The 67,036-nt window shown below is 41.3% G+C and overlaps 2 protein-coding genes, 4 long non-coding RNA genes and 1 other non-coding gene across 8 annotated transcripts; 5 read left to right on the top strand and 2 right to left on the bottom strand.

The window, feature by feature from the left end:
• Window positions 1-8,576: 8,576 nt before the first annotated feature.
• On the top strand, window positions 8,577-10,178 carry cxcl18b (chemokine (C-X-C motif) ligand 18b). Its single transcript, XM_053418390.1, has 4 exons — window positions 8,577-8,759; window positions 8,990-9,104; window positions 9,215-9,307; window positions 9,724-10,178. Exons 1-4 carry the CDS (start codon window positions 8,687-8,689, stop codon window positions 9,782-9,784), a joined length of 342 nt encoding a protein of 113 aa, XP_053274365.1. The 5' UTR covers window positions 8,577-8,686; the 3' UTR covers window positions 9,785-10,178.
• A 1,431-nt stretch (window positions 10,179-11,609) lies between these two features.
• LOC128436606 (uncharacterized) lies at window positions 11,610-13,086 on the bottom strand. The gene is made up of 3 exons (XR_008338090.1): window positions 12,991-13,086; window positions 12,401-12,583; window positions 11,610-11,786 (listed from the first exon to the last, which is right to left on the bottom strand). It is a non-coding gene; the product is annotated as an uncharacterized LOC128436606 (long non-coding RNA).
• Window positions 13,087-25,107: 12,021 nt separating this feature from the next.
• Window positions 25,108-25,205, top strand: LOC128437586 (small nucleolar RNA U13). The gene has a single exon (XR_008338240.1). It is a non-coding gene; the product is annotated as a small nucleolar RNA U13 (small nucleolar RNA).
• A 1,937-nt stretch (window positions 25,206-27,142) lies between these two features.
• On the top strand, window positions 27,143-29,115 carry LOC128436603 (uncharacterized). Of its 2 annotated transcripts, XR_008338088.1 has the most exons (7): window positions 27,143-27,358; window positions 27,727-27,866; window positions 27,996-28,060; window positions 28,326-28,487; window positions 28,570-28,674; window positions 28,744-28,914; window positions 29,014-29,115. XR_008338088.1 is itself a non-coding variant. In XM_053418389.1 (6 exons), the coding sequence occupies exons 1-6, from the start codon at window positions 27,239-27,241 to the stop codon at window positions 28,782-28,784; spliced, it is 633 nt and encodes a 210-aa protein (XP_053274364.1). In that variant the 5' UTR covers window positions 27,143-27,238; the 3' UTR covers window positions 28,785-29,115. The 2 variants fall into 2 exon arrangements, 1 of the variants encoding a protein (XP_053274364.1); XM_053418389.1 differs by having other exon boundaries at window positions 28,744-29,115.
• A 540-nt stretch (window positions 29,116-29,655) lies between these two features.
• Window positions 29,656-32,448, top strand: LOC128436608 (uncharacterized). Its single transcript, XR_008338092.1, has 3 exons — window positions 29,656-29,861; window positions 30,613-30,706; window positions 30,855-32,448. It is a non-coding gene; the product is annotated as an uncharacterized LOC128436608 (long non-coding RNA).
• A 16,374-nt stretch (window positions 32,449-48,822) lies between these two features.
• LOC128436605 (uncharacterized) lies at window positions 48,823-49,576 on the top strand. The gene is made up of 3 exons (XR_008338089.1): window positions 48,823-48,985; window positions 49,082-49,152; window positions 49,446-49,576. It is a non-coding gene; the product is annotated as an uncharacterized LOC128436605 (long non-coding RNA).
• A 1,523-nt stretch (window positions 49,577-51,099) lies between these two features.
• On the bottom strand, window positions 51,100-51,688 carry LOC128436609 (uncharacterized). Its single transcript, XR_008338093.1, has 3 exons — window positions 51,435-51,688; window positions 51,221-51,333; window positions 51,100-51,127 (listed from the first exon to the last, which is right to left on the bottom strand). It is a non-coding gene; the product is annotated as an uncharacterized LOC128436609 (long non-coding RNA).
• Window positions 51,689-67,036: the final 15,348 nt, after the last annotated feature.

The raw sequence follows: 67,036 nt of genomic DNA, 5'->3' as shown, positions 1-67,036 counted from the left end.
TGAACATAGGGCCCCTAGCCACAAGGGGGCCCCCGCAAAAACTGAAAATGTGAACTCTCTTCTGTTTTACTCTGTGTTTTAAATATTTTAAGATGCACTCCCTATTTTTGCTATCACACCCATCTGAGGGGCTCAAGTATGGTTGATTTAGAATGTCTAAATAGAAAAAAGCAACTGGTAGCCTAGGGCCCTTTATCTATAAGGGGGCCTTGGAAAACAAAACTCTCATAGGGGCTTACAACTTGATTTAATATTAAAAGACACATTTGCAATCAGTCTCTTGGAGAAAAGAGGATTTGAAATGTCTATATAAAAGGAGGCCTTGAACCAACAGAAATTATTAACTCTCATTGGAGTTTAGGTCCTGGATTCTAAATACACACCGAGTTTTGGTACCAAACACCACCTTTAAGGCCCCTTCTAGAGAAGATTTAAAACGCCAAAATCAAAACAAATTAAATAATGACATTAAGGATAACACATTGTGATATGTATGCTTTGTAATAACTGTTTCATTATTGAGTGGCCTGGCAATTAAACTGTATCTATATATCGATTTATAAACAATTTTGCCATTCATCCACACATTCATAAAGTGTGTTTATTTGCAGCACTTATCACACATCACTCACACACTGCCGGAACAGCTGCAAGGGGCAATTTGGGGTTCATAATCTTGGCCGAGGACACCTTAGTACAGGGAATGGGGAGACTGTGATTGATCCAGCTTTTTAGTTGAAAACATGCACTAACTCCTGAGCCACAGCTGAAATACACATGTCTGAGCAAAATTGTGTTTTTTTCTTAAATAGCTGAAAGTAAGATTTTTTATTATGATTTATTTTATTATGACTTTTTCAATGCCATGATACATATCACACTACATTCTTTATATCATGTCACTCCTTATGAGATGAAGCAAATACCTGGTAGGTGTATCCACTGTAATAGTTTCAACTAAATATTTGTGAGAAAAAACATGAAATGGCTTTAACTTTGTTCTTTGGTGTGAAAACATCCTCTCAGTAAACACAGCAGGGGCTCATTATTATTTGAGGCTACATACGTCATATAAAACCATCTACTTTTGGTTTCTTTTTCCCTGAAGTCTTATAATTCTGTGTAGTCGTCCAGATTGTTCCCAACAAACATGTGGTGAGGGTGAGCAAGGGAGCAGAGCGGCCTCCCTAGAGACATTTCCACAGAAGAATCCTGAAAGTCTGACACTACCCGACTATAAATTGCTGTCATACATTGTGCAATGCAATGATCAGAACAATTGAAGTCATGCACAAAGGAAAAACCTGACTGATGCATCATTAGTAAGTTAATGGTATACAGTCAATAGAGGCATTACTTATTATCTACTCTTACCATTGCACCACAGTTACTGTAAAGTGCTGCTTCAGAGCTGTATCTGTTGACAACATTGGATTTATTTTTAATTGAATCCACTGTGATGTTGAGGTGCAGATATCATCTATTCTCCAAAACTCATTAAATTAGAAGGAGTGAGATCATAGCAGGATCTGTGAGCAGCATTCTGCAATAAGATATACTCCAGTGGCTCAAGGGAATAATATAAAACAGATTCACTGTAGTCGATTCAGTTTGGTTGTAATATCTAGACCTGTTTGATATGTGGCTTTAAATATGAAATACAGCTGGAGAAAGCTGTGAGATTTTAAGAGCTCTACAGTAAGATCTCAGTATTGAGTTAGACGAATCAAAACCTCAAGTTATCATCCTGAAATACATACAGTGCCTTGCATAAGTATTCACCCCCTTTGGACTTTTCTACATTTTGTCATGGTATAACCACAGATTAAAATATATTTCATCGTGAGTTTATGTAATGGACCAACACAAAATAGTGCATCATTTGGAAGTGGGGGGAAATATTACATGGATTTCACAATTATTTACAAATAAAAATCTGAAAAGTGTTGAGTGCATATGTATTCACCCCCTTTACTGTGAAACCCCTAACAAAGATCTGGTGCGACCAATTGCATTCACAAGTCACATTTGCAAGTCACATAATTAGTAAATAGGGTCCACCTGTCTGCAATTTAATCTCAGTATAAATACACCTGTTCTGTGACGGACTCAGAGTTTGTTGGAGATCATTACTGAACAAACAGCATCATGAAGACCAAGGAGCTCACCAAACAGGTCAGGGATAAAGTTGTGGAGAAATATGAAGCAGGGTTAGGTTATAAAAAAATATCCAGAGCTTTGAACATCTCTCTGAGCACCATAAAATCCATCATAAGAAAATGGAAAGAATATGGCACAACCGCAAACCTACCAAGAGGAGGCCGTCCACCCAAACTGAAGAGTCGGACAAGGAGAAAATTAATCAGAGAAGCAACCAGGAGGCCCATGGTTACTCTGGAGGAGTTGCAGAGATCCACAGCTGAGGTGGGAGAATCTGTCCACAGGACAACTATTAGTCGTCTACTCCACAAATCTGGCCTTTATGGAAGAGTGGCAAGAAGAAAGCCATTGTTGAAAGGGATCCATAAAAAATCCCGTTTGGAGTTTGCCAGAAGCCATGTGGGAGACACAGCAAACATGTGGAAGAAGGTGCTCTGGTCAGATGAGACCAAAATTGAACTTTTTGGCCTCAATGCAAAACGCTATGTGTGGCGGAAACCCAACACTGCCCATCACCCTGAGCACACCATCCCAACAGTGAAACATGGTGGTGGTAGCATCATGCTGTGGGGATGCTTCTCTTCAGCAGGTACAGGGAAACTGGTCAGAATAGAGGGAAAGATGGATGGAGCCAAATACAGGGAAATCCTTGAAGAAAATCTGATGCAGTCTGCAAAAGACTTGAGACTGGGTCGGAGGTTCATCTTCCAGCAGGACAATGACCCTAAACATACAGCCAGAGCTACAAAGGAATGGTTTGGATTAAAGAATGTTAATGTCTTAAAATGGCCCAGTCAAAGCCCAGACCTCAATCCAATAGAGAATCTATTGCAAGACTTGAAGATTGCGGTTCACAGACGGTATCCATCCAATCTGACTGAGCTTCATCTTTTTTGCCAAGAAGAATGGACAAACCTTTCCATCTCTAGATGTGCAAAGCTGGTAGAGACATACCCTAAAAGACTTGCAGCTGTAATTGCAGTGAAAGGGGGTTCTACCAAGTATTGACACAGGGGGGTGAATACTTATGCACCCAACAGATGTCAACTTTTTTGTTCTCATTATTGTTTGTGTCACAATAAAATTTATTTTGCACCTCCAAAGTACTATGCATGTTTTGTTGATCAAACGGGAAAAAGTTTATTTAAGTCTATTTGAATTCCAGTTAGTAACAGTACATAATGGGAAAAAGTCCAAGGGGGGTGAATACTTATGCAAGGCACTGTATAGAGCCAATGAAGAGGAATTTAACATAAAACAATAGTGGAACTATAGTTGCTTGGTTGCTTCAGTCTCAACATTGGCGACAATCATACAGGACAAACAGGAAATGTTCTCATGAGATGATACACTGTTGAGGTCAATATCAGCATGAAGGCCAAGTCCCCTGTGGTCAAACCGGTCTCTGTGACTGTTTAAAGCTGCTTTTGTTGATCCTTTGGATGCTGTGAAAACATCTGATATAGGGTGATGGCTTATTTGTACATCCAGCAGATGCAAAAGCAACAGTAACATTCATTTGGAAGAGTTTTGCCGGCAGAATGTCAATTATTCCCTCTCTTTTTAGCTCTGCTTTGTTCTCTACCAACTCTTTAACTACTAAATCCTCCACTATGTTCTTTTGTGGAGATACGCATGTCCAACACTGAGGCTGATGCAACACACATCTTGATGCATTGCCAACAATCTAATCAGAGGTTTAACTGTTGCAACAATGCGCCATCATTAAGTTCCTGAATATCTAATAATCACTAAAATGGCATGCAAGGGAGTTAAATTCTCATTTAAGGTGAAGCCTATTGAGGGATTTATTCACAGTGGCTATGTCTGAAATCCCCCCTCATTCACTAACCACTATATAGGTACTTCTATGTCGAGGACTCAGGGGTTAGGGCAGTCCTCGGCGATTCTATCCCATTCTACCCCATTCGGCATGCCAGAATATCCTTGGGCAATATTCTCAACCCCAAATTGTCCCTTCTCATAGAAAGTGTTGTACATAGATGCACTGTATGAATGTGGTTGAAAAAAAAACTGCATCCCTTGACACCTGGTCATCAAGACTATTTACAGACCATAGTGTGCTCAGTGGCTTTTGCAACCTACTCGGCGCATGTTCTCTGCGCCAGTGATTACGTCTATTCAAATCTAAAAAATTATTGTTTGTTTGTTAGTTTGTGCTGTGTTGCACTGCTTTGCTCTGCTCTGCTTGTATTCACCCTACAAAGTCACCTCAATCAGAGCCAGTATTACTGCTAATGTTAACACAGACCATCTTAACAAATCCTGTAAAAACAATGCAACAATGGCAGAACTCACCTTCAATACATTAATTGAGCTTTGTAAGACGTTATCTTAGACTCTAATCTGATCTTCGATCCTGATTTATCCTTTAATTCTCACTTAAAATAAATTTCTAGCACCGCCTTTTTCCACCTGCGTAATATCTAAAAAATCAGACATGTCCTTTCTCAAAAAGATTCAGAAAAATTTGTCAATGCCTTTGTTTCATCCAGACTTGATTATTGTTATTCATTATTATCAGGTTCCAGCAGTAAGTCGTTAAAGACTCTACAGCTTTTCCAACATGCCGCAGCACGTGTCCTGACGAGAACAAAGAAAAGAGAGCACATTTCTCCAGTATTAGCCTCACTGCACTGGCTTCCGGTTAAATCTAGAATATAATTTAAAATTATCCTCCTCACCTTCAAGGGCCTTAATAATACGGCACCATTATACCTCAAAGAACTGATAGTACCTTATCAACCTACTAGGGCACTGTGCTCCCAGAATTCAGGCCTACTTGTCGTCCCTAAAGTCTCTAAAAGTAGAGGAGGAGCCAGAGCTTTCAGCCATCAAGCCCCTCTCACTTTCAGTTTGGGAGGCAGACACCACCTGTACGTTTAAAAGGAGGCTTAAAACCTTCCTTTCGATAAAGCTTATAATTAGATCTGGTCCAGGCTTGTCTTGGACCTTCTCTTAGCTATGCTGCTATAGGTCTAGAAGGTCGGGAGACACATGACACACAAAGCTTCTCTTTCCACCTTCTCCTTCCTCTTCTCAAATCATTATTACATCAAAGTAATTCATATCTCATCAATACAAACTTGACCACGATCGAGGTAGCAGCTGATGATGCCCCCTATGAGACAAATTGTGATTTGTGAATATGGGCTATACAAATAGAGATTTTGCCCGACTTCATCCAGCACTGCCAAATGTCACCAGGTCACATGACCTTCAAACATGGCGGGCCGGAAAAAACAAACGCAGTGAGATCAGCCTTTGTTCTCGAAGTGACGTGAAGTAAAAAGTGGGGGAGAAATCCGGCATCAGGAAGAGGCAGCAAGATGTACAAAGACTTTCACTCAACCGAGGCAGGGGCGGTGGATGGAATGGGAGAGTATAGATAAAGTAAAGATCTGCTGGAAGAACATGTGGTGAACGTAAGCAAGCAGGATTGGCTTCCTGCTTAGAGCAACCTATGACATCCTTCCCTCATCCAAAAACCTTCAGCAGTGGCTGAACAAAGATCCCTTCTGCCCACTCTGCTCAACTTCAGCTACCCTCAGGCCCATCCTCACTGGTTGTAAAATAAGTCTCTCCCAAGGTTGGTAAACGTGGAGACACAACCAGGTACTCAAATGCCTTGCAGCAACAATTGAAACAAAACGAGCTGTTACAGATGCACTGCCATCAAAATCATCAAACCCAGGACATAATTTGTCTGTGAGGGGGAACAGGGAGAGAAAGAGCCTCGTCCACTGACCAGGAGTGGTCAGTTGGAGAAAGCCAGAGACTGGGAGATGTTGGTGGACCTGGGCCGAGATGAGAGTTGTGTAATTGATTGTGTTGGACTGTTCTATAGGCTGAAATGCCAGGGCCCAGTTTTCTGTTGCTTTTTTGTTAATGAGTTTCTAGAGGTCTTGTTGTAACAGTTGTTACATCCATTTGTTAATCCTTTCAAGGAGCCTTATAACCCTCCTCATCTTTGTTTTGGTGGTTTCGCAACTTATTGTCGGCCACTTTTATAAGGTTTTATTTTACACTTTTGGATTCTTAAGAGTGTAATTTTATGTAGCCATTGCTCTGTGCGTTGTAAACCTGCCTATTTTTAATGGTCGGTTCTCTTGTCCTGTGTTAATGCTCCAAAACAACTTCAGAATTATTCTCTGTCATCTGCAAACAGCTCTACAATATACAGTCACTTTTTATTGTTTTTGTGCTGGACATTTGAAGCTAGAAAACCTAATCCTAACTGGTTTATCTGCAGTGAGTGTTTTAGTTCTGTTGTTGTGTGGGACTAATGTATAAATTTGAATGAATCATTTACCTGGTGTTATTTTTTCGCATTTTGCATGTTTGCTATTTTAGTGGTCTGTTAACCACCTGACACAATCTTCAGACAACTTATCAAAATAAAATCTCTGTAGTTCAGCTCAAAATGTATTATATATCAAGGAGGAAGAGGCCACATGTCACAGTGTTATTTCATTTTATTCATTATATAGTTAGTGCTACTGTTTCATCTCCGTGTTCTGGTTTACAAGCTCAGAGGGTGATGACTTTACAGACAGAGCTTTTCACACTCAGCTCTTCTCACTGGGAGTTTGTGGGTTTTTTAATAGAAACATAAAATTGAAATTATCTGAGGAGCTGCTTGCCTGTAATGTGTATACAACCATATTGGCTTTGGAATAAAGTTGCTAATAAAAAGGAGACCTCAAGTAAATTTCAGTGTGACCTTCATTATGTTCTATCATCAGCTAAGAAACCACAATTACAATTGATGGAGTGAGCCTAATCAATAAAGCACAGACCCAGCAGAACTACAGAATAAGGGGGTTAATGTGCCACGATGTAAAATCAGAGCTTTGTGTATTGTATTGTGGCTGCAGTCTGACACTCAGTCAGCCCGCAGGATGCAGCTGTGAAGACTGAATGAGCCTCCTCCCGTCTGAATCATTTTCACTTCAGCTCAGCCAGGTTGTGAAAGTCTCATTATACTTGTACAATTAAAATATTATTATACACTGGTGTTCACTGTCCTCAGATGGCTGACTAGGCCAAGAATCTGTAGACCTATCTCATTTTGTACTCTGACCAAAGTAAAAAGAAGCTTGCATCAGCTCATGTTGCCCAAATCCCCAAACAATGCTGGCCAAACTTCAAGTTTTTCTCCCAAAGCAGCTGTTGCCAGTGTAATTCATTTATGAAAACTGCTCAAATATTCTAGCTCATCGCGCTACATATAATCATAGGTTTTCTAGAAGGTAAAATGTTCCGGATGTATATTCTTTTGTTTTTTAAACAACAACAGTTTTTAAAATGGAACTTAAACTTGCCTGTTGGCACCAAACTCTGTTAACCTCCAAGCGCTTGTGTTCTTTTCGTTAACTGCATGTTTCCAATGACACTTAAGATTTGACTTTTTCATCACTTTTAATGCAGATTCAGCAGGTAAAAGGTTTGTCCATTTCTCTTGAAAAGCACAACTTTCAACATCCACTTCTCTTGACAGTCGCCATGATGCTTAAGTGCTGATATGTAACAGTTACATGAGAGTATGGTTCACCCTGACTGTGACATGACGGGAAAGAGACTATGACCATAAAGGACACTTCAGCACAGCAGATTCCTTTTATCACTGAAAAAGCAAAACCGCTTCTCCGTTGCTTCTTTTGTGATTTTGAAGTGCCTACTGGGTCGGATGTTCAGCCTCGTAAATACCAGGAACAGGAGCATGTCCACCAGTTATCCAAAGTGAAGGTGTTTCATTATTTCCCATTAAACATGTGCTGCTCCACAATCTGCTGGCCGGCTGCCTGGATCGCTGAATATACAATGTTAGACAGGATTAGTAACCCCCCTCTCATGACGGCTAAGTGTGTCATGTCTTGTGGTTTCCAGTAAGTGTTGTGCATGTCGAAGAATACAGATGGTAGAAACAGAAAGTTGCTCTCCTGTAAGTTTAGGTTTGACAAACTTCACATCATCACTTCACTTCATCAAAGGCAACCTATACATTCATATGCAGAATTCACCATTCCACAGAACGAGAACTAATAAAGACTAATTATAAGACCAGATATGATTTCCCTTTACTCAGAGTTACTACATTATTCATGCTTGTTTCATATAATAAACTCTTAGCTGTTATATCAACAATGTCCGGGCATAGTGTCCCTAATTCAAAAACAACATAGTTTATGATTTAGTCGCTGTAACTAATCATCTCAGTAATCCACTTAACAAGCACATCCTCCTCTCTCTGCCGTGACACGACCGCTGGGCTCATTCCAGAGTGTGTCTCCAGAGTGCATGTGGAAATTCCAGAGCATGTTGCAGGTTTGGTTTGACGGGAAAAAGCATGGACTTGGGGGAAAACCCACTGTGCGCTGCCTATAAAAGGGAAACAGGCTCGCAGCAGTGCTTCACTCCTCTCTGCTCTTTTCAAGTGGTTCTGGAAACCCACTCTAGCTCTCCTCCAAGGGATCTCTGGACTTCTTTGTCTCTCAACAGAAAAATGGCCTTGTCACAGAGAAGCGGCATCCTCCAGCTGTTTGTTGCGGCAGCTGTTTGCATACAGCTCTATCAAGGTGAGTTGACTTGCAGATCTTACTGCTTACAGGGGCTTTTTGATGACATTAATGCAGCATGCGATATTCAGTAAAGATGAAAACATTGCAAAAATTTTAGAATTTATGATGCATTATTCTTACAGTACAACTACAGTTTAATATATGTTGTTTCAGTGGTAACTTTGTGTGACTGGTTCCTGTTCCTCAGGCTGCATATTTAACTGCTCTCTTAAAACCTTTCCCTCTAGCTCATGATTTTTTTGGACGTTGCTCGTGTTCCAGCTCAATTAAGTTCACCAAAGGCAACATGTCAGATTTCCAAGTCCTGGAAAATCAGCCTGGGTGTGATCGAACTGAATTAATGTAAGTTTTAAAATAAGTTAATACAAATGAATTAGTAACTTTGTTACATTTAGAACCTCATCAGCCGTGCTTACTTTGATTTTGTCTTCTGGTTATGACATTGTTCTCAGTGTTACCATGACTGGACCAGATAACTCCACAGAGTTACTCTGTTTGGACACTCAGGGAAGGATGGCCCAGGCTTTTTTGAAATGCTGGCAAAGGTAAGTTACGCCACAGATTGCTGCTTTGCTGCCACACAGTAACATAACCTTCAGCTCAACAAGCTGTTGAAGTCCGCTTTTCTTTCGAAATGTTAAAGAACCAGTGTGTAGGATTAAGTCACATTGAGAAGTGAGGTTGGAATATTTCCCCCTTTGTTATGCTGCTAATGTTAAATCTGCATTCACATTTAAATCTTTTACAAATGCAATAAACTGCTTCTGAGTCATCCAGCAACAGTTGGCTTTTGCGCAGCATTCACAGAGATTTTTTTTTACTCCACAAAATACACAAACTAAATGAGAAGGGTTTTAATACCTCAACGAATTTCATCACACTCTGGCTGTACAAACCGACAGATGTTTCGTATTAGTCCTCTGGCTTAAACCCATTTTTTTCTTTCCTCACTCTTTCTCAGGATAAACAAAGACAATAGCCGTAAGATGGAGTGTATCAACAAAAAGAGAAAGGCCGAGTGAAAGTCCAAGAGAGGGGAGGCCTGGCTGGGGAGGAAAGTTTCCGGGCCCGAGTCCCGGAGGTCACATGAAGACTGAAGCACACAAGCCCAAGAATGCTGAAAGCAGAGCTTGCACTGAGTTCCTACACTGGAGAGGATTGGGAAATGACAGAGAGAGGGGGAGAGTGGTGGGAGGGGAAATGATTAACAGCTGGAGGCAGAAATGGCGAGGGCAGCAGAGTGTGATAATGTAAATATATCCACAGTACTATCGCAACAAGTCTGTTGAAATGCACACATGTTTATTGTTTTGTTTGACATGCTACTACTATTTATGTGTAATTTATTGGCAATATTTAATTATTGTATTGGATTTTTTTTTTTACAGATGAAAATAAAGCAGATTTTGAACTAAATACTGTTTTTTTTGTTATTATTTAAAACCCCAATTTTTATGAGAAGTATCAAAATGATCTAACCAGGATAAGAAATGACTTGTAGGAATCGTGTGAGCCATCTGTGTCCAACTGCCATTTCTGAGCCTCTGCTAATGAAACCTGCGGCGCACCACCAGCATGTCTGGGGCAGAGCGGTCCGAACGGCATCAAAATAGAAACACGACGATGTTACTCTGCAGTGAGGACGCAGCTGGCACTCGGGGACACTCAAGTGACTTTGTTGCAGGGAGCGACAAATTAATTGTTATCATAGAAAGACTGTCTCTCCTCGGGGAGAAGCAGGCTTAGCATGATAACAATTAAATGATGCCCATGAGAAAATTTGACCACAGCTGTTTGCAGCAGCTGCATGCCAGAAGACAGGGGGGGGGATTCCTGAAGCATCTCATGACTCTGTCGACCGAAGTGAAAAGTGATGAGTTAGTAGACAGTCTTAAAGTCAGAGTGAAACTTTCACATGTTATGCAAACAAATAGGAAAACAGTTGCTGGACATATTTGATGAACAGTAAGCCGCAAGCTTCTCAGTGGACATTTCCCTGGGCAGTGACCTAACGTTTAGAGCATGTCATCCATCTTTAAAACATTTTCACCAGCAGCGAAAGTAAAAGTGGGTTGTATTGTTTTGTCCTTGTGTGTGTGTGTGTGTGTGTGTGTGTGTGTGTGTGTATGTGTATGCAACCCAGTCTCATCAGAAAACGTTCAATGGCAACGTTGGTCCACTTGGAACGACGTTACCATCTCACAATCTGGCCTCTCAGATTGTGAGATGGTAACATTTAGTCCTCCCATTGTTTTGCATTGGCGTGTTCTCACGTCACGTGACTCTCAAGCTCCCGTCTGCGGAGAGGAAAACATGGCCTTTGTATACATACGTACACACGTATAGGGCTTTCTTTTCTACAGAAATATTTTTCCTGAGTTGATGTCTCTGCTTATGCCATCTAGAATGTGAAACAAAATATATTTTGGCATAACTGTATGTTTTCGGATTGTCTAACTGTGTATTTGTGTTAAAGTCAAAAGGTCAAGGCCACACTGACCTCATCTTATGGTTTCAGTTGTCAAGAGACACAGTGTCATTTATACGAGAGAAAATATGTAGAAATATGTAGACGGACACTGCACTGGTTAGCGGAGTCATACAACGCAGTGCGGTAATTCTAGTGTAGTTTTTTTTTAATAAATGGGTTATCTTTTTTACAATCTACAAAAAGTTATCTATACATTTGGTCACAGAATGTTACACAAATAAATTGGCATTAAAGTTGGCATCTTGCTGTCTGGCCAGTCTGACGATGCAGCTGAAGCGTCCATCAAGGGTGTTCTGCAGGTAATTTGGATTGTTTGTTTCTTGTGAAGAGGAGAAAAACATGAATTCATACCAATATCAGTTTACAATCAAACCTTTTTGTGTTAACCTTGTGTAAACAGAGTCAAAGGACATTGTACAACAATGACACACATTTTTCCACAGTACCTGTCGTTCACTACTGAAATTCTGACACCCATTACTGGACTGTGTCTTCCTGTAGAGTGGTGATGTTCTCAACGTTCTTTTCACAGTCTGTCAAAACAAAATTAGAGTTACAAATGTTAATGCCCCACAACCCATTGCAGATACGGTTGTATTTGCACACCACATCGGATCAAAACAAAACTGCAGTCTGTGAAACAAGCAGTTTTGGTAGATATAAGGCTAATATTCCTGCATGAAACATATTCAGTCCCTTAAGCAAAAATAACAATGATAGCAGGCCGCAACCTCGATGCCTTCGTCTGCTTTGCTTACAGACTAGTTTGCGAAGTCTCTTGCTGCCGCCCACTGACCGATACATCATCGCTCTTTTCTGAAACTAATGAAGGCAAATTCACACATGTAGACAGAAATAATCAGTATAAATTAAAAGGTGTAAATATTGCTAACATTATGTTTGATGGGGGTCATCATTATACATAACAGAGGAAAACTTTGCACATGTATTCCTTAAATTTACTTGCCTTCCTGTGGAAAAAGTTGTTTTCCCAGTTAAACAATCACAGCAGGGAAGCATGATTGATCAAAATTCTTTCAGTGTGATATTAACTTGTATTTCAGCAAGCGTACTTTGGGGATGTAATAAAAATGTATATTTAGCACATTATATAAAATGGTGTTTCTGGTATGTAACTTAAAAGTACCTCTTTAATGGTAGGATAATTTCTCTCCCTCATCTTCCTCGTGGTACGTGGATGATGGTAGTGGGCTCAACCCGGCTTCTCTTTCTCTCCAGGCTGCCCTTCCTGCTCTTCATCAAGCAAAACAAAGTGTTCGGTCCAAGTTGTTGACGTTAATGAAACTCCTGTAGCTTCACTTGGATCCTCCTTGATTAAAAAACAGAACATAGCAATTGTTTTATAAAATGAATCGCAACTCCATAACATGGAAACATTATTGTCATATTGCATACTATACATTAAACCAAATTGACCTGATATTGTGGAGTAATAGTAGAGAAATACACTCCTTATTAATCTAAAGCATTCATAATCAAATTCATGTTTATATTTATATTGTAGCGTCCCTCAGTGATGAGCTAAGCGTCTTGAACTGGTTTCAACAACCATGTATTCACCTCCCAGGTAGCACAGGCTACCGTGGGCTGAAGCATGTGGCTAACAATGGCGTATTAGCTGATGAACAGCGTCCATAGTGTGGATTGACAGACTCTCTCCGCACTCGGACTGTAAACCTAGATCGTAACGATCTTTAAAAACAATAAACTACTTACCTGACAGAAGGAAGATGACATCGTGGTCTTCCAAGCGCGCCGTGTTTATGACGTAGCGCTGAGTTAAAGGACTGGTTGTTTACAAATAGGGTTTTTACGACAGCCACACGTCATGTCCGCTCGCGCACTCGGGCCGGCCTCGGTATGAACAGACTCGCAAGATCCTTCTCATTAGAGATGTAATCTAGCCTCAAATATTACTATTATATAACATGAATAACATTCACGATCACTGAAGGACACCACGCAGGGACTGTGATTTAAACACCACGCTGCGCCGTGGTGGCATGGCAACCATCATAGCAACGATAAAAACATGCGTGATAACTATTAAAATATTGATCATAAGCACGAACTGGCTGAAGACTGTGGAAGCAAAGAGCACATTTCTCGCTAGAAATGGTGTCAGAATGTATTTTTATGCCCAAACTAAGTTACAAAATTATATTTTTATCTGAAAAAACAAGGAATCTCCGCCATGTTTTCCTCTCCGCAGACGGGAGCTTGAGAGTCACGTGACGTGAGAACACGTCAATGCAAAACAATGGGAGGACTAAATGTTACCATCTCACAATCTGGCCTCTCAGATTGTGAAATGGTAACGTCGTTCCAAGTGGACCAACGTTGCCATTGAACGTTTTCTGATGAGACTGGGTTGGTGTATGAGTGTGTGTCATCATGGTAAAATGTGGTCTTGAGACACTTTCTGTAGCCGGGAGTACCTCAGATATAACATCAGGCTTCATATGAGTCTTGTTGTTTACTTAAATCATTCAAGATGTCAGCAAGAGCTTGTGTTTCAACTCATCTGGTTGAGTTTATATTACCTTGATTATAGATCTCCGCCAAAGAGTCTGCCAATAAAAGTTGTGATTTCAATCAAAACATTCAATGGTAGATATATGAAGCCTGCATCTGTCTGAAATCAGAGTCACATTTCTTTAGATCTTCCTGCATCATTTCTATAAACTATATTTGTGCAGTGTGGGAATGAAAAACTTGGCAGGTAGAGCAACATAACTATGGAGGAGACAAGTGATGGAATATTCTATACTATCACAAATACTGCACTAATCAAATCGTCAGTATCACAGTTATAGTGGATAAAACAAAAAGAAAAGAAAACTATTAAGGGGGATGCTTAAAAATACATATAAACTTTTCATCATTTTGATCAAGTAACAAAACACCAGGAATCATCTTTTCAAAACTTGAATGTTATTTAGTTATCACTTTGAGCAGATTCTCTTTTTTAATTTAATGCTCATTAACAATATCACAGGTGACAAAATATTGTTTTGGGTGATATAAGGGAAAACATTGAACAAATAAATAATGTAAAAGTAACAAAACGATTTTTTGTTAATTCCAAATGAAGGCACAACATTTACCTCTCAGCTTTCTGTTGACGAATGCTAACATGGTTATGCTCTTGATTGACTAGGCTTGCTCAGCCTCTCGGACATACCGGTTTCCTCTGAGTGATCAGCTGAGCCACCACATCTAGATTTCTTGACCATTAACTTTGCTGGAGAGATAAAGTTTGCTGGAGAAAATCAGAGCTGCTTGCGGCTTCACTCCAGGGAAATCAGATCAGGCCTGGCCTGGGTCAGAGCACCAGAGTGTGGGAAAGAATAGATCCTCGATAAGCCCACTCCGTCTACCAGTCCTGAGGCTGTGCTTGGCCCGTCTGCCATTCACAAACACACACACACACACACACACACACACACACACACACACACACACACACACACACACACACACACATACATTCACAACAAACATATGCTAAGCTATAAGCTACACTGAGGCACTGGCTGCCTATTCACAGACATTCAGTAGTTCCTCACTGCTCTGCCTCGAGATACAAAAAAGTCTGGGATTGGAAACAGAAACCTGAGCCAGCTACTAAAACTTCTCCCAGCTAAAGAGATAATCCTGTTAGTGTGATGAAGTCTTTATATACACTTTACGCCCGGTCCACACTGCCTGTATGAGTGGCACATGACAGCTCCGCCATGGTTCTGCTACAGGTCGCAGTCATCTTTTGTTCTCGCAGGTAGCGTGTCTGCTGAGTCTGCAATGTGAGGTTTCTGGTATGATCACTTTATTTCAATATTGCAACTAAATGCCAGGATTCTACGTTATGAAGCAGTGCATTTATTAAAACCTTGTTAAAGCACATGAATGGATTCAGTTAACAAAAGCGCAACAGTACTTTAACTTTGAAAAGGGTACAGGAAGTGATGCAAATATTTATTTTGTGACATACCCAATAGATAAATACAATAGGCGAGACCTCGATCTCAAGAAGAGCAGTGGAGGTATATATATATATATATATATATATATATACAATATAAACCACTGACTCTTATCAAGTTAGCTAAATGTAGACCTTTGGTGTTATTTATAGTTATTTATAGAGTGATTTACACAAAAACGTCCTCCCTAACTGAGATGCAGAAGATTTTTGCTTTGATTATGTTCTGGGCGATTTACAGCAGAGGAGTCAGAGGAGTAATGAAGCATGAGCTCTGGGGTCGGTAGATGAGCAGTTTCCTGCTGCAGCCATTTGGAGGCACCAGAGTGTTGACTTCTCAAACACAGCTTTCAGGCTGTCAAAACACACAGACACACAAGACTTGCATACATTTCTGGGAGACTTATCGAAACCCTAACAAGTACACTCGCCTATCCTTAACTTGACTCTAACCACAACACATGCCGTTAATGTAGAAAATTATTCTTTACGCCCCCATAGAGAAGGCAGGTCCCCACAATGTAGACAACACACTCAACACACACACACGCACTCGCACAAACACACGCACACGCACACACACACGCACACGCACACACACAACACACAATGCAGTTAAGTAAATAACATTGATATCAAAATAAAGTCCAGGTTCGCTGGAGTGTTTTATTGGTTAATGTCAAACAGTGACCTTCATTTCTCATTAAATTAAGGTAATTGGCTTTTACTTTTTGTGAACACACTCTATTGTGGTCTTGTGGAAATAATAATTATTCATATTCAATGGTATTCCAGCGTCGACACTTTCCCACCTTCATGTTGAAACACACCTCTTGCATTCATGACTGTGACTGTCCTGCCAGCTTGGGCCGACTCTCCGTCTCTCTCACTCTCCAGAGCTCAGCGAAGCTCAATTTGGTCTACAAGTCACAAACCAGCAGATGAAAGGAGCATCGCTTGCTAAAAAAAAAAAAATCATCTTTGCTTCGGGCAAAGCCGAGTCTTGTGCATCTCGGAATCCAACTGCTGCCAAAGACACTGCTCCTTCACTTGTAGTAAGCCTGCGTGAACTGCTGATCAAGTTTGGCTTTGACCTCGAGAACAACACTTTTAATCCTGTTGTTGAACCTCTGAGCTGCTCACTCTAACCCTCCACATTTCTCAGACTCTCATCAAAGTCTCAGGACAAGTGGTGCTTTTAAGAAAGTGTCGGCTCTCTTCCTTTATCGATCAGCGAACATGATGTATAAACGCGCTGTCATCCTATTGCGAAGTGTTTCAGCTGTAAGGGCAGTTATTACACGGCACTCCCTGGCTGTCAGACCAGGGGAAGCTCTGTGAAGGGATCTCTCACCAGTCAAGCTCACACTTCACCAGTGTACCATCTCTACACGATTAAAAGTAGGGATGCACCGATATGGAAATTCTTGGCCGATACCGATACCGATATTTAAAATAACAATCTGGCCGATAGCCGATACCGATACCGATATTTGTCTATTTTCTTTTTGTTGTTATTCATTCACCCTTTTGTGCCAGAAAAATAATTAAATCATTATTTAGAAAGCACTATTTAAACAAATTTCAGCCCTTCATCACTCTCTTTTAATGAGCACAGATTGAATCAGATTTATGAAACAATCTTTGATTTAACTAAACTTTATTTAACAGAGACATATTATGCCCATTTTACCGCAAGTTGAAATGGTTCCTTGGGATCTTAATGAAATGTCTGTAACATATTTTGGTCAAAATACCACAAGGGTAATCTAAAACAGCCCTGTTAAAGTATCATTATAGAGAACGCTCTTCTCATAGATTTACGGTAGCAGTATTGCCCGTTTATTAGTGTTACGGCTTCTGTGTGTATGCCGTATGTTGTAGTGATGGGAAGTTCGGATCTTTTTACCGTGTCGGTTCTTTGAATCTCGTTCAGTAAAATGAACGAATCTCTTTTTGAGTCATTCGTTCGTTTCAAGGGGGGGGGGGGGGGGTTGCAAACGATCCAAAGACTCGTACCCGGCAGATGAACGAATCGTTCACCTCCCGACCGTGTCTTCAGATCAGTGATTCATTCTTCTGCCAACAGAGTCTTCGGATCAGTGATTCGTTCATCTGCCGGATACGAGTCTTTGGATCCTTTTTCACGTGACCTGCATCAGCCTATGCAACAGTCCCGATGCGCGGCCACGAGAAAATGAACGAATCTCTCTTTGAGAGGACTCGTTACACCCGAGTCCTTGTAAGGATTCGTTCAAAACGAACGAATCGTTCACGACCGACACATCACTTGTATGTTGTCAATTCCCTTGTTACCTTTGCGTGAGACGGATGAATAGAGCCGGTGCACATGAGAATAAAGTACTTAAACAGACGCTACGCTCATACTTTTTACACCAAGTTACACTGCGTGAGTCAAGATAACTTAACAAGCCCTCCTCAGTTTTACCTGTTTTTAGTGTCGGGCAGAAATCACATCGCGTCAACACCCACCGTGGCCCTTCGCAATGCTTGTTTTAATTAAACAGTCGGATTCCCCTGGTCCGCACCAGTTCTCAGTCAGCTGCTAGACGCCAGCCGGAGGGTTCCCCCAGCGGTCGCCGTAGCTGAGGTGATCCATGAGCCGCTGACCGCGTACCCGGTCCCCTCCAACGGCCCGCCTTCCGCGCCGGCGATGGACACCGCCCCGCGGTACAAGAGAAAGAAAGGCCCCGCACCAGCGACGCCGTGAGGTGCCACCGGATGAGGACCTCCCGGTGCCGCACACTGAGCCTCCGGCGGCGCGGAGAGGAGGGCGACGTAGCGACTGATCCCCCAGCCGCTGCACGTGCCCAGCGGTTTTACCACAAATATGAACATCGGCCAATGATATCGGTGAAAGTCAAGTTTATTACCGATAAGCCGATATCAGTAAACGAGGCGAATATCGGCCGCTACCGATGTTCGGCCGATAAATCGGTGCATCCTCCAGGGAGGCATCTCATGTTCTCACAGTTGCAACTAATAATTTGTCAGGCCCTGTGCAAAGACTGCAACAAGCATCTTTACATTTTTTAACATTCTGTGGCAAACGACAGTCCTGAAAGGAAACTCTATTTTATTTCCATGATATTATGGGTTGTTCTCTGTCGCTTTTAAGTTTATATATATCTTTGTGCCAAAAAAAAGACACCAGTGATATTGTCTCCCGTGGAATAAAATGCACTTTAAAATCAAAGTTATGTGAGAGCTGTCACTCGCTCGCTCCTCTGTAGTCCAACATATCTGTGGCGTGCAGCAGATAGAGAGAAACTTTAAATACATACACGTTGTATAGTTCCCCCTGATATTTTATTTATGTGAATGGAAACCACCCAGTTGCCTGTTGATGGAGCTGTCAGATAAAGGAAAAGTGTAAATTGGCCAAACATGCTTACGTGGTGCAATATTTATGGAGCGCTGTTAGAGCAAAGCCTTTCATGTGCTCTCTCATTGCTTTGGAGGGGGCAGTCAGTGAGTGTAGACAACAGTCCAACAGAGGATTTTTCTCCAACCCAAGAAACGAGTGTGTGACGGAGCAGCACCAGAGAAGTATGTTAAAAACAGCAACAGAATAAACAGGATCAAAGTATGTCAGGATGTGACTCAAGAAAATACACACGTCGCTTCATGTGCCTTGTCACTTTTCATATTCAATTCAATCTTTTTTTAGGGTGTCTGCATGTCAGCGAAGGTGCTGTGGATTTTCCACACTCAGGTCAACATGTCACAGTTGTCATATCCAGATCCTTGTATCTCCAAATGTGATTATTTTCAGCCTTTGTGGTGTTAAAGTTTACCTGCTCCTCTACAAAATTCTACCCTCCTCCAGATGAAGTCAGAAAGGTTTCCGAGCATAGAGCAACACTGACAAGGTGACATTTTGGATATGGGAGGTTTTCACCCTGCAGCACTGATGTTTGTGTGGGTGTGTGTTTGTGACAGCATCCTGGGTATGAGACAGCCTGAGGCTTTTGGTGGGACTGGATGGGGGGTGAGGGAGATGGACCTCTCTTCTATCCCTGGTTGTCACTCATGGCTGCTTCCAGCTCCATAAATAAAGGATAGCGCATCCGCCCCAATTGCTCCCTCGTTCCCTCTCGCTCTCTCAGTGTTGACTGGACGCCTTCCCGCTCAGAGTCGCAGGGTCACACACGCGCCACTTGTCATTTTAAGTGCAGGAGGGGGTAACTGCACGGGGAATAGAAAAACACAGAGCTGGCCCCTGCATCAGTTCCATGGACTTCATAACTATTGAGTAAACACAGAGCTGCTGGTCCATGAACCTGAATGTTGAACCGTAAACCTTATCGCAAAATGGATGATACAGCCTCATGGGATGCAGAGCAAATCTATGTCTTTTTTTTTTACAGTGTCACACGTGGCTAAAGTTATCTGTAGCCAATCACGGCAATAATCTGCTTTCTGCTCTGTGGTCTTTCCGTCAGAGTGGATCTGCAATGATTGTTTTAATCATAGCTGTAATAGCCACAGTGTACACTATGCAAATAATATCTCAGTCAAACAGATTGGATTTTCTTCCACCTGATGTACCACTGGCCGACTCTGGAGCGGCGCGCTGTGCTGCATGTGGCTCTGATTTACAAAGATGCAGGGAGGGGGGATTGATGGAGGGATGAGAGGAGGGGAAGCAGCAATACACAGCGTGCCTGGGGATTGTTTCTGGTCACTGGTTCAGGTCCCCTGCTGCTGACGCCCTCTGTCAAGTTGTTGAGATGCAGTGTGAGATGCAGTTCAGATACTGAGACAGAGCAATAAAACAGACACTCACAAATTCTCTGTCTCTTTCTTCCTCTCGCATACACACACACACACACACACACACACACACATACACACACACAAACACACACACACACACACAGTGACAGATTTAAACTTTCCCCATCCCCTATGCAGCCTCGCCTCTTCTCTTTATGTTCTGCTTGTTGGTGAATTTGCATGTGCTGCTGCTCACTGACAAGATTACTGTGCAAAGGGTCTGATCTTCCAATGCAGCGCTTCTCACTATGCCTGTTCCTAATGCTACTGGAATGCTACCACACAAAGGCTGTAATTGTGATTACTTTATGTTTTTTGTATCCCAAATTAATACACAAACTAATGATCATTACTTGTCAGAAGTTTCAAGAGCTGACAGTGATGAAAAGACTTATTTTATAGAGTTTACTTTATTTTGTTGTTATGAAATTGGTAAGTACAGCAGACTTATATTTGAGAAGACAGATTTGGAAAGCTTTGATTGTTGATATATATATATATATATTTTAAATGCTTTGAAAACTGTCACTTTTAGCATCTAATCAACTCATCACTTGGTTCTTTCAGAACTATTTGACAGCAAGTAAATACAAAACAAGAAATTACACCTAAAACGGCAGATGAGCTGGATCACAAACAACTTACGTAACTGAAAAAGATATTTAATAAGCTATTTAACATCGGAAAAGCACAGGACTCTAGAGAGATCATCTGATTAGAGACAATTTGTTCATTGATTTCAGACATTTCCCCAGCCTCCTTCTCAGTGGCCCCAAATCTTGCACTTGCTGAGCTCCACCTTCAGGGGGCAGTGACACTCTCCTTTACTGCTGCGCCTTCATCAGCATGCTGCTAAAGCCCTGTGCACCCACCACCTCTCGATGTGCCCACTGTAGGGGGAGTCGAGGCTTACAGTGTTGAATTCATTAACCTTTACACCGCTCCCAGTGAAAGCGCATTGCACCCATTGGAAATAAACCCGTAACACTTTAAACTGTTTTGTTGGAGTGGACGAACAAAAAGGGGGCAGGACCCCATTTGTCCTTATCCCAAAAATGTCATCTCACATCAGACAGTTAGTAATTCAGCGACGCAAGGCGTGTTTATGGGTGTGATGCACAATCATAGCTGTCCCAGGGTTGACGAGGTATGCTGCAGGACAGGCGGCAAATTTTCAAGAGAACTTGTAATTGTCTTGCTTGAGACGGTCTAATGGGCTTTCTGCACTTGTGAGGGAGCTTTCAGTAGCTGTTTGTGTCAGTGTGACCGGTGTAGTATAGCATCAAAGGGAAGATTCAAACACAAGAGAGTGACAGAGTAGCTCAGATTCACAGGACTAACCTCCTGGTGAAAAAAATTAAACCAACACTTTGTTACGATTAAATTTAAACCTCTGATTTTTATCACTAAATCATTTTCTCAGAGTGCACTGTAACATGGAGAGCCATCTGTTAATACACACCGGGGTATGCATGTGCAGGTTGTGCTCAGATATTACAACTCCACTCTCCCCTTTGTTTTTGCACACAGCTCTGAAACAGAATATGTAACAAGATTTCTATGAGTATCACTGCACTGAATCTTTAACGGTGCAATGCTTTTTTAAACAGTGGAAAAGCCACCACATGCATCCACTCCTTCTATCTATTCTTCATCCTCACTTTAAAAACCTTGATTAAAAACCTCTTCTGCATGAGCACTGATGTCTTTCCACACTTCATGTAAATTAACACAAGAACTCAAAAGTTTGCTTGGCTTGACCATCTAATGTATTTATGTTTCTTTTTTTTGAGGGGGGGGGGGGGGGGGGGTTCTTTATTTTAAGTAACATGCTTCAAATGCTGCACTGTAAAAATCCCATTTTTTGGTTGTCACAGACTTCATCATTTGGTGCCCAGAGGCCGATGCAGGGAACAAACGTTTTCATGAAAAAGGAAGATGCACTGCAGCACAAATATTGCATTACAAGATCCAAAAAGCTGACAGAATTCAGCTTCAATGTGAGATGGCGTTCCTGTGAATCTGTCCTGCCGGCACTGAAGAGAATTAGAGGGAGACAGCCCCAAGATCAAGAAGAATTAAAACTGGTACAGGAGGATGTGTGAGTCTCCTGCGACAGGAGGCTACTACAGCAAACAGTTAGGGAAAAACAAGGATAAAAAAATGAAGTGACAAGAGGGAGAAAGGAAGATTGACTTGAGAAAGTTACAGAGGCCAGTGTGTGAACTAACAGGGAGAAACCGGTGCAATGGTGAATGATTTAATGAGCGAGAAGGAGAAGAGCGAGAGATGATGGTGAAGAAAGGGCAGTCGGTCAGTGTACACCCACAAGAAAAGTGCAAAGAAATGTGCAAGGCCTTATGAAATGTTTGGATAAAATCATCGACATCATGACATCATATTCAAATCAACATGTTTCTCATAACCACTGCAGTATGTATCAGCTAACTAAGTTAATCATTTACAGAAGGTTAAACAATTTTCAAATCTTGTATCAGCCTGACATAAGAAGCCATAAGTCAGTTAGCTATGCTAAGCTAAGAACAGCCGGAGTCTCCTCTGGTCACTTCATAGTGATAACAGGACTCCAGGAAGTCGCTCCTTCAAGCCAACGAACAGACCTACACATAAAAAATCTGTGGCTTTCACACTTTCAATATGATGATGTAGGTGGATTTAAAAAAAATTTTTTAGGACAGACTATGTTTGAATGACGTTTCTCCTTCTACTCGAATCATCTTCTTGGTGATCCTCAAAAGTTCAAAAAAGTTTTCTATGAATCGGTTCAGTTCCCAAACCAAGGTGAGACTCGAATTATAACAAATGTTGTTTTCTTTGCATATAAGAAATATGAGGTGGCCGGCAACAAGTTGAACATAATGTGAAAACTATAGATGGAGCCAAATATTTAACTCTGTACGTCTAAAGTTACACAGATAGTATGCTAACGTTTGTGCCTTCATTGAAAATGAATGATTTTGGCCCGAGCACCGAACAGCAGGAGACAGTGGGAGGCCCTATCTAAAAAAAATTTGGTGGTTGACTAAGTCTCACATTTTTTGTAAAACATCATCGTATCAGGCCGTCACGGAGGTCCAGGAGCTGGCGAGTGTGTGTGTGTGTGTGTGTGTGTGCGTGTGTTTGCTCCCAGATAGCGCACCGGTCCCCGGGCTCCGCCCCCCTCCCCCGCTCACTCGCTCAGAGACACAGTGAGATCAGAGCCCGTTCATGTGAAGCAGCCGCTCAGTGACTGACTGCTTCTTAACTATGGAAACAGTGAAAACACAGAGTTTCTCTGGTCTCAGCTGCTCAGAGATCAGCGCCTCAGCTTCTTGATCAGAGCAGAAGCTGCAGTTGGTTTCTACCGAGCTTCAGTATCTGTGTTCGCCTCCAGCCTGACCTGCTCTCACTTTTTGTTTTCACATTTCGCCAACTAAAATATATCTTTTTAAGTTATTAGATTGCAGCTATGTTTTTATTAATTTCAAAATAGCGTACTTCTTATTTCATACATGTCCCACAAATATGGGGAGGTCTCAAATAGCCCTACATAGTTCTGTGTTTAATTTATTTCAATGTAGGCGTACACTTGCCTGTGTATTTTCTTCTCCTCTTCATAAGCGTTTGGTGTTTTTCTTTGTTGTAACAGGTAAAAATAGCGATAAAATGTACGATAGTTCGGTATATCATAACTTTATATAAAATTTTATTCGCTTTGTTATCAATATGTTTTTCGGCTCCAGACAAATTTTATTTGGGGGAAGAGGGGTCAAAATGGCTCTTTTAAAGGAAAGGTTGCTGACCCCTGCTATAGACCTATGCTGGTAGGTATATCTAATGGACAACCTAAGTATTGCAAGCTAGACTATTATGCAGTTGTAGACACAACACAGGGTCCCTGGGCCTGACGCCGGGTTTACACCGGACGCAGAAGCGTGGTGTACGCGCAGCGCCAAGCCACGCCGCGGCTGCCTAGCGCCGTGCAGCGATCATTTCGGCGTCGAGTCTATTTTTTTCGCTTGACGCGAGCGTATCGCGACAGGAAACACACTGAAAAAAGATTTTAAACGATATTTTATATGATATAAATTCTCCACATAGGCTTGAGTGGAGAATACGTAATTTACCATCAACACCTGACATTTAAAGAAGCAAACAGCGGAGAAGTTCTTCAACATGGATGACATTAAATTAATAATTGAAGTGGAGAAGTACAGTGAGTTGTATGATCCTCGGAACATGTTGTATACGCTGTTGCTTAATGTCGGAGCAACAAGTAAGTATATGCTTTTATAGTACTGGATCAACGGATGATATTATTGGCGCTGCCCGGCGCTTCAGCGTGGCTTCCGCGTGGCTTCCGCGTCCGGTGTGAACAGTCAAGTGCCGGCGTGCTATGGATTAGCGCTTACGCCACGCTTCGGCGTAGCTTCCGCGTCCGGTGTGAACCCGGCGTGGTAAGGGAAGAAAAGGAGTTTAATGTGGCTACTAAATGTGACTAAAACTAGACTAAAATGTTCTGAGTTTTCGTCGACGAAAACTAGACTAAAACTAAGAAGGATAAAAATTACTAAGTGTGACTAAACTAATATGCATTTTCGTCTAAAGACTAAGACTAAGACTAAATCAAAAATAGCTGCCAAAATTGACACTGCATGAGACGGATGCAGGAGGTGAAGCGTTTATCCTTGAAATCGTAGAAAATTTGATTATTATTAATATTTAATTATATATGGACTTTATGTTGCGGATGTGTTAAGTGGTTTTGCTGTGAAAAAGTCTCTGGTGCAGTTTTCCTCCAGACCATCAGGAGATGCTGTTAGATGTATTTTCACTGATGGGACTCCCACAATGCACCTCTCCAGGAGTGAACATAAAGTGTTTTTAATCTCCAGCTGAGGTCAGAGCAAAGTGTCAGCATCAGCTGAGTCTAAATGTTTTTAATAAAATGAAGCGAACATGATAAAACTTGTTTGGAGTTAAAGTTATGAAACCGTCACTCAAACAGCTGGAGAGGAAGATAAACACGCTCAGCGCCATGTTGCTCACTGATCCTTCGGTTCATGAGCATGATGAGTGGTGATGTCACGTCTTGTACGTGACAGGTGCAGCCCAGCTTGTTACGCTGTGCGCCTCAAACCAGCTGATCACGAACCGAGGAGCCAATCAGAGCTTATATAAATGTAAAAAAATGGCGAACTAAAAATAAATATTCCATAACAGAATGCAGCCAAAAGAAAACAATTCAGGCCTATGCAGAAAAGGCAAAAACAAGATGTTAGGCCTACAGTTTTTGGCAAGAAACACCAGCCTGTCTCACCCCACTTGCCCCAGGCAGGTCACTACATTTCCCCCAGTGCTTCAGACCCTCTCTGAGGGGGAACTTGTGGCCGGAATGCACAAGTACCTTTTTGCCAGCTTTGAAAGTCGTGGGTAGAGTCTCTGGTGTTCCCTCCACCAGTCCAATGGGTCCTCCTCGCTGTCAAGGTTGGCACACTGTATGTAAGACTGTAGCTCAGAGGCTACGGCTTGCTGTTCCTGGTTTTAATAATTTATATCCAGCTCTTTCTGTCACTGGTGTCCTCTGATTGGCTCGTCGGGTGGTTTCAATGGTCGGGGCTGTTCTGGGTCCTTGGTTAAAGAACTTTTATCAACATTAGAAAAGTGCAGCAGATTAAGAGAGAAGTGAATCAGCTGCTCTAACAGGTTTTATATTTTCCCTCCGCAGCACCAGAGGCGGGACGCTCGGCTGTGACGTCTCCACGTGGGCGGATTCTCCGGTCAAACGTCAGGGAGTCGGAGTCGAAACTCAGAAGGAAATTAAATCCAATCCCCCCGAAGCCCTGCAAGGGGCCTAAACCTCGGACTGAGAACCAGCTCCTCCCTGCAGTGTGGCAGAAACCCTTCCTCCTCCTCCTCCTCCTCGTGAATGAGTGAATGTATAACAGTTGTTCTCAGAGGGGTCCTGTCTGCAGGGAGGAAGACCCAAGCTCCAACTGAAGAAAACAGGATGAAAGAGCACGATAAGATGAAGATGAAGACGCATCTGAAATCTTAAAGTTATTTTTTGTTTGTGTCCAATTTTGTTTGTGACTATGATCCAGATCAGAACTTCCTGATGTCAGACCCTGAACACATTCATTTTCATTTCTTATCAGTGGAATCACAGACTTTATAAACTGGGGTTTGGTTTCATTAAAATTAGATTTGTACAGCCTATATTCACAAATCACAATTTGTCTCATGGGGATTTGAATGTTCGTTGACGTCAGGACATCCACAATCTCTCTTAGTTAATTCACAAACTTAACTTTATCATCTTTATTATATGGACAAAGAATCACTGACAGAAATCAGCTGCTCATTGCTTCGACTTTTCAGTCTTTGTATTTGTATTTGAAGATAAGAATTAAAATGATTAATGTTAAAACAAAAAATCTTTGTGTCTCTTTGTCTCCATTTGTCTCTCTGTGTCTTTGTCTCTCTGTGTCTCTTTGTCTCTTTGTCTGTCCGTGTATATTTGTCTCTCTGTGTGTTTGTGTGTCTTTGTCTCGGTGTGTCTGTGTCTCTCTTTGTCTCTCTGTGTGTTTGTGTTTTGTGTGTCTTAGTCTCTCTTTGTTTCTTTGTGTGTCTGTGTGTCTTTGTCTCTCTGTGTCTCTTTGTCTCGAACAGAAAATATAAAAAAAGTGACAAACAGTTTATTTTAAATAAAGTTATTTTAAGCGTTGTAGTTGTTTTTTATCAATAATATGCACTTGTTGAAGTGGATTTTTACACCCTTGAAGTAAAAATAAATAATAAAGTTGATTAAAAAAGCTCCTGAATCATCAGATTGAAAAGGGTCTTTTTTATTTTCAGTGTGTACAGCTTCAGAGACGAGTTGAACGAACAGATCGTCGGGTCAAACTGCACTCTGTTTGTTTTAGCTGCTTTGTCACAAACTAAATATACTAATCAAGGACGATTCAACAAATCAGTAAACGACAGATACACAAACCCACCAGTGTCGTTACGAAATCTTCTTGGAAATGTTCGAGAAACTTCTGTCCTCAAAGTGTAAACAATAAAAAAAAAAGAGCATCAGCTGTATAAAGGTAGAGCTTCTCTACACCGACGTTACTCTGCTCAACCTCTGCTGTGCTTTTTCCTCCGATTTATCTGCAGCTCATCGGCCGTGACATCATGAATCTGTGGCTCAGCTCTCACCTCCTAGTTGTGGGTTTGTTTGTGTGCAGCGCAGCGCCGACACCTGAAGAATGTTCACAGCTGGTCTCACCGCACTCTGTGGACATCGGCTCCAAGGTAAAACTCTCCTGAGATGTCACAGCCACACCTCAGCTCTGTTCTTCCTATAAACTATAATAAGAAATACAAACACGTTTTGATTTAGAAACGCTTTGGTTTTATTAAAATAATAAAGGTTGCACACTTTTTCAGAGACTGATACATTGACTACTTTTACCCTGGATGTGTTAGTGTGTGTCATCAACATAGAAACATGTTTAACTGTAATATTTGCTCATGGAAACTTAAAGAAAGCCGAGGATGGAGCCCTGAGGAGCTACACGCACCAGACACAAATATTTGGTCCTTTTTTCTGTACAATTTCCCAGTATGTGTGTGTAAGTGTGTGTGTGTGTGACTCTGACTGGTTTCACACTGTTGTGCAGATGTTAGGCAGTTGGAACTTTCTGACTGGTTACACTCAAAGTGAATTATTCAAGGACATCCTGAAGATCACCGAAAGCTCAAGTATAAACATCACAAAGAGCAGCGGTGGTGGAGTTGAATTTTCTGAGGCAAGCAAGATGTGAGTACACGTGAAAAATAATCATTTCAGCTTTTTATCATAAGTATTTCACACCTTTAAATAAATGTTGTGATGTTGTGATGTGATAAACCTGCTACGATAGATTATTAATTTTTCCTCTTTTCAAAGGAAAGGACAATGCGTCAGCACAGAGGCCAACGTGAATATCGACGGTCACACGGCAACAGTGTCGAGTAAGTTTCAACACAACACTGGAGTTGTGTGTATGAACAGCAGTGGGCGACTGATGCTTTCTATGAAAAATAACTTCTCACTTGATTTATAAAGTCAGCAAATATTATCATAAGATGATGATGAAGAAGAAGATGATGATGATGATGATGGTAACGATGATGATGGTAATGATGATGATGATGACGATGATGATGATGATGATGGAGACACCCTGACCAGTGTCACACTTTGTGATTCTCTATGTGTGTGTGTGTGTGTCCTCAGAGATGAACGTCACGTCTGTGTTCCACTTGTTATCGAGCAGTGACGACTGTCTGGTCTTCAACATCAACAGCACCATCGGGAACCTGGATCAGATGCTGAGCTTCATGAACGTCAGCTTCTCTGGAGCCGAGAGGACGACGATTCACTCTCTGTATCTGATGGGTAGGAAGCAGTAGGTTAGAGATAGGAAATGACTCCGTCAGTATCTGAAACCTTGATGGATGATGGGTGTGGTTGTTTCCAGGCCGGGAGTCGACAGTGAAGGATTCGGACATGGAGCGTTTCAAGCATCAGGCGAGCTGCCTCGGCTTCTCCGGAGAACCAGACTTTCACCACGACGTAAAGAAAGGTGCGAACCCCTGCAGCCTCGCACATTAAACTCTGACATCACAAGCTCACATGACTCTTCTCTCCGCAGGTTTCTGCACCGAGGGAGAATCCGTCAAGTTGTCATTCTGAAGTCGAAACTCAACGGTCGTCAGTATTTCAGACTAAGCAACAAGAAGTATAGACACACATTTCTCCAATCATCCAACCTGTTTTCTGTGGTTTTATTTTCATTATTTACTGAAAATAAATGTTCGTAACTGCAAAACTTCATGTGAAAGTTTCCTTTAGCATCATCGTCAATTCAGCTGCTTTTATTTTGAAAATCCTGGAAGTGATCATAGTCAATTCTGCTGCTATTTTAAAGAACAGGAGCTGATCAATAGATATTTAGACAGAAATTAGAAAAAGCAGGAAAAAATGTATATGTATGTGGGAAATAAAATTCTAATTGAATTAATAACAGTTTTTAAATTGTTTTGTTGAATCAAATTAGTCACTTTAGTAAATTTTTGTTTTAAATTTGATTTAGAATTTTCAATTCATTCATGCATTCTAAATGATGTTATTTTTTGTCACTAACTAATAATAATAATAACTAAACATATGAATAATTAAAGTAAAATCACCTTAAAATCAGATGAGGAGACACAAACCAATCAATAAACACGTGACACGAGAAAAGTTCAAAATGAAACTAAAAGTTAAAATCGGGTTTTAGACATTAAACAGAAAATTTGTGACACAGAGGAAAATTAAAAAAAAGGTTAAATCTGATCAGAGTCCAGATGTGACGCAGACAAATACACAGATTCAAAGGATCTGAGTCAACAACAGTGTTTACACACACACACACTCACACAAACTTTGGAGAGACGGGGCCGACTAGCGGGGGCCAACTGGGGCAAGTGGGGTGAGCCAGTGGGGGCAAGGTGGCAAAGCCTGCAGGGGCCAACTCGGGCCGACTGGGGCAAGTGGGGACAGACTGGGGCAAGAAGGGGTGAGGCCTGAAGTGCAAGGGGGCGAGGCCTGCAGGGGCCGACTGGGGACAGAAGGGACCAACTGGGGCAAGGGCCTGGGGCTGTTATAACCTCCCTCCTCTCACACTTTGGTCTCTGAGCACGATGACTTTTGTTGAGAAATGCTGCTGGTGCTGGTGGTGGCATTGGGTTCCAAACGCAGTGGCTGCCGGCAGACGACTTTCACAAGGTGAATCAATGTCCTAAGCTTTGGATTCTTCACTGAATCCTGACTTCTCTGCAGCAGCTGTTTCATTATATTCATTACTGATTAATCTGCTTATTATTTTTCCATTAATTTAAAAAGATTCATTCTGAAAATAATAAGTCAAGCGTCACAATGCACCAAAATATCAAAAATACATAAAAATGACTAAAATAATTTACAGGAAATCTGCCAACAGAGGGACAACTGTTCTAAGACATAAACATAATTAAATGTTAACAAGCAATCTTGATTTGTGTGAATCTAATGACTGTTAAAGTTATATTATATTTGACAAAGGGTGCATTATTTGAAACAGTAAAATTGTTCTGCCTCTGCAACACACTGTAGAAAGGATTAGAGAGGGAATAGATAATAACTATTTTGAGATGATAACTTAAATGCACCAACCTGAAAAAAACAAACATTACGTGACTATGTCATAATTGATTTTGCAAAACCCAGCCACAATTAAAATCCCACTTTTCTACTGATGACAACCGATAACAGTTGAGAACTCTCTGGTTCCAAATTTCTGCAACTCCGGCTCACTGTACTGTCCACCAGCACTGAGAACAAGGAGAATATCACTAAATTTGCATCATTCACTTCACACGCTTGAGTTTAAATATTTGAACACAAAATAAATATTTATGTGATCCAAGCCAATCAGTATTGAGATTCTTGATGTGCGACATATCTGAAATCAATGACTAAACTTTTGTCACTGTATGAGGGCATTCTGAGCTGTATGATACAAACTGCTAATTGTATCAACACGAAGAAGGAGATGGCTCTGAAGAAGGTGGGTGAGGACATTGGACTACCTGGTAAGTGGTGACAATATGTATCTGTTCTTGATTCAAGTTATTGGATGCACAATTTCTTTTTAGATTTACATTCAACAGTTCATGATGTGTGTATGTGTGTGTGTGTGTGTGTGTGTGTGTGTGCGTGTGTGTGTGTGTGATTTTAAAGACATTTTTTTCGAGGAAGCTGAAGAGTCTCAGGGGCTAGCATCTGAAGCAGAGGAAGGAGTCAGAGAGAAGGAGCAGGTCAGCGACAGAGAACAGACACATATTTGCAGGTTGTATACTCACAGAAGGCACTAATCATGGCTCTAAGAATACAGTCTACCTGAATCCCTTCTCTTAATTTTGTTCTTCTAGAATTGTCCTCTGTCTGGAGACGGTGGATGGCAGGAGCCATTTGAATCCAGAGAGGTGTAACTGTGGTCTGTGAAGTCCAATAAGTCAAACCAACAGTATATCACTCAAACACAAACAGTTTCAGTAATGGGAGAAGTTGTTGTACTCAAGTGTTCAACTATAGCAAGCATTACCAGGGTCCCGGGAAGTTACAATACAAGAGACTTTAGCAAGATGGCTGTCGGCAATGAGCCCTTAATTAATGGTGTTTCCTCAGGACTAAAATACTGAAGTGCAATGTGAACTATGCTAAACTCATTGGGAGGCAGCTAACAACTAATCATCCCTAGAGCAGCAGCATGTGTGTCTGTAAGTGTGAGAGACTATTCATGTCCGAGCACATTACAGTTAATGTGGTGGGCAACAAGTTGACATTCCACATTAATTGTGTTCCTTGGAAGAGGTGTTAGCTAAGCCACTGGCCGGTAGACTTAAGCACAATTAATGTGATCCCCAGTAGCAGGTCCTGGCCCGCATTCCACTTTCTCTCAATCAGCCGACCGACACGTTATCTGTTCCGTGTTCACCAAATCTAATCAGCTGGGTGATTGCTCTTTTCCCTGTTTGGCTCCAGTGAGTGATATTTAAAAAAAGACTCTGCAGTGACCAACCCCAAGACAAGTCGTGCTCTGGGCCCTCAAAGACGTGTGATAATTGACTTAATATGCAGGGTGAATGCTGAGAACGTGCCGCTCACTAGTGCAGCCGAAGACCTGCTAAGTATGTGTGCTGTTACAGGAGCCACGGAGCTTGGACAGTGAGGGTCTATGCTTAACAACACAAAAATGTATTGGTTTTTAATGCTTCATTGGTTTCAGCGCCACTCAGTGACCTCATTGCTTTAAAATTGCAGCTGATGAAAAGGGGGAAATATCATTTGGCTTGAAATAGGCACGCTGCATTTCACAGGCAATTAGCTGTGTAGCCACCAAACTGGACTTCAGTCTCATACTGTGAGTCAAACAGGCACAGAGACCATGTAGGCCTGAACAAATTAAATCCTCTTGCAGCTATATAACTGTGAAATTAATACTAAAAGGAACCTCTTGAAAGTCTAGGAAATTGTCCACAGTGATACTTCACAGTAGCCTGACGTTGTCAGACTCACAATTCTAGTCAGAATGTGAGTCTGAGACCGCTCCATTGGGCTGTGATTATGGGGCGTGTTTCAACTGACCAGGAAGTAAAATTCCTCTTCGCTCAATTGGATAGACCTACAACCAATCAGAGCAACGTAGTATGTGACGTATGCTAAGCAACGCATTGTGAGTTATTTACTAACGCCGGGTTCACACCGGACGCTTCAGCGCAGCGCCAAGCCTTAAATAACAGCTGGCTCCCATCCACTCCCATGTTAAAACTTTGTGCCGGTCACACCGGAGGCTGAAGCACCGCGAGGCAGCCTTGGCGCAGCGCGGTGCTTCAGCCTCCGGTGTGACTGGCACAAAGCCGTGCAGCGATCTACTGGATCAACGGGTGATATTATTAGCGCTGCCCGGCGGTTCAGCGTCCCTTCAGTGTCCGTTGTGAACAGCCAAGCGCCGGGGCGATAGGGATTAGCGCGGTGCTTTGGCTTCGCCTCCATGTTCTGTGTTCCTCTTTCAAAATGAATGCGCTGTCGATGTCTTCTAAAACAGACTCAATGGCAGCATCTACACATCTCAGCTCGCCAGCGGCAGGCATGTTTGTTGAAAACGAATTCAACCCAAGGGCACTTTGATGACGTGGTTGATTACGTTACCGTTGATCATCTGTCAATCATCGTATAAAGCCCGCCCTGACAATCAGATTGGCCCGGTCGGGCATAATTTTTCCTCAACGGAGTGACTCCAGACCGAACTGCCCGACCAAAAATGTTGTGGGCGGGGCTAAGTTCGTCTGGCATCCAGGCTAACTTCACAGAGTTTACGCGTTGAAATAGGAGAAGGAGAAGAAGTGATGATGAGACGTCTGTTTTGCTAGTTGGTACGACTGCACAAGGACTTACTAGTTCATTGTATTCCCACTGTCACTTGACTCAAAACAGCAGAGAGGTTTATGTCTCCTCAAAACAGACAATGGCTTAACTATCTCAACTGACTTACTTTACATTTGCCGTACAGAAAACATCAAATCTAAATAAAAGGAGTTATAATAGTAGTAGTAATACAGTCCCAAGTGAAAAGTGCAGAAAAACCAGCTTCCTGGCTAATGTCACACTATTTACAAGCATGGTATGTCAGCAAGTTATTGAGGCTCAGCTATTTAAAAATCCCAATACTAAGTTTATATTATTCTGACCTTTGTTGGAACAGTTGGACATTGGGCTTGTTGAATTAGTGGCAGGTGCTTTGCTGTTTTCAGTCAGTGACAAAATCCTGAACACCTGCTGCCTGACTGGGTTCTGGCTGCAAAAGCAACCCAAAGGAAACAATGTAGCAACTATGATTTGTTGTATGTGATTCAGTGCTGAGATAACCTTTAAATTACCCTTTAAATCCCTATAATATATGACAACATGTCAGGCTCCCACTTGGCAATATTCATAGCTTCACTGCCTTTATGTGGCTAGTATCTGTCCCGCTGAAAGTTGTGGGCATGTAGAGATAAAGAATGTTCACAGTTTTTCTTAAATGTGCTGCATCTTTAGCTTTAGAAGGAAAACCATTTTGAATCCAGATCCATTTTCAGACACAACAGAAACAAAATCCTCAGGGATTTGCATTGTGTCGTCCTGAGATATCAGTGTTTCTTTTGTTAATGGGCTGCTTAGAGCAGACCACCCGCCTGCCGCTGCCCGCCTCTTAAAACACCAGGGACTCATTCATGAAAAATTGATTTTTTTCTCGTGGAGCATTTACCAGGGCTCTGAGTTCAAGCCCTCTGTATTGTACAAACACTAAGTCCAGGCCCCACGAGGGAGGTAAGGAGGATGGAGGATAAGACAGACGTATGCAAGCTGAGGTAGTCTGAGGTGAGGCTTTAAATCAGTCTTGTTGCTCCGGAAACATTATGCTTTCAGTCATTAATTTTCCCGAAGGAGCCAAACAGAATAAAGCTTAAAGGGTTTTTGCATTTGGGGACAGTCAGGTGGATGAATTGAAGATAAGTTGGCTCCTTCAACCGTTGGAGGGAAGATTCCATTGTTGAGAGTGAAATGAGAAATGGAACAACAATAGTGCTGCACAACAATCGCGCCTCCTTGATAGATTCTGTTTAGCCATGGGCCTACACACATACTTTGGAGACAATTAATGCCACCGCTATCCTGCCTGTAACCCCTCAATACCTTACTCCTCTGTGTCTCTCTAGCACACACACACACACACACACACAAACACAATGCAAAACATTTTCGCTTAAAGCAGGAATGTTTTGTGCCATTGTTAGAAAAGAAAGAAGAATCAGTCAAAATATCAACAGTAAATGTTGCATAATGAATAAATATGCTGCGTGCCCCTGCTGATGATGTCAATTTGTCGTGAGGGGATTTGTTACTAATCTGTTTTTATACCTCTGAGAATTATTTTTTTCTCACTAGCCTATATTTAGAAAGTGAGCATTTCGGGATGTGAGGCTTATATAATGTCATAAAATACAGGGGTTTTATTGATTTCAGTATCAAATTAAATCACATAAATGATGATCTAACCTTAAGTTCCAATGAAAACTACTGATATTTGAGTTATAATGTTCTTATGGCGTGCAATTTTATATTTTTCTCTCATAAAACTTTTCTTGAATTTCCATTAAGTGCTGATGCATAATACATGATACCAAAACATTACCCAAGCTCATTCATTCATGATTACAAAGTTCCAAAACTCTAAAACGTTTTGGTCTTGAAAAGTTTCTTCTGATTAGAGACATTTTTGTATGTCAGTAGCAAACCTTGGTCAGAGCGATTAACATTGAGAAGAGATCTGCTGGCAGCTTCTCCCAAAGCATCTGTCAGATTTGACCATCGCCGATGTGAAGTTCAAGACAGGACTGGATGAAAATAATCTCAACTATCTGAGCTCACAAACTGTCTGTATGTGTTTCCACTGGAGGTCTTCTTAATCAGAGTTGTTTGTGTATCTATCTGTGTATCTATGTCTATCTGTCTGTCTGCGTTTGTCCGTCCCTCCTTCCTTCCATCTCTGTCTGTTTATCTTTCTATCTATCTGTCTGTCACAAATATCTCTCAACCTGTGCCACTTAAATCCAGCGAAGAGTTACAAATGGACCAAAGATAGATGTAATAGGTTGTTGTACGTAATGCAGTCTTTATGTCTAAGTCAAACAACTTCAACGTGTATGGAGCCTGGCGAAGCATGTGTCAACCAAAGTAACCTAACTACTTGAAGGGGGTCAGTAGTGACGGGCTAACAACTAGGAGTGCAACGATTAATCAACGTCGTCGACAAAAATCGATGACAAAAATAGTCGACGACGAATTTACTCGTGGATGATTAATTGGTTACGTCATAGCGCATGTTTTTCGTTCCGTGCAGCTGAACTAAACGTTGTTTTACCGGAGGTGCTGATGGAAGTAGCTGAGGAGTGAGCCAGCTCGCTTCCTACCTATCTCTGAAAGTCGCGCAAAAGCGAAAAAACATGGACCGATGGCGAGGCCTGTTGCAGCAGCATCGCGTACCAGGAAGTCAATAGTTCGGGAGAATTTCCCACTTAACATCGCTCGAAAAAAAACTACGTGCAATATCTGTACGAGAGACCTGGGGCCAATGGTCAATGGTCAACGGCACGAACATTAAAGGATGCCGCTGACCAATGGGTTTCCACCGTGAGTCCTGACGGAGGTACGGCATCAAGCGATGTGAAGAGGAAGTGAAACTTTCTGACACTGACATCGAGGTGTTCGTTAATGAGGTGAAAAGCGATTTTATGGAACAGCAGTGATGTCCCTATTAAAGAAAAAACACTGACACTCTGCCGCTGATGTGGATAACAGAATGTGTGAGATCAGAAATCGCTGAACCCTCGCTTACTCCTCGTCCTTCCATTCACGTGCACACATCACACAGATCCCCGCACCACTGTCATGGCAGTATTTATTTATTTAGAGAATCGGACCGATTCCCCCACATCTGTGGATCCTTACCTCCACTGGGAGATTATTTGGAAAGTGTCTTCATTTCTTAAGTTATCTCCTGTGCGCTCTGTGCGCTCTGTGCTCCGTGCGCTCTGTGGCACGGTCATGTTCACTGCAGTGAAAAGAAGTACTGAAGATATTATAGAAGATATTATTAAAAACTATTAATGACTTGGCTCTGTAACTCCACTGTTAATTAGAATATGAAAGTAATTTGTTGTAAGTTGTTTTATATATTTTTAAATTAAAAGGCTCGGGTGGAGCAGATATGTCGCGCGAGCAAAACTAAGATGTTGCTTTTAATGTAAATGATGAATTGGATCAATAATCTTCTTCAATTCAACACCTCATGTCTGCATCGCCACTTTCCCGTCTCCAAAACGTTCGTATGCATGGGTCAGAGTTTGCTTAGAAGTACGCAAATTTTCACGTCAAGTTCGTTTTTATAAATCCCAACTTTGGCGTGAGCAGTGGCGTACGCACGTTTCAGGCCCCGTTTTGTGCGTACGTGTCACACCGCGGTCACTTGCCCTTCCTCATGTGTCACCGGTCTGATCGTCTCCCCTGATTCCTGATTGTGTCCACCTGTTCCCTTTTCCCCCATGTGTTCATATAGTCTGTGTCTCCCTTTGTCTTGTGCCAGTGTGTCGTCTTTTGTCGTCATTCAAGCCCGAGCCATAGATACCAGAGTCATAGTCTAAGTTTTGCTTAGCCTCGTGCTTATAGTTTTACCTCAGTAGAGTGATTATTCTTTGTAGCCTTTTTTTTTTGTTTCAGTGTTTAGTCTTAGTTAGGTTTATTGAATGAAGCCTTGTTTTTCCTCCCTTTGGAGCGCTTTTGTTTTTGTACCATAGTTTTCTCTGTGTGGAGGATAAATAAAACATTCTCCTAACACATCCGCTCTGCGTCTGAGTCCTGCCTTTCGCCCGGCCTGACAGTACGTAACGGTTATAAATCCGACCCCTGGGATATACGCACCTTTTCCTGTCAAGTTCGTTTTTATAAATCCCAACTTTGGCGTGAGAAGTGGCGTACGCAAGTTTCAGGGCCCGTTTTGTGCGTACGCAACGGTTATAAATCCGACCCCTGCTCTCCATGGAAGCAGGACACGCGCATTTGAGGAGGAGGCACGTCTCGCATCGTAATGTAAACGATGCAGACTCGCCTCTGTAAGATAGCCTGTTAGCTAGCTTTCTATATAAACGTATATAGCCTACCTGTGGGCAGGATTCTAGAATCCATTACAAAAATATGTTTCAACTTTTTTTTAACGAGTCTAAAAGTGTAATGTTATCATATTGCCTGACAAAACTATTTTTTAATTACCATTATGCAGTCCAAAGAAGACTGTAGTTTCGTTTGTTGTTTTTATTGCTGATACTTTCCCTGTCCTTTTTGTTAACAGGAAAAAATGGATATTTGATTTTAATTTTTTTTTAGTATCAGCACTTAGTTCACAGGAAAAAGGGAAACTTGAATTTATTTTTTTTATTTTTATTAACATTTTGCCTGTCCTTGGTTTTAAATGGACACAAATTTGATTTTTCTTTGCTTTTGTGTCAACAGTACCATCATATGCAGCAACGTTTATTAAAAGACATTTTTTTTTAATGAAGTATCGATGTCATCACATGCCTCGAACTACCTCAAGCTAAATTTAAAAGATGTTGGCTAAATAAGAGCAATTGAGAATTTGTGTCATTCATAATCCGATTAGTCGATTAATCGGGATGTAGCATATACCTTACTCCAAATCGAAACTCCATTATGAAACTCCGTACTGTAACTCGGTATGTTACTCCTACATTGGTCGACTGTCCTGATAAAACTTGCTCAAACATGAGGACTGTGTAACTTATTGTTCGGAAACATCCTGTTGTAACCGACTCTAAATATGTGGCTGGTCTCCTAAAGCTGCAAACATAACAATGTGTCTTTCAGGTGTGTTTACCAGTAAATGTGCCACAATGACACCGGTTATAGGCCTAGTTGCATTTCAATCAAAGTGCAGTCAGCCAATCAGAGGAGGGGCTCAAGAGGCAGCTGAAAACATCATGTTCTCTCTGCAGCTCCAGAGAGAGGCAGAAGAGAGGACATGGAAATACACATTGCAGCAGTTTTTTTGACTTTAACCACTGATATATCATCTTAGGGGTACCTTTAACTGAGCCTCAACAGTGACAAAAGGTATTCCTCTTGTTTCTGAAAACACTGGAACAAAAGCCTGTATGTGTCTTAAAAATAATCTAATTATTTTGGATTTGTTGGCTGTCATGATTGTATTTATATGTTGTTTGTTTGTATTTCATATTATAAAGATATGGACCTTTGTGTCTGCAATAAAGTTTAATTGAATATATGGACCGTATCTGTTCATGCAGTCTTATCGGCGGTGGACTAGTGGTAAAAGCGGTTTATGGTGCAAGTCTCATTCACAGATTCAAACACGCACACACACACACACACACACACACATTCACACAGCACCTCTTTACGCAGCACTTTTTTCCATCACACATCACTCATAAACTGTCAGCACAGTTATCAGGGGCAATTTTAGGTTAGATCATATCTTGCCGACTGGAAAGAGCTGGAGATCAAACAACAGACCTTTTACTTCCTTAATCATTTTCTTCTTCGTTTTCAACAAGGGCTTTGAATTCTGTGTTGCGTAAACATGACCATGAAAGTGGCCATTGTGCTTTTGCTGTGGAGCGATCTGATAGTTCTGTCAATACTTTTCTGCAGATACAGTGATAGAACATGTGTCCTGATTAATGTGGAAACATGATAAAGGTGCTATTTATATAGCACCTTTCTATTCTTGATGACCACTCAAAGCTCTTTACAGTACAGTTTTAAATTCACCCATTCACACAGTGCATCTATTAGCAACACTTTGTTGTTCCATGAGGGGCAATTTGGGGTTCAGCAGCTTGGCCAAGGACACTTCGGCATGTAGATGGGGAAGACTGGGGATCAAACTGTCGACCTTCAGGTTGGAGGACGATCGCTCTACCCCTAAGACAAAGCTGCCCAAAAAACAGGAGGTCTGAATTTTGCAACAAGGTCCCTCCCTTCGTGACTCAGTCTTAACTGTTAATCATGCTGTTTCACCTCATAACATATAGCATTAAATAACAAATGAAAGCAAAGCAACTTAATGGAAAGTGAACACTTGAACATACCTTAGTGTGATTAGAACCTGAAAGGACCGAAATCCCCTCTGTTTATTTGAGTTGTGCCTGAATTATTTTGTTTGGTCCATGTCTCTTCCACTAACATAGAGGCGGTAGTATGAAGGAAGCAGGTTTTCCGCCTTATACAGGCTGCACCAATCTGTTTTAACACTAGAGGCCCACACACTACACAGCAGATCAGTGAGATGAATTATTACATCACAGTGCATAGACACGATGAATGAGTACATACAAATAGATGTGTGTCTCTCTCCGTGTGTAGAGCAGGGTATGTCTGCACCGCTGTATGTGTGTTGTGTGTGTTTGTATATGCAAACAAATGTACACATGCCTGTGTGGGTGTCAGCATATATTGAGTGTCATAACGCTACAATAAAAGCTTTGGGACTAAGGGACTCATAATTCAGTGGTGAAGCGCTCTGCGTTCGCTGCTGTGGCTCTGTTCCCCACTGGGACCAGCATTCTCAAAACCCACAGACGGAAAGCCTGCATCGCCATTTCTTTGTTGCTTATGGAAAAAAATAACCCCAATGAAATATGACAGTCTCTGAAAAAGTTGTCATGTATATCTGAGAGTGTAGTCTAGCTTGGTAGCCATGAGGAGGGAGGTTGTTGACTTTGCTCAATAAGAAATCAATTCTCAATTCTCTGCCTCATTTGTTGCTCCTGGCAAACTCCTTCAGAGCCTTGAAATCCTATTTAATAATCAAGCATGAAAAGCCATGGATAATAGACTATTATGAGATGCAATTGCAAAAGGGAAGATTAGCTTATAGTATAATTGAAATATCATTCACATTCACATGACAGCGGTAAGATGTGTTAGTCACACAGAGACCATATCTCATCTCTGCTTTCAGTGGCAGATAAGAATTGGTAGAGCAGAATCTACTTGTTGGACTGCAATAATGGTAGCGTCATAAATAATAAAACCTGAATGTATCTGTCGAAAGGTATATTATGGTATATTAAGGTTGGTTCATTCGGTTTGCAAAAATTGTTTCTTCTTCAGTTCCCAGAGTTTTTCTCTTAGTACATATATTAGGATATCTGTGTCTAAGATTCCTCCCCTATACCAGAATGAGAGACTGATGACTGACTTGCATAGGTGGACTGGGATGATAATTCATTTTTGACTCCTTTCCAGGATACCGTTACCCCGCAAAGCACCAGATCTCTCGTCTTGTTTGTTAACCCAGACAGAAAAAGTAAGTTTGATAAACTATTAATGCCAATTTATCAAGGAAGAATCTACAGCTACAGCCCAAATATGTGAGAATATGCTGCTTTTGTCATCTTTATTGATCATTGATCATCCTTTGGACTGTTTGTCATGTTAGTTGAAAATGTAAGCTTGGCTAGGCCTTCATTCAAATTCATCTATTGTCAGTATCTGGTCATTAGCCATTAGATTCAACCCGAGGACCTTTTCACTGCATGTGGCCACAAACACTACCCACTGACCCACCATCAAGCAACTTTTGTTTTCGTTCTTTAAATGACAAAATGATTAATGGAATACATATAGGATAATTAAACAATTATATAAAGACTTGTTGCAGCCTTACTATATTGATATGCTTCATACATGTAGTTGTTGGTTTTAGGGATTGGGTTTTGGTAATTAACACAGCAGTATAAAGCAGTGTCACTGGACATATACTGTAGAAGAAACCTGATACACTGGTCATGTTTTTCTCATGTGTGTTGCATAATGGAAATCATTACGTTACCCTCTAAAATGAGTCATCTGGTATTTGAGGATAAAGCATCACATTTGCTGAAATATTCCTCACTGGATTTGACCTATGGAGCAAGTTTAGCCTCTTATCTTCTTAGAAAAGATGGCTATTATTTGTCTGGTCAGGGTCACGTTAACAAGAGAAAGGGAATGAAAAAAGAGTAAACAGAGCAAAATGCTGCACTGATGACCCCGATTTTTTGGTTACCTAACATTTTCTTTACAGGTTCCCTCTAAACAAAGCCCCAAACTAAACTAAGCCACCTGCTCAGGAGCCTGCTCCCTCACATACTACCCCTTCAGTGTTTCACCACGGTGCGCTGCTGCTCTAAAACAACATGTGGTTGGATGACTTTCTGTGTGAAGAGGTAGTTCCATTCCCCTCTCTATTTCATTTTATTTACCTTTCAGTGCTCATATCCCTTCAATCTGATCAGTGAATAATCTGGAGCCGTGTTGAGCTTGTTAGATGATGGTTATGCCTTTCAAGGCGGATCAGACACACTCTAAATCCTTATATTTCCTCAGCCTGTTACTGTTGCTTTATCAGTTCCTGTCACCGATGTCTCTTGTTTCCCAGTGTACGCTGCAAGAACGGGCAAGGCAGCTTCATTTGCACTGCACTTTCCCTACACAGGGTTATTCAAGGTACTTTACATTGAGAGAAGACAGCAGTGGGAAACAAAGAAAAGTTGAGATAATTTTTTTTAGCAAAGATTGAGAGAATAATACGCAAAGTGTAGATCTGAAAGGAGCTGAGTGTACAAGCAGGAGCAGCAAACTTTCATTCACAGTTAGAGTAATACATGCCGAAGCCACAGATATCATAGACATTTGTTGCAGGTACCTGTCACCGACAGCTGTGTGGCTGGTGAATATTTGTGGTAAAGTATAACATGAGTTGTGAGAAGGTCTCATACGTTGATATAATGTTAAATTCAAAGAGTGATATTTGAAAATGTCCCTCTCGTCTCTCCTCACCTTTTGTCAGAATCAATCATGACCATAGCATCTCGTTATAGCTTTTTGTCAATACATCACATCCATATCACTCTGTCCAGACAGGTTAGTAATGACAAGTGCCATTAAGATAAGTTTTCCTGGATAGATGTCTGAAACACAGAAGCGCTAGTTCATGTCTTGTAGCTTTTACATCTTCTCTAGTAGCTACAACTGCACATCGTTTAGTTTTTTTAAGTTAATTTTCTTTCCTCTGACTCTTTTGACTATCCTGAATTTACCTCTCAATGATATGGCACCACCATACCAGAGCTCATAGGACCATATTGCCCCAAGGGACCACGGCAATCCCAGAAATCAGGCTTACTTTAAAGAAGGAAGTTGCACCTTGTAAGGCCCTATGAGGCAAATTGTGATTTGCAAATTCATTCATATTCATACAGTGCATCTGTGTGCAGCACTTTCTCTATCATATATCAATCATCAGGCACAAGAAACTTTGGCACACAGAATGGAGAAGACGGGGATCGAACCACCAACCTTCTGGTTAGTGGACGACCCAAAGAATCTGTTCACAAAGGTGCCACTGCGCTGCCTGGAAATTATCTCCAGGTAAAGACAATGCATAATTCTATCCCTGACTTGAACTGGAGGGAGTGTTTTCGGATTGTTTGGTGAAGCTCACACTTTATTTGTCTCAGCACCAAAATACAAGATAGGACGGTCTATAAAAAAATCTGTCTAAAAATATTTTGTTTCATTGCTTGAAAAAAAGTTAAAACAATGCCTTCCTGTAGAGCTGGCAAATTGGTTCCCAAGACATTTCCTCTTTGAAGAGACTGGAATCCAAAAAGTCCTGGCTGCTCATTTTTAGGTCAGACATTCTAAAATAGCAAAGTATAGCAAAATAGGAATCTTGAAAACAATGTCAAATGCAGCAGTAAGGCTTGTTTACACTGTGAATTGTTAATAGGTGCATAGTGTGCTATGGTATTATCAACGTATTATCTTTGATGGTGAAGCAAGGACTACTGTCTGTCTCTCCCTGTGCTTTGAGGACAAGGAGTCAGTGTTTAGGGACGGGTATGAGAAGAGCAAGAGCTGGTTCGTTATTCCCTCTGACAGAGAGACACAGGAATAAAGAATCAAAGTCGAAGAGAGGAGAAGGAGGAAAGGAGAGAGTGTTTTGAGGCATTAGCCTTGGAAGGGATTCCATGTAATGTCACCAGCTATTGTCTTAATAATGCTCAAATCCCATTACCACAAGTGATGTGGTAGGTAATCAGCAAAGGCTACATGCTGGCAGATGAATAGAAGAGCCATGATGGAAAAGGTTTAATCAAAGACAGGGTCCAGGACCACCCAGAACATTAAGTAAGAGGCCAAGAGTCCAGAGCACCTCAGGAGAGAGGAGTCCAGGCTGGTAAAAGACAATATGCTCAATCCAGATGTCAACAATGAATATTGTTTTAATCTTACCTTAATGTCTTTTCAAAGTGAAATGTACAAAAAGAACTGTTATTTTGCAAGCACTTTTGCTGGTTGACGTGATAAAATACTTTGGCAGCACATCCGGGCCGAGTTAGCATTACCACAAAAACAATAAGCCACTGACACTAAAACTTCCACACCGAACAAGATATTGCTCCACACCACACTGACTAATATCTAGGGGGGGGGAGGAGGTGACAAACAAGCATATGCATTTTTTAGGGGTGGTAAAATGTGTCATGTAATGAAACGGAAGTGTTACTTTTATAGGAGCTGGTGTGACTTGTACTCTTATGCCAGCGCAGTTTGCCATTATTTTTTCTTTTTAATTGTAGCCAGAAGCATACCTACGAGGGCAGACTCCTTCTGCATGCGGAATATGATATTCACTATCAGTTTGGATATTTGGGGGGGGGGGGGGTAGTTGAGTGATTGTGGCGCTTTGTCTCCAAAACCTATTTGACTTTGACTCATACTGTGTCAACACTGTTAAGTTTTATGACTCCATTTACATATTTATGCCTTTTGAATTAGTGCTGGATGTATGCATGTGTACAAAGCATGCATCACGATCATGACTTTTTCTCAGTCTAGCACTTGGCTTCAAAGACAATTTTCCCTGCATATATTTTATCTCATCCCCTCTCCCTTGGTGGCTGGGAAAGTTTTATCACCCTCCACCAGCAAATGACTATGTCCATTTGTACAATATTTCACAATTCAAATCAGCCAGGCACACAGGCTCATATGACAGCCATGGTTTGTGCATTCCTCAATCACTGCAGAATGAGCGCACAAAAATAATCACATTAGCATAGTAATCTGAAGGAGAAGTAGTGGTAATGACTCATTTGCCTTGAATTACCAATAACTGAATAGTTTTTGTCTTGTGTACACATTATAACAGATGTGCAATCAAACACTTATGGGCTCTGAAAACAGTCGCTATCTAATCATTAGTCCACTATGTGTGAGACATTCTCTGAAAAACTTTTCAGTAATGTGTATGAAATAAGTGACTTTTTGTCCTGTGTGTCAATAAGGCCTTGGAGCTTAAGAGACTGTTGTATTTATGGCTTATGGCTCTGCTGACAGAAAATTACGTTAACACCTTGTGTCGATATTAAATGTAAGGCTCTGCCAGTTTCTCATGGAGATCTTATGTTGCCATTTAATTCTCCAAGGAAAGAGGAGGTTTTAAGTTTCCAGCTCTGTATTGAACCAGTAGATCCAGTGATCATTAGTTGCATGGCCACTGCACAGCATGACACCCCACTAGAGGGAGCATTTACCTTTCTGCTTTCAGCTGATCCCACTACACCCTTCTCAATTCTCTGCACGTCAATAAAAAGAGGCTGTTTTCACTCTGAAAGTGGAAAGTCAAGCTGACTGAAAGAAATGAAAAAATTACAATGTAATATGAAATCCGAATCTACTATTGTACCTGCATCAACAGTGTGCCACTGCCCTCCTCAGAAACAACCTCCTTATTGCTTTCAATGTCCTGGATCCTTGTCAGAGGTCTCGTCCTATAACGTGGTAGCCACAGAGTGAACAATCAAGCTGCCCCTGTTGTTCTGTTGTGACATTTGCTCCTGGTATCTGCAGTGATAAGATTGCTACGACTGATTCCGCTGATGAGCTGCCCTGTCTCTGTTGAGGGCTGCTGCAGAGTATTTCTCTCAGGACGATTCTCTTTTCAAAGAAAACCTATTTTGAAAGGATCCTGCAATGGACACAAGAAAGTCACTGAATGTTTATCAGATTCACAGATTTGCAGTCAATAACAGTTTCAGGTCCTGCACTTCAACACTTAATTTATGTGTCACCTTCACCTGAATGAAGTTGACACCATTTAACTTCAGTTTGTGTGTAGATATGAGGATGGGTCCAAATCATTTAAAATGCTCTAATCACACTTTTATATTAGCAATGGCTCCTATGTCACAGGTCATTTGTAGTGATGAACCCGCAGTGAATAATAAGACTTCTGTCACTTTTAGTTCCATGTAAAAATATACCCCCTACATTGTCAACAATTTAACCACAGTTTCAGGTGTGTTATGCTTGAAGTGGCTAATGTCGGGGTTATTTTAACAGTCAATTTTAAGTTCCCTGCTCCAACCTTCTGATCATTGAGCAGCTGTGAACCATTGTGAAAACTCAGTATTTTCACAGATGCTCCCACTGTTCTTCAACAAATCGTTGTGGATATAAGCTGCACTGAGTTTGTGTAACCCTGCCCCTAAAACTCGCGGCTAATGCTTGTTTTCACTGATTACAGACATGTGCAGTGTAAAATATCAAGTAGATAGCCTAACCAACATGACAGAACCATTACAACCCGCACCATGGTCAAAACCAGCACGGGAAGAACCACATCCTAAAACCACATCACCGACCTCTGCCACACCATAGACAACAAGACTAAAGGCCAATTTATGCTTCTCCGAGTCCGTTACGGACGGACACTTTTTGATTTATAGTTCTCCGTTGCTGAAAACAATTGGGCGCCAGAACAGTAGGTGGCGCAACGGAAGACGAGCTTTTAAATAGAGTCAGTGTGCTGACTTGCTCCGAAGTCTTGAAAAGTGCAGCTGCTCATCTCAGGATGAAAGAAGCAAGTGAGGTTTGTTCAATGAGAGGATACAGTATTGAGTCCTGATCAGATCAATGTATCAAAGGATCAAAGGATCATAGGATCAAAGAACATTTTATACAATATAGGGTTAAACATAGGATCATAATTGCCTCTAATAATTCCCATATATGATATAAGTACCAAATTAACCTTTGCCTTACCTCAATGTTTACACGGTTTGAGGAAATGTCCCAATTCTGAAAGAGAGAGACGTCACCTTTGCATGACATAAAGATTCCTAAGATCTATGACCACTGACACTGTCACTGCAGGAGTGGAGTTGTTAGTTTACGGCTCAGCATCAGAGGATTCATGGTCCATGTACAGTTGCAATCATAAATATTCAACCCCCAAAAGATGTTAAGGATTTATCAATTAGTTTTTCCAAAGAGCAAGATTCTGCTTCAGATGCCTTCTTTATTAGTTGAGTGATACATAAAATCAACACAGAAAATGCATGATGTAGTATTTGTGTGTAACAGTATATTTTTTTTAAGATAGCCATGTCACAATTATTCAACCCCTTTATAATATTGTTGTTTTTAAAGCTGTCTGACACTTTTTAAGGCCTAAAGTGGAGTTGAAACATAATTAAGCCTTTAGGAACTCTATAACGATCCTTCATTTGCTTCAGCTGGGATGCATATATAAACCCCACCCTTGAAGGTATTCAAGGTGAGGTGCATCATGGGAAAGACAAAGGAGCTTGCACAAGAGCTGAGAGAGGAGATTATTTCATCAAACCTGAAGGGCCTTGGGTATAAGAATATTTCCCAAAAATGTATATTCCAAGAGACACCATTGGGAGCATTATAAGGAAGTTTAAAGCTTATGGAGCAGCTTTGAGCTGCCTGGCCCTGGAAGAAAGCCAAACATTTCATCAAGGGCCCTCAGCAACTTAGACAGAACAACTAGGAGAAACCCCTTTGTGACTGCAAGACAACTTCAGGACGACCTGATGAAGGCTGGTACAAGTGCGTCAGTGGCAACTATAAGACGTGCACTGAATAAACAAGGACTTCCAAGACGCACTCAGCTCTTGACCTCAAGGAACATCAAAAGTCGACTACAATATGCCAGGAGGAATTTGGATAAGACGAATGAATTTTGGGCCACAGTTCTATGGATTGATTAAACCAAACTGGAACTATTTGGACATATGGACCAGCGGTATGTCTGGCATGCAAAAGGCCAGGCTTATGACCATAAGAATACCATCCTCAAGGTCAAGCCTAACGGTGGGTCATTGATGATGTTGGTTTGTTTTTCTGCGGTAGGAACTGGGAATCTTGATGGTGTACCTGGCATCATGGATTCTCAGAAATACCAGGCCATTTTAAGGAGGAATGTGATGCCTTCTGTTGACAAATTAAACCTTGGTGATCATTGGACTCACCAGAAAGACAATGATCCAAAGCCCACCTCCAAGTCAAGCAAAGCTTGGTTGAGAAAAAGATCCTGGAACGTCCTGGAGTGACCTTCTCAGTCACCAGATTTAAATCTGATTGAAAATCTTTGGTGGGATTTAAAGAAGGCAGTTGCAGCACGGAAGCCATCAAACATCACTGAGCTTGAGGCTTTTGCACGTGAAGAATGGGCAAAGATTCTGATCGAGGTGGAAGAAGCTTGTCCGTACTTAACGCAAACGTTTGTTAGAAGTTATAAAAGCTAGAGGATGCGCCACAAAGTACTGAAGCTGGGGGTTGAATAATACTGAACATGCACATGTGTTAAAAGAGTTCATTTTCCATTTGAACTTCAAAGTTAATTCAACTTCTGTTGTCAAAATAACTCATATGTATCAATAAATATCTTTTGTTGTTTAATGAGGTTTTTTGTAATTTATTATCATTATCTTTCATCCACATCACAATAATGTCTTCTGAGGGGAGGGGGTTGAATAATTCTGATTGCAACTGTATGTCCGCAATACAGAACATCATGTTTTATTTGCGTGTAATCAAACTTTGAAGTCACGCCATGGTCACATCGTGTGACGAAAAAATCAACCTTTGAGTTAGTTTGTATCTCCATCTTGTTGTCATGACACTCAATTTGAAGTTGATCTGATGTAAGCCCTGGTACAAGTACCTCAAAGTAAAAATGTGGAATATGGCCAAACTGGCCACTAAATGCAAAATAGCAGGCTTCCTGTTGTGTTTTTCCAATTGCACCCATAGACTTTTTTGTTTGTCTGGTCATGATACACATGCTTATCGTTTTTGTGAAGATCGGTCAATGTGAACACGTTCCGGGGGTCCTAGGGGAACTGTTGAGCCATTTTGCCACGCCCATTGAAAACTGCTCAGTGTTGCATGTTTCACTTCCTCTGTCAAGCACGCAACATCGAACCACGCCCACTTATCATGCATTAAAACATTTAATCTCAATCAAATTAAAGATGTGTTATGAAGCTTACTTCCTGTTGCCAGGAGGTGGCGCTATCACTAAATACAGACTAAAAGATCTGAGGCCTGTTTCAGGTAGCTGGTTTAACATACTCTGAGTTTAATCCTGCGCTCTGAGTTGGTTGACTCAGAGTTCAGGGTTGAAAAGCAACTCTGGGTTGGGGGCGTGCCTGTTGACTATAAAGAGCCATCATCAATGGATCTCTGATAACATGATCAAACATGGACCAAAAACGTAGATCCAGTTACTTTTCACCCACGGAATTGGAAATATTAATGCACGCATATGCCGAGCAGGTACCCATTTTCACCAAAAAAAGTAATACCGCCGCGGCAGCGAGAGCGCGAGAGAGAGCTTGGCAGGAAATAGCCGAACAAGTCAATGCGTGAGTAAAATAAAATAGTAAAATAAAATAAGAGGAAAGTTTAATATCTTCCACTTATTCAATATGTAAATTGTGTGTGTGTGTCAATTTACACAGGAACAACCCGAGTTGCCCCAAGAGGACTTGGCAGCAAATGAAAATGAAGTACAAAAATATAGTTCAAACAGGTAAACTAATGTTTAATTGAAATCAAATCAATTGTGCTGTTTTGCCTGCTCTACCTAATTTAACAGCTATTTCAACATGTGATGGGTCTATATTTAAGCAGTAAATGTAAGTAGTACATTTCTCAGCCACCCCAACACTGCCAATATTTAATAGGATTTAGATATATTAGAAGGCTACTCCTAGGCAAAATGCATTGTATGTATGTATGTATGTATGTATGTGTATATACATATATATGTGTCTTCAAAATAGCGCTTACTGAATATTAGGGTAACATTTTCCTCCATGTTAGCAAATCGAAAAAAAGCAGAGGCCCGGAAGACTGGAGGGGGTCCACCACCTGCAGCCCTCACAGAGGCTGAGGAGATGGCCCTCAGCCAACAGAGTATGCGTCCTGTGGCTGAGGGCATCCCTGGAGGGAGCTCCTCTGATTCCCCCCACCCCCCAGGATAGAAGTGCCTTTATCAGAGGTTGGTTATTCAAAATAATTAAATATGTACATGCAACCCAGTGCGTTGCAAATTAGATGGGGCAATATTCTGGCTCAAGTAATAATTTCACTGTCTAATCATCTTCTTCCAGTTACTGATGGCGTCATTGCCCTACTGGAACCAGATGCCCTCACCAACCTCCATGCAATTGTAACAATTCTTCACCTTCCACAGATTATTAATAATGTCTTGATAATTGCTGAACACAACTGTTAATGTCATTACAGGAAGATGATGGAGAAACATTGTCTGCAGCATTTGAAAGGGAAGAGGAAAGGCCTATTGAGGTTAACACCTTTTAAAAATAACATCTAAAAGTTGATGATAGCGTTGTACAATTTAAAACTGACATCTTCTTTCTCTCAAACAGGATGAAATCGAATTCAATGAGAGGCCATCCACTTCTAGCTCTACTTCACAGCTTACCTCTGTAAGATTCTCCCTGGAATTATAATAAAACGCTATACTTGGCACTGTGAAATCCAATGTCATCTTTTGCATTCCTATAGCTTCCAGTCAAAGAGCTCTATAAAATCTATCTGGGAAAACAAATAAACAAAGCAGACTTGGAAATGGACCACATTAGGCAAAAGATGCAAAAGGATGCTTTGGAGATCCAAATTTTGGAACATAAGTTAAAGGTGGGTGAGGTACAAACTGGGATACTGTTTCCTGCTCCAAAAACATACCCAATATGAATGACCTTTTTTTTTTTTTGTGCTTTCAGGAAATAAAGAAATCCTCATAAAAAGTAGATTGTCTTTTTTAGAACACGGGCTGTGGTGGGACAAGTTATTTTGTTGAACAGTGTCACCCCCTACCAGAGGCTGGGTCTGTCACACGAGTTTACTATCATACAGGAAGGCGAAAGAATGCCAAAGAAAACATTTCGGAAATAATAAAATACATTTAACTACATAGAAAACTCAAACAAAATAATTTTGGCAGAGTCTTTCTCTAACCACCCTTCCGTCCTGTGGATCCATGGCATGGTTTGGGTTTATGTGCTGCTCATCTGCAACTGCAGGTGGGCAATTTTCCCCTCTCAAAATTGCGATGTGTAGAACCACACATGCAATTATTATGTCACATGCCCTTTCTGGTGTGACTCGCAGCATTTGGAGGCACTGGAATCTTGCCTTCAGGATCCCGAACGTGTTTTCGACCCTGGCTCTCGTCCTCATATGCGCCAGGTTGTAGCGCTGCTGTGGTCCTGGCACGGGATCGGCATACGGGGTCAGAAGGCAAGGCTGGCAGGGGTACCCTCTGTCACCTAAAACATGACCGTCGAACTCTCCTACGATACAGGTGAAATATTAATCATCTGAACAAATATGGATTCTAAATCCTTCAAATATAGGCTTAACTCACCACGGGCAAAGCGAGTGCTCAGATTAGACTCCCGAAATATGCGTGCGTCATGCACAGACCCCGGCCACTTTGCCTCCACTTGGTTGATGATATTTCTGGCATCACATACAACCTTCAAATTGCAGAGGAGTATAATTAGATACAGAGGCTGTTTTGTTAGGTATCTTTAATTTAAAATGCTGAAGGTCTAGGCCTTCACCTGTACCTGCACATTGATGCTGTGGAAGGACTTCCTATTAACATAGTCTCCTTCATTCACTGAAGGAGCTTTAATAGGAATATGAGTTCCATCGATGCACCCGATGACACCCGGAAAATCTAGAACATTACAAATTAATTAATTTAATTAAATTGTGCACATTATTTATTACATTAAAACGTTCCAAGAAACAAATAGGCTACATTGTTGCTACTGTTACCTGCAATTCTGTAGAACTCTTCCTTGATTGTTCGTATAGGTCGGTGACTTGGAAACATCACAAACGTGTAAAGAAAACGTTTCAGTGCCAAAGTCACATTTCTGACAGACCGACACACGGTTGCCTTTGAAATGTGCTCGGCGTCACCGACGTTGTAAAGAAAGCTGCCGTTTGCAAAAAAACGGAGTGCCACACAAATAATTTGTATTGAACTTAAAGCATGCCCCCGGTGCGTTTGACAGTTAACATGGGGGCTGAGAAGGTGGTCTAAATAAATGATAGATTGCGCGGAAAAAGAAAGTATATCCAACCGGGGTCTTAATAATCGTTCCTCACGGAGATTCCTTCTGAGGATCGCAGCCTCTACGTCCACGGGCTCTCGTAGAAAAGGACATGCCATTTCTAACACTTCCTTCTGTCGGAGAGCTGCCTTCAGCCTTATAGACAACAAACTCAGAGTAGGTCTAACCACCTCCCGAGCAGGTTAGGTCCACGGCGTATGTTGCCGCAGCAACTAACTCTCGGTTGCGCTGAACCTGCTACCTGAAACGGAAAACCCAGAGTTTCCACTAACTCAGAGCGAACAAACTCGGGGTTGCCTCAAAACCAGCTACCTGAAACAGGCCTCTGTTCAGGTCTGGACTCTGATGATGGAGGTGGTGCTATGACCCAGGGTTAAATACTGACATATGGGGTTGTTCAGGCCTGGACTCTGACCATGTGACAGGCTTTTGGTGATGATTGGACAATGCACAGTACAGTTAGGACAACTTCATCTCCTTTTGCGAAGGATCAACCTTCGCTGCACTGCAATGTTAACACGGTTTGAGGAAATGTCACCATTCGGACCATGTTATCATGCCCTGCCTGAGCTCATTTGAGCTGTGTATTGTAAAGCAGCCAGGAACAGTGCTCTTCTCTATATATTTTTAATGACACTGATTTGGAGTTGATCTGATGAAAGCTCTCGGAGGAGTTTGTTAAAATACAAAACGTGTAAAATGGCCACTTACTCCCAAATGGCTGTCTTCCTGCTGCGTTAATCATATTGGTGCCTTTTGTTTCTTGTGACATGAAACACGTGTGTATCGAATTTCGTGAAGATCGGTTAAACTAGACAGAATTGCTGCATTTATTGAGATGCGTGTGGTCACATATAGCAGACAGCAGCTTGCCAAAACAGTTATCTTTTGATCGCATTAATTCCTCATTCTGTGCGACGCAAAGAGCCTCTAACTGCTCTCTTATGGCAAAGTGAGGAAAACAATTACAAAGGCTCGAGAGCAGGTTCATGGTTTTTCTTGTGATAATTCATGGAGATGTCATGTTGCTCCTCAGCTGCTCGCTCTGTTTGTGTGGAGAAAATTCCAACTTTTACTCATCGGTTAATGCCACATTTTAACCAGGGTGCCCCTCCTCCATCATGCATAACATCCCCCCTAATCCAAATGAAAAGTCTAATTTGCCTAAATATATGGAAATAGTCAAACTTGGCTAAAGTTCAGAGGCGGCAACTTTTATCCTGTTTGTGACACATTCTTCTGTAACTTTCAAATATCCTGGAAACTCAAAATGTGCTTAGATTTCTTCAGTATCACACTGTCTTGTATTGCTTGTGTGAACATATTCATCCAAATATTTATCTCCATCACAAACCAAATTGTCTTGTTTTTGAATGAAACATCTGATGTGAATTTTCAGGAAGGGGGAGTGTTGGATGAATCAATGGTTTTGTTAAGTGTGCTAAGTTTGTTTAAGGTGGTAGAGGGTGGCCCAGTGGGGCTCATGTCTGCCACCCTGGAACCTTCTGTGTCACTCAGTAAACCCACAGATAAGTCCTTAAGCAGGTCTGTGGGCCAGACAAAAGATAATAGTATTTGAGCTTTATAAAATGTTCAGTATAGATTGTAGTACCCCATAGGATAAAGTTAGAGTCCAGCTCTTGTTGAAATGATTTTCCTTCTTATTGTGAAGTTACTCCAAACAAGCATAATCTATAACACAATTGTTTTTTTCATTCATATAATACGATAAAGGGCAATGCCGAGGATAAAGACTATAATCTCCTTTTCGTACATTTCCACAAAATTAGTAAGAATTCACTAACGTTTAAATATGAGCACTAGCTTCTCTCTCCTCTTTTTTTTCGAGCAATGGATCTTTCTGAAAGGCATCAATGTTGTAATTGTACCTTCGATGATCTTTACGCACTGAGATTTAATCTGAGCAAATTTAAATAGAGACAAAATAAGCTGAATTTAAGTCAGAAATATTTATTTACAACATGTACAGAAACAGTTTCCATCATTCACAGTTATATAAATAGAAAGAACAACAAAACATAGCAGACGTGTTTACATGGCGTGTTGCGCACTGTGCAGACTAAAAGTGTTTGCGTGCGTATGACGATGAAGTTAAAATAGTGGTGATCGAGTCCCTGCACCGGTGATAAGTATCAACCGTGCTGCTGTGTGTGCGCAGAGAGTGGCACTGTTGGGTACGTGATGCCAGGGCTGCGCGACGAGCTGTGCCAGGAGTGTCCCGGTGGACTCTGCTGGTACACAGAGTCGGACGGGCTGTGGCTTTGGTGCTCCGGGGAGGAGAGAAGCTGACCGAGGTAGTCAGACGCCTCCGGTATCGAGTCGACGGAGCCGAACACGGGCTCTGTCCAGGGCCGGCCCTAGCACATTTGGCGCTCTAGGCAAGCTTTACTCCTGCCCCCCCCCCCCCCCCCCCCCCCCCCCCACGAAAACATATTATAAAATGATTTCTTTCTTCGTCGAAGTAGCTTGGACACACACACTCTAAACATAAGCCTCAATGTGCTAGCAACACCAAGGAGGTTCGTACCTCGATTTTTGCCTCATTTTACCCTAATGTTAGATAAAAAAATTGAGTATTGGTTGGAGATATATGTTATGGGTCCCAAAATTGATACAACAGCAACAAAGTACACTCCTGATCAAAATCTTAAGACCAGTTAAAAAATTGCATGAATTTGCATTTTGCACTGTTGAATCTTAGGAAGGTTCTAAGTAGAGTTTCAAAATGCAAAAAGAAGAAATGGGAACAAGAGCCCAAAAGTTGTGAGCAGGCAATTTATTGAAAACATCAATTTAACTGAAGTAGGCTGTTCATCAGCTGATCAAAAGTTTAAGACCACAGCTCAAAAAAAACCAAAAAACTCCTAAAACAGAAATTAAAGTGTCAAAAACTGACTCAGTAATGAGTAGCTCCACCATTATTGTTGATCACTTAAAAAATTTGTTTTGGCATGCTTGATGCAAGTGTTTCCAAAAGGCTAGTGCGAATGTTGCGCCAAGTGGTGAAGATGGCTTCACGAAGGGCATCCACTGTCTGGAACTGAAGTCCATTTTTGTAAACTTCCCTTGCCATCCATCCCCAAATGTTCTCAATTGGATTAAGATCAGGGGAACACGCAGGGTGGTCCAAAAGAGTGATGTTATTCTCCTGGAAAAAAGTCAGACAGGAATTGTGAATTGGAGCGTTGTCCTGCTGAAAAACCCAGTCGTTACCACACAGACGAGGGCCCTCAGTCATGAGGGATGCCCGCTGCAACATCTCCACATAGCCAGCTGCTGTTTGACGCCCCTGCACAACCTGGAGCTCCATTGTTCCATAGAAGGAAAAAGCACCCCAGATCATGATGGCACCCCCTCCACTGTGCCGCGTAGAAAACATCTCAGGTGGCATCTCCTTGTCATGCCAGTAACGTTGGAAGCCATCAGGACCATCAAGGTTACATTTTTTCTCATCAGAGAATAAAACTTTCTTCCACCTTTGAATGTCCCATGTTTGGTGCTCCCTTGCAAAGTCTAAACGGGCAATTTTGTGGCGTTGAAGGAGACGTGGCCTTTGAAGACGTTTCTTGGTTTTGAAGCTCTTCCTTCGCAGATGCCGTCTGATGGTTATTGGGCTGCAGTCAGCACCAGTAATGGCCTTAATTTGGGACAAGGATCGTCCCGTGTCTTGACGGACAGCCATTCGGATCCTCCGGCTCAGCGCCACTTGATTTTTTTGTTCCATAACCCTGAGGATCTTTTAAGAAATGCAAAATGACTGTCTTACTGCGTCCAACCTCAGCAGCGATGGCACGTTGTGAGAGGCCTTGTTTATGCAGTTCAACAATCCTACCACGTTCAAAGACGGCGATGCTTTTTTGCCTTTGCCATCAAGAGATCTTCACAGTGTGATTACTTGACAGGAAATGACATGGAATCCAAATTTTTGCACAGATTTTGGCTTTTAAAGGCTGTGGTCTTAAACTTTTGATCAGCTGATGAACAGCCTATTTGAGTTAAATTGTTGTTTTCAATAAATTGCCTGCTCACAACTTTTGGTCTCTTGTTCCCATTTCTTCTTTTTGCATTTTGAAGCTCTACTTAGAACCTTCCTAAGATCCAACAGTGCAAAATGCAAATTCATGCAATTTTTTAACTGGTCTTAAGATTTTGATCAGGAGTGTATATCTGTAGAATACAGCATGAATGCAGCAGCAATAACGACACAGAGCCTTCAGTTCCTCATCCAGACTGCATCTTATTCAAATTAAACAAAAATTCAAGTACAAGCATTTCTTTGAGTGTAACTGCATTTTAAAGTGCATAAAACATACATTCAATAATTATGGTGTCTCTTTCCTCCAAACATCTTAATATACATAATCACTCATAAAGAAATATAAACATTTACAATTTAGACCTATAAGTGGCCTTTATAAGGCACAATAACAATACATGAATTACAGAGTCTGTGAGTGTCGGAGCTGAACTACACACTGTCAAGTAAACAATAGACTATCGCGGCCCGCCTTCAAGACGACGTGCAGGTAAAAGAAACACCCATACAGGCGAATGTAGCCCCGCCCACCTAGTGCGCGAGTGTCTGCCCTCACTGCCCAGCGGAGTTTCTAAGTTTTACCAGTCTAAGTAGATAATCAAAACAACATCAACATGTCTCAATGACACCCGTGGTGATCAAGCGAGGCTTTAGGAGCTAACGTAGGTGACTCTCACCCACTACTAACCTGTAAAATACAGGATGAATGCAGCAGCAATAAAGACACGGAGAATTCAGTTCCTCATCCAGACTGCACCTGGCAGTACAGGGTACTGCTCCCGTGCCAAACGTTCCACCTGAGTGCTGCTGTCATTAACTGATTTCTCTAATGAAACTACTTAAATTACTGTTAATTTAGCAAGTTTTTTGCTGGGCGCAGTTTTTGGCGCCCCCCTCTGAGTGGCGCCCTAGGCAACCGCCTATGTCGCCTGTAGGAAAGACCGGCCCTAGCTCTGTCCTCTGTGGTCAGGTAGTGCACCGGGTTCTTCATGCACTCGTGGTATCTGTAGTGGAAGTAGTTCGCAAACTCAGCGAGAAGTTCACTTGTAGTTACATAAAGTAAACAACGATTACAACCCTGTCGATATCTTAAGTCAAGTTTTTGACGGTTTTATTCCGGTGCGTAAAACTGGACAAAATGTTGACTATCTAGAATATCTCTAGTAAATAAAATTCACTCAACAATAATTAGAATTACGCAGCTCTTTTACTTTACGCATAAAACCACCAACATCTTGTCCGCAAAATAAACTGAATTTCTCTATTCTGGTTGTACGTAAATATGTTGTCACTGGTATATTTGTGTAATTTTTTATAAAAAGTTTACTGACCTTTTTCTCTCGCTTTGGGAAAATCTGCTGAGTGCAGCGCTCGTAGATATTGAACTGTCATTTCTAAGATCTCAGCTTTCTCCAGTTTTCCAGAGCTCTGAAAAAACAGTAAAGAAATAATTTAACAATATATCTGTTCATGTAGGCGCTCTGATGTAGCGTGAGCAATTTTGTGTCAATTGGACAATGTTAACACAACTTAATTTTCACACTGATCAGTAGGTGGCGCTATGACCCTGAACTAATATTTATATGTGGAGCTGTTCAGATCAGTATTGTGATCATAGGTCAGTAGTTTGGAGCCGGTTGGATAATGCAGAGTGGATTAACAAAGTACTTCCTGTTTCCTGGTGAATCAGTAGGTGGCGCTATGACACTGAGGAAATATTGACACATAGAGCTGTTCAGGCTTGTACTCTTATCATGTGACAGAAGTTTGGTAGTGATAGGACAATGCACAGTGGAATTATGAAAACATCGTGTCCTTTGGCGAAGGACGATCCTTCGCCGCACCTCAACATTTAAATGGTTTGAGGAAATGTCACAATTCTGACCTTGATTCAATGACTTGACTGAGCTCATTTGAGCTGTATATCTTAAAGCAGCCAGGAGCAGTTCATCAAAGTATAAAACATGTCACTTCATGTTGCCACCAGGGGGCGCTGTGATTTCAATTCATAATTTCTGTGTAGATGTCATCAAGCCGGAACTCTTGTCTTGCATGTCTACTTTAGACTTGATTGGACCATGTATGTTCGAGATACAGATGCTCGTGTTTTGATGGCGTGTAACCAAACTTTAACGCCACGCAACGGTCACACGGTGTGAACGGAAAAAAATCCCTAAATCACTTTTATCTCAATCTTGTTGTGATGACACTCATCTGAATTTGAAGTTGATCTAATGAAAGCTCTACGAGAAGTAAATCAAAGTAAAAATGTGGAATAGGGCCAAAATGGCCCCTAAATCCAAAATGGCGGGCTTCCTGTTTAGTCTAGCATATCTATCCTAGAGACTTATTTGTTTGTTATGAAAAGACACATGCCCAAATCGATTTTTGTAAATGTCGGCCAATCATAGTGCCGGGGCTGCCCGTTAGGGGGCGCTAGTCAGTTATTTAGCCACGCCCATTCCTTAAAACCATATGAAAATCTTCAGGGGGGGGATGTTGTTGCACACATGTAGTTTGAGTGAGATAGAACCATGAACACTGAAGTTAAAGCAATTTCGTGTTTCACGGCAAGGTGATGAACTTTGATGCCACGCCATTAATATGGCGTTTGACGAAAAGTCACAGTTATCTTATGCCTTCATTATCAATGTCTTGAGACCCATTTGGTACAGTTTGACATGGTTGAGGTCAGTGGATGAGGAGGAATACATCCAAGTGTAAGACAAGCAAAAAACAAGACATTTCCTGGTTCCACCAGGGGGCGCTGTGATTTTGAGTCATTATTTCTGTGTAGATGTCCTCAGGCCGGGACTCTTGTCCTACGTGTCTAGTTTGGACTTGATTGGACCATGTATGTTCGAGATACAGATGCTCGTGTTTTGATGGCGTGGAACCAAACTTTGACGACACGCCACGGTCACACGAAGTGACGGAAAAAAATTCCGTTGATCATTTTTTTTCTCAATCTTGTTGTGATGACACGCGTCTAATTTTTAAGTTGATCTGATGAAAGCTCTACGACAAGTACATTAAACTAAAAATGTGGAATTTGGCCAAAATGGCCACTAAATCCAAAATGGCGGGCTTCCTGTTGCGTTTTTCATAATGCTCCAAGAGACTTTTTTCTATGATTATTCACGTTACACCAGTGTCTAGATTTTGGTGAAAATCGCTTATGTGGAAACCTAAGGGCTGGTTCCAGGGGGCGCTGTTGAGCCGTTTTGCCACGCCCATTTCCAAATACTCCAGATTACGTAAATTTTCACCACTCTCTAATTTACTGGAAAGTTTAAAAACTTTTTGAGCACGTTGAAGCCCTCAAAAAGCCAATTCATTGTTCGGAGAATAATAAGAACTAGGGCTACGTTGTAGCACTAACGGGCCCGAGCACAGGCAATTTCAAGTCTGTTGCGGTCGGGGAAGAGAGAGCGATCGATGACCAAGCGCACGTCTCTGCCTTGCTTGCGTTTTAAGCTCTGCAGCAAGAATAAACGCTTCACTTCCTGTAGCCAGCAGGTGGCGCTAGGATTTTAAGTCATGGTGTCTTTGTAGATGTCATCAGGTCGCGACTCTTGTCTTACATGTCTAGTTTGGAGTTGATTGGACCAAATATGTCCAAGATACAGACGCTCGTGTTTTGATGGCGTGTGATCAGACTTTGACTCCACGCCATGGTAAGAGTTTAGTGTTTTCCTATTTTGTAACAGGTAAAAATAGCAGTTAAATGTCAACAGTTGTCTTTATTGTCGTTCTATTATGTAATAAATGCAACAAACTATAGTTTTTATATATATTGTATGTCTATATATATATATATAACTTTATAACCTGTGTTATCAAATATGTTGTGCGGCACCAGACAGCTTTAAATTGGGGGAAGAGTGGTCGAGCACAGGCAATTTCAAGTCTGTTGCGGTCGGGGGAGAGAGAACGATCGATGACCAAGCGCATGTCTCTGCCTTGCGTGCGTTTTAAGCTCTGCAGCAACAATGAACGCTTCACTTCCTGTAGCCAGTGGCGCTAGGATTTTAAGTCATGATGTCTGTGTAGATGTCATCAGGTCGCGACCCTTGTCTTACATGTCTAGTTTGGAGTTGATTGGACCAAATATGTCCAAGATACAGACACTCGTGTTTTGATGGCGTGTGATCAGACTTTGACTCCACGCCATGGTCAGAGTTTGGTGTTTTCCTATTTTGTAACAGGTAAAAATAGCAGTTAAATGTCAACAGTTGTCTTTATTGTCGTTCTATTATTTAATAAATGCAACAAACTATAGTTTTTATATATATATATATAACTTTATAACCTGTGTTATCAATAATGTTGTGCGGCACCAGACAGCTTTAAATTGGGGGAAGAGTGGTCAAGCACAGGCAATTTCAAGTCTGTTGCGGTCGGGGAAGAGAGAACGATCGATGACCAAGCGCATGTCTCTGCCTTGCGTGCGTTTTAAGCTCTGCAGCAACAATAAACGCTTCACTTCCTGTAGCCAGCAGGTGGCGCTAGGATTTTAAGTCATGATGTCTTTGTAGATGTCATCAGGTCGCGACCCTTGTCTTACATGTCTAGTTTGGAGTTGATTGGACCAAATATGTCCAAGATACAGACACTCGTGTTTTGATGGCGTGTGATCAGACTTTGACTCCACGCCATGGTTAGAGTTTGGTGTTTTCCTATTTTGTAACAGGTAAAAATAGCAGTTAAATGTCAACAGTTGTCTTTATTGTCGTTCTATTATTTAATAAATGCAACAAACTATAGTTTTTATATATATTGTATGACTATATATATATATATATATATATATATATATATATATATATATATATATACATATATATATATATAACTTTATAACCTGTGTTATCAAATATGTTGTGTGGCACCAGACAGCTTTAAATTGGGGGAAGAGTGGTCGAGCACAGGCAATTTCAAGTCTGTTGCGGTCGGGGGAGAGAGAACGATCGATGACCAAGCGCATGTCTCTGCCTTGCGTGCGTTTTAAGCTCTGCAGCAACAATAAACGCTTCACTTCCTGTAGCCAGTGGCGCTAGGATTTTAAGTCATGATGTCTTTGTAGATGTCATCAGGTCGCGACCCTTGTCTTACATGTCTAGTTTGGAGTTGATTGGACCAAATATGTCCAAGATACAGACACTCGTGTTTTGATGGCGTGTGATCAGACTTTGACTCCACGCCATGGTCAGAGTTTGGTGTTTTCCTATTTTGTAACAGGTAAAAATAGCAGTTAAATGTCAACAGTTGTCTTTATTGTCGTTCTATTATTTAATAAATGCAACAAACTATAGTTTTTATATATATTGCATGACTATATATATATATATATATATATATATAACTTTATAACCTGTGTTATCAAATATGTTGTGCGGCAACAGACAGCTTTAAATTGGGGGAAGAGTGGAGGAAATAGTAAAGGTTGCCTACCCCTGCCTTAGGTGACACAATTTGTGCCTTGGTCAAACCATGATCCTACACTGCCCTCTAGTGACTTAATATTGCGGTACAAGTAGGTTGTGCCGGCAATATAAAGCCACTAGAGGTCAGTATAAGACCATGAAACACATACATGGTTGAAATGAAAACAGGTCTTTTCATTTTGCACATCAAGATTTTAAGCCTCACCACGGTCACACGGATTGATGAAAAGTTTAAATTTTGATAACTTTAGATCTTCATCTTGTTTTGTAGAGTCTCATCTAATTTTTAAGTTGATCTGATGAAAGCTCTCCGAGTAGTACATAAAAACATAACACGTCTTAAAAACAAGACATTTCCTGTTGCCACCAGGGGGCGCTGTGATTGTAAGTCACAATTTCTGCAGTGATGTCTTCTGGTCGCGACTCTTGTCGTATGTGTCTAGTTTGGACTCAATTGGACAAACTATGTCTGAAATATGGAAGCTTGTGTTTTGATGGCGTTTCATCAAACTTTAACGCCACACCACGGTCAGACGGTTTTGCTAAAACGTAATCCTTCAATAACTTTAGATCTCCAATTTGTTGTGATGACGATCGTCTAAATTTGAAGTTGATCTGATGAAAGCTGTACGACAAGTACATCAAAGAAAAAATATGGAATATGACCAAAATGGCCACTAAAGTCAAACTGGCGGGCTTCCTGTTGCGTTATTCATAATGCACTGATGGACTTTTTTGTGCATCTAGTCATGATACAAAATAGTCTTTGTTTTTTTTGAAGATCGGTGAATGCTAAATGAGGGGCTTTTCCGTAGGTGGCGCTCTTGAGCCATTTTGCCACGCCCTTTTCAAAATACTCCAGAATACGTAAATTTTCGCCGCCTTCGAATTTACTGCAAACTCCTACAACTTTTTGAGCACATTAAAGCCCTCAAAAAGCCAATTCATTTAAGCTAAGAAAAATAATAATAATAATAATAATAATAATCATTTCAATTTCAATAGGGCCTCCCACCGATTTCGGTGCTCGGGCCCTAATAATAAAAATCCTTACAGATTCAATAGGGCCTCTCACCATTCGGTGCTCGGGCCCTAAATACAGACGCTCGTGTTTTGATGGCGTGTGATCAGACTTTGACTCCACGCCATGGTCAGAGTTTAGTGTTTTCCTATTTTGTAACAGGTAAAAATAGCAGTTAAATGTCAACAGTTGTCTTTATTGTCCTTCTATTATTTAATAAATGCAACAAACTATAGTTTTTATATATATTGTATGTCTATATATATATATATAACTTTATAACCTGTGTTATCAAATATGTTGTGCGGCACCAGACAGCTTTAAATTGGGGGAAGAGTGGTCGAGCACAGGCAATTTCAAGTCTGTTGCGGTCGGGGGAGAGAGAACGATCGATGACCAAGCGCATGTCTCTGCCTTGCGTGCGTTTTAAGCTCTGCAGCAACAATGAACGCTTCACTTCCTGTAGCCAGTGGCGCTAGGATTTTAAGTCATGATGTCTGTGTAGATGTCATCAGGTCGCGACCCTTGTCCTACATGTCTAGTTTGGAGTTGATTGGACCAAATATGTCCAAGATACAGACACTCGTGTTTTGATGGCGTGTGATCAGACTTTGACTCCACGCCATGGTCAGAGTTTGGTGTTTTCCTATTTTGTAACAGGTAAATATAGCAGTTAAATGTCAACAGTTGTCTTTATTGTCGTTCTATTATTTAATAAATGCAACAAACTATAGTTTTTATATATATATATATAACTTTATAACCTGTGTTATCAATAATGTTGTGCGGCACCAGACAGCTTTAAATTGGGGGAAGAGTGGTCAAGCACAGGCAATTTCAAGTCTGTTGCGGTCGGGGAAGAGAGAACGATCGATGACCAAGCGCATGTCTCTGCCTTGCGTGCGTTTTAAGCTCTGCAGCAACAATAAACGCTTCACTTCCTGTAGCCAGCAGGTGGCGCTAGGATTTTAAGTCATGATGTCTTTGTAGATGTCATCAGGTCGCGACCCTTGTCTTACATGTCTAGTTTGGAGTTGATTGGACCAAATATGTCCAAGATACAGACACTCGTGTTTTGATGGCGTGTGATCAGACTTTGACTCCACGCCATGGTTAGAGTTTGGTGTTTTCCTATTTTGTAACAGGTAAAAATAGCAGTTAAATGTCAACAGTTGTCTTTATTGTCGTTCTATTATTTAATAAATGCAACAAACTATAGTTTTTATATATATTGTATGACTATATATATATATATATATATATATATATATATATAACTTTATAACCTGTGTTATCAAATATGTTGTGTGGCACCAGACAGCTTTAAATTGGGGGAAGAGTGGTCGAGCACAGGCAATTTCAAGTCTGTTGCGGTCGGGGGAGAGAGAACGATCGATGACCAAGCGCATGTCTCTGCCTTGCGTGCGTTTTAAGCTCTGCAGCAACAATAAACGCTTCACTTCCTGTAGCCAGTGGCGCTAGGATTTTAAGTCATGATGTCTTTGTAGATGTCATCAGGTCGCGACCCTTGTCTTACATGTCTAGTTTGGAGTTGATTGGACCAAATATGTCCAAGATACAGACACTCGTGTTTTGATGGCGTGTGATCAGACTTTGACTCCACGCCATGGTCAGAGTTTGGTGTTTTCCTATTTTGTAACAGGTAAAAATAGCAGTTAAATGTCAACAGTTGTCTTTATTGTCGTTCTATTATTTAATAAATGCAACAAACTATAGTTTTTATATATATTGCATGACTATATATATATATATATATATATATAACTTTATAACCTGTGTTATCAAATATGTTGTGCGGCAACAGACAGCTTTAAATTGGGGGAAGAGTGGAGGAAATAGTAAAGGTTGCCTACCCCTGCCTTAGGTGACACAATTTGTGCCTTGGTCAAACCATGATCCTACACTGCCCTCTAGTGACTTAATATTGCGGTACAAGTAGGTTGTGCCGGCAATATAAAGCCACTAGAGGTCAGTATAAGACCATGAAACACATACATGGTTGAAATGAAAACAGGTCTTTTCATTTTGCACATCAAGATTTTAAGCCTCACCACGGTCACACGGATTGATGAAAAGTTTAAATTTTGATAACTTTAGATCTTCATCTTGTTTTGTAGAGTCTCATCTAATTTTTAAGTTGATCTGATGAAAGCTCTCCGAGTAGTACATAAAAACATAACACGTCTTAAAAACAAGACATTTCCTGTTGCCACCAGGGGGCGCTGTGATTGTAAGTCACAATTTCTGCAGTGATGTCTTCTGGTCGCGACTCTTGTCGTATGTGTCTAGTTTGGACTCAATTGGACAAACTATGTCTGAAATATGGAAGCTTGTGTTTTGATGGCGTTTCATCAAACTTTAACGCCACACCACGGTCAGACGGTTTTGCTAAAACGTAATCCTTCAATAACTTTAGATCTCCAATTTGTTGTGATGACGATCGTCTAAATTTGAAGTTGATCTGATGAAAGCTGTACGACAAGTACATCAAAGAAAAAATATGGAATATGACCAAAATGGCCACTAAAGTCAAACTGGCGGGCTTCCTGTTGCGTTATTCATAATGCACTGATGGACTTTTTTGTGCATCTAGTCATGATACACAATAGTCTTTGTTTTTTTTGAAGATCGGTGAATGCTAAATGAGGGGCTTTTCCGTAGGTGGCGCTCTTGAGCCATTTTGCCACGCCCTTTTCAAAATACTCCAGAATACGTAAATTTTCGCCGCCTTCGAATTTACTGCAAACTCCTACAACTTTTTGAGCACATTAAAGCCCTCAAAAAGCCAATTCATTTAAGCTAAGAAAAATAATAATAATAATAATAATAATAATCATTTCAATTTCAATAGGGCCTCCCACCGATTTCGGTGCTCGGGCCCTAACTAGGGCTACGTTGTAGCACTTGCGGGCCCGAGCACCCGCACGTTGAAGCCTGTTGCGGTCGGTGGAGAGAGCGATCGATGACCAAGCGCACATCATCGATCGAGCATGCACTTCTCCACGTTAAATGCGTTTTGCGCTCTGCGGCAGTAGGTTTGCCAGTAGGTGGCGCCATCACTATTATTACGCACAGACATATATATCTGTTCATGTAGGCGCTCTGATGTAGCGTGAGCAATTTTGTGTCAATTGGACAATGTTAACACAACTTAATTTTCACACTGATCAGTAGGTGGCGCTATGACCCTGAACTAATATTTATATGTGGAGCTGTTCAGAATAGTATTGTGATCATAGGTCAGTAGTTTGGAGCCGGTTGGATAATGCAGAGTGGATTAACAAAGTACTTCCTGTTTCCTGGCGAATCAGTAGGTGGCGCTATGACACTGAGGAAATATTGACACATAGAGCTGTTCAGGCTTGTACTCTTATCATGTGACAGAAGTTTTGTAGTGATAGGACAATGCACAGTGGAGTTATGATAACATCGTGTCCTTTGGCGAAGGAAAATCCTTCGCCGCACATCAATGTTTACACGGTTTGAGGAAACGTCACAATTCTGACCATGATCTAATGACTTGACTGATCTGATTTGAGCTGTATATTGTAAATCAGCCAGGAGCAGTTCATCAAAGTATAAAACATGTCACTTCCTGTAGCCACCAGGGGGCGCTGTAATTTCAAGTCATAATTTCTGTGTAGATGTCATCAGGATGGCACCCTTGTCTTACATGTCTAGTTTGGACTCGATTGGACAATGTATGTCCGAGATACAGAACCTCGTGTTTTGATGGCGTTTAATCAAACTCAAGACGCCACGCCACGGTCACACGGTGTGACGAAAGGTCAATCTCTTAATCACTTTTTATCTCCATCTTGTTGTGATGGCACTGATCTTAATTTGAAGTTAATCTGATGAAAGCCCTGGGACAAGTGCATCAAGTAAAAATGTGGAATATGGAAAAAAAATGGCCACTTAATCCAAAATGGCGGCCTCCCTGTTTGGTCAAGCATACCTATCCAAGATATTTTTTTGTTTGTTATGAAACGACACATGTCCCGATAGATTTGTATAAATGTCGGCCATCGTAGTGCCGGGGTTGCCCTATAGGGGGCGCTGGTCAGTTTTTTTGCCACGCCCATTTCTTAAAACCATATGAATATCTTCAGGGGGGGGCTGTTGTTACACACATGTAGTTTGAGAGAGATAGAATCATGAACACTGAAGTTACAGCAATTTCGTGTTTCACGGCGAGTTGATGAACTTTAATGCCACGCCATTCATATGGCGTTTGACGAAAAGTCACGGTAATCTTATGTCTTCATTGTCAATGTCTTGGGACCCATTTGATACAGTTTGACATGGTTGAGGTCAGTGGATGAGGAGAAATTCATCCAAGTGTAAGACAAGCAAAAAACAAGACATTTCCTGTTGCCACCAGGGGGCGCTGCGGTTTTAAGTCATCATTTATGCATAGATGTCATCAGGCGGGGACTATTGTCTTACATGTCTAGTTTGGACTTGATTGGAACATGTATGTCCGAGATACAGATGCCCGTGTTTTGATGGCGTGTAACCAATTTTTAACGCCATGCCACGGTCACACGGTGTGATAAAAAAAAAATCCCTCAATCATTTTTTATCTCCATCTTGTTGTGATGACACTCATCTGAATTTGAAGTTGATCTGATGAAAGCCCTGGGACAAGTACGTAAAAGTAAAAATGTGGGATATTGCCAAAATGGCCACTAAAAGCAAAATGGCGGACTTCCTGTTGCATTTTTCATAATGCTCCAATAGACTTTTTTCTA

This window comes from Pleuronectes platessa, chromosome 3, assembly GCF_947347685.1.
Source record: "Pleuronectes platessa chromosome 3, fPlePla1.1, whole genome shotgun sequence".
Lineage (NCBI taxonomy): Eukaryota > Metazoa > Chordata > Actinopteri > Pleuronectiformes > Pleuronectidae > Pleuronectes > Pleuronectes platessa.
This window is presented reverse-complemented; position numbering and strand designations above follow the sequence as displayed.

Bases quoted from the DNA above. Each gene is read 5' to 3' on its own strand.
- cxcl18b (XM_053418390.1), top strand. From the start codon at position 8,687: ATGGCCTTGTCACAGAGAAGCGGCATCCTCCAGCTGTTTGTTGCGGCA. The intron at 8,760-8,989 runs GTGAGTTGACTT...CTTTCCCTCTAG, and splicing joins TTGCATACAGCTCTATCAAG to CTCATGATTTTTTTGGACGT. The intron at 9,105-9,214 runs GTAAGTTTTAAA...CATTGTTCTCAG, and splicing joins TGTGATCGAACTGAATTAAT to TGTTACCATGACTGGACCAG.
- LOC128436603 (XM_053418389.1), top strand. From the start codon at position 27,239: ATGAATCTGTGGCTCAGCTCTCACCTCCTAGTTGTGGGTTTGTTTGTG. The intron at 27,867-27,995 runs GTGAGTACACGT...CTCTTTTCAAAG, and splicing joins TTTTCTGAGGCAAGCAAGAT to GAAAGGACAATGCGTCAGCA. The intron at 28,061-28,325 runs GTAAGTTTCAAC...GTGTGTCCTCAG, and splicing joins TCACACGGCAACAGTGTCGA to AGATGAACGTCACGTCTGTG.